Source organism: Pelodiscus sinensis, unplaced genomic scaffold, assembly GCF_049634645.1.
Source record: "Pelodiscus sinensis isolate JC-2024 unplaced genomic scaffold, ASM4963464v1 ctg49, whole genome shotgun sequence".
Lineage (NCBI taxonomy): Eukaryota > Metazoa > Chordata > Testudines > Trionychidae > Pelodiscus > Pelodiscus sinensis.
Window position 1 is genome coordinate 150,424 of NW_027465953.1, and position 71,544 is coordinate 221,967.

General features: G+C 44.3%; 2 protein-coding genes across 2 annotated transcripts; one reads left to right on the plus strand and one right to left on the minus strand.

Annotated features, from left to right (window-relative positions):
• Positions 1–373: 373 nt before the first annotated feature.
• On the plus strand, positions 374–44,962 carry LOC142825327 (maestro heat-like repeat-containing protein family member 2B). Its single transcript, XM_075917283.1, has 27 exons — positions 374–499; positions 3,414–3,556; positions 6,889–7,011; positions 7,845–8,007; positions 8,508–8,606; positions 10,109–10,260; positions 11,194–11,337; positions 16,695–16,787; positions 17,479–17,548; positions 17,663–17,776; positions 19,022–19,095; positions 19,814–19,936; positions 21,394–21,517; positions 22,750–22,859; positions 24,971–25,123; positions 26,906–27,060; positions 28,579–28,741; positions 29,185–29,381; positions 30,674–30,811; positions 31,020–31,131; positions 35,596–35,742; positions 36,753–36,935; positions 37,819–37,974; positions 39,007–39,141; positions 41,358–41,460; positions 42,433–42,498; positions 44,419–44,962. Exons 1-27 carry the CDS (start codon positions 460–462, stop codon positions 44,490–44,492), a joined length of 3,354 nt encoding a protein of 1,117 aa, XP_075773398.1. The 5' UTR covers positions 374–459; the 3' UTR covers positions 44,493–44,962.
• Positions 44,963–60,085: 15,123 nt separating this feature from the next.
• LOC142825335 (matrilysin-like) lies at positions 60,086–66,662 on the minus strand. Its single transcript, XM_075917291.1, has 6 exons — positions 66,350–66,662; positions 64,564–64,787; positions 64,314–64,462; positions 62,241–62,417; positions 61,662–61,823; positions 60,086–60,604 (listed from the first exon to the last, which is right to left on the minus strand). Exons 1-6 carry the CDS (start codon positions 66,455–66,457, stop codon positions 60,582–60,584), a joined length of 843 nt encoding a protein of 280 aa, XP_075773406.1. The 5' UTR covers positions 66,458–66,662; the 3' UTR covers positions 60,086–60,581.
• Between the last annotated feature and the right edge of the window lie 4,882 nt (positions 66,663–71,544).

Below are 71,544 nucleotides of genomic sequence, written 5' to 3' on the forward strand. Positions count from 1 at the left end.
CCACAGTAGTTGGTGTGGTACATCTCAGGGCATCCCTGGGGCCAGATGCTGTGCTGGAGCATTGGTTGGAGAGCAGTCAGGGTACCCTGGGCAGTTCACCCACCTGGAGTGGAAGTAGTAGTGGCACCCCAGCCTGCTCTCAGAGCAGTGGAGTCTGCTGGAGTGCTGCCTTTCCCCAGCACCTAAAATTTATTTAGGGCCATTTTTAGTAAAAGTCATAGACAGGTGACAGGTCATCTTAACCATAGTTCTCTCCAGCACAGCGACAGAGTCCCTGTGTGCCTACCTGGTCATCAACAGTTTATGGAATTTGCTTTGGTCACAAGGATGTCACAATAGTGCTTGTGTAAGTTTAACTGGAAGTTCTGGTTGACAGACTGAGAGGCCATCTATCTCTCAGTACTGGAGCTAGTTGGAGGGAGAAAGGATTGAGAGAAGGTGTTGAGGAAAGACTAAACCATGAATACATTTGTGAGTGAACAGGAGGTAATTGATAGAGGTAAGGGTCACTATTGTATTTTTTATATCCAACCTGTATCCACACATACACATTCAAGAGCATGGGTGCATATTCTCCACGTGTAATATTCTCCATTTATATGACCAGATCATTAGCTGCTGTAAATCCAGTGAGCCTCTACTGACTTCCCTTTTAATTGACTTGAGTTGAAGGACTGGCCTACAGCCTCTGAACCTGGAAACTTTCCTGACAACCTGAGTCACTATTGGATGTTATGGGGAAGGTCTTCTTTCCTTTCTCCAGTTGTTTTATGTTTAATATGGGTCCTTATTTTATGACTTCTGCATCCTTGGAGCCAAAATCTAGAGGTGCAAAGCATCAGAGATGGGAGAAATTAGAAGAGAAAACACAGAAGGACTTCTCTTCTAGCTGACTGTGTCTAGACTACAAAGTTCTATCACTTTTCTTCTGAAAGAGGCTTTTCTGACAGTTGGCCCGTCTACAGTGGGCCAAATGTCAGAAAAAAAGCCTCTTTCAGAACATCCCTTCTTCCTCGTAGAACAAGGTTTACAGAGATGCTGAAAAAACATGTCTGCTTTTCCAATATTTTTTTGGAAAAGCAGACGCATTCCTTGGACGTGGCAGAGCTTTTCTGGGATATCTCTGGTATCCTGGAAAAACTCTGCAGTCTAGATGTACCTGCTGTCTACTTAAGATATTAAGTGGATAGCTAGCATATTAAATGGAGGATAACAAAGCGTTTCTTAGCTCTTAATCCTACACCATTACTATTGCAACTGTATGGGCAATGTAAGTTACAGTTCTGATTCCATCTGCATCTGGGTGTTGGAATCGAAGGGTAAGGATGGGTAATCGCCTAATCTTGAGCAATCTTTCATGGGAAGGGTAAATTCTGATCAATTCCTCCTCCATGCCTTGGAATGCTGTTACAATGGAGACAGATAAATATGGCATTTCAGATTTCTTGTTAAATATTAAGTCTCCAGGAGAATTTTTGCTGAGAGACACATGGGAGATAAAATCCTGATTTTATTAATACATCAACTATTTCACAGTTTCATAGAGTTTAAGGCTGGTAGGTCATTAGATCATGTACTTTAATCTTCTGTATGTCACAAACCATTACGTTTCACCTAGCAACCCTATGCTGAAACCAAAACTTGTCTTGGACTAAAAATTGTCACTCTTGAAGGGTATGTCAACACAGCAGTGTTAATTTGGAATAACTGATGTTATTGCAAAATAACATAGTCCGCATCTACACAGCAAGCCATTATTTCAACATAATGTCAAATAATGTCAAGCTGGAGAACTTCTTTCTCCGACTCCTATAACCCGCATTTTATGGGGAGTAAGGGAAGTAGGAGGAAGAGTGCTCTTTCCCCGACTTCCTGCTGTGTAGACAGCGCCAAAAGCCAAAATAAACTATTTCAACTTAAACTGCACAATTGATAGCTCAAGTTGTGTAGCTTATTTCTGCTTTAGCCCTGCTGTGTAGATGTGCCCAAGGCCTAGGAGACTAAGATGCTGTGTGCTGCAGACAGAGGATAGGAGAAACTGAAATGCTACCAATGCCTGAGGCCTTTGCAATGGTAGAGAAATGATTAGGTCAGAAAAGCCCTGATGATCCTGGTGGTTGATCAGTGCCCCATACTCCTGAAGAAGACAAATTCCCAACCTCCCAAACAATAATCCCTGCTAGTCTGACCCAGGGAAAATTCCTCCCCACCCTCAAATCTGGAGATCAATTGCATCCTGACCAATGTTCTCTCCAATTCTACGTGTAGAATACATTTTAGGTGCATTGAGGCATGTACGGATGTGTACAACCATTAGAAACACATGTCTGCCACCCAAGTGCTCAGTTTACAGGTAACACTGATCCTGACTATGTGAGCAAGACTTACCAAGACTTAATCTCTGAGGCTTCACATAAAGGTATGGGGCAATCACCCTACCCATGGAAAACACCTAGCTAGATAATTTCATGGAGGTTAGGTCCATAAAAGGCTATTGGCCAGGGGATAAAATGGTGTCCCTGGCCTCTGTTTGTCAGAGGCTGGAGAGGGATGGCAGGAGATAAATCGCTTGATCATTGTCTTCGGTCCACCCTCTCTGGGGCACCTGGTGCTGGCCACTGTCGGCAGACAGGATACTGGGCTAGATGGACCTTTGGTCTGACCCAGTACGGCCGTTCTTATGTTCTTATGTTGTGCATTGGGGGAAAATCTTTTAGGGTCTCTAGAGGCAACTGGACAAATACCTAGTCCGTGTGTCTTCTCTGCAAGTATTTAAATTATCATAAAATAAAACTGAAGCCTTTTTTCAAAACAGAGTGCATAAAGTTTGACTTCTAAATTCATACAGTGGGGTCTTTGAAAAGTGGCTTGATTTTCTAGAGATACTGAACCCCTAGAAGATTTTTGCACCATCCATAGGTAATTCTGGGTGCTCAGCACTTTTGGAAATGACACCCTGACTAAGCAAAACACTTCAGCATGCATGTGTTTAACTTTAGATTTATTTGTTGGCATAGAGTTAGGCATGTGATTAAGTTGCTGAATCAGGATGTAGGCCTGTTAATATGGATTTAGGAGTTTTAGTTTAGGCACCCAGTTTTAAAAATCTTGGCTATAAATTATTCTGTGTGCTATCAAAATGCCTAAATTAATAGTAAAGGTGGAAAAGATTAGTTTATGTGGGGATCTTATTTAAAAGGAGCAGCTTTTCCTTATTATAATCCGTCCCCCCACAATAGCTCTGCAAACAGACATGGTCACCATGAGGGAAGAAAAGGATTTGCATGATTCCCAGGTCCACTTATCACCATGTCTGGTCTCCTACAGAGTCTTTACTAGATAGTGAATTAAAGACACAAGCACTGAATCCCAACATCAATGATAACCAGCAGAATCCTTTCCTTTAATTTCAGCTGTTTACAGCAAGGTTGTTCTCCTCCTGGACCATATGGACGATCAAGATAAGGCCTCTATTGCCCTTGAGATTGTCAAGATAGCTGAGACCAAACTGGCTGTCGTTGTGACTGTTCTGCTAGAAAAACTTCAGCAGGATGAGGTAAGGCAGTTTCATCAAATCACATCTGTTTTCCATGTTTCCACTCCAAATTCTGTTTGACTTCATGGAAGTAATTCAATACAGAACTTGGCTCAGCCCACCTTCAGTGTAATCAGTATTTACCCTTCTGTCTTCATGCAAAACTCATCCTGCAAAATTCTGTTACAGATCAGGATGATATAATAAAGAGACACTCAGAGGAGCACTGTCCTTTTGTACACACTGGAGTACATGGGCTGTATATTATAAAAGTGCACTGTAGGGGTATCTATAATCTCTTATAGCAGTATTTTGTCCTCCTTTAGCATCTTCATCCAAAAACCTCAAAGCACTTACCTACTTACTCATGAGTTAGGTTTTACAGCACCTTTGGGAGAGTGATAAACATCCCCATTTACTGATGGGCTGTGTCATGGGGAATTAAATAACTTGCTCAACACCACATAGTGAGTTAGTAGAAGAATGGTGAATAAAACCCATGTGAACTGACTCTCTGCTCTAAACCCAAGACAACACTTCTTAATTATAATGACATATGATTGGGATATAGCTTTGAAGGGTTCTTAAATAATCCAAACCCCTTTTTCCTTTATTAATACTCGCATCCAGCAAAGTCCATTTCTCTATTAAGGGTCAACACAGAAGGCATTTTAGTTTCAAGTACCAGGAAGCCAAGACAAGCAGTTCATTTCTGGCTCGCTTGAATAGTGTGGGGTTCTTGTATTCATAAGTTATCAATTATGATTTTCAATTAAAAATCCTCCTTACATTTAAAAATGAATGGAAAGAGGCAGAGCCTCTCCCCACTAGAGCAGTGATAGCAGTTTGCAGCAGCATCCTTTAAAAGCACAGCCACTGGAATGTGTAGCCAACCATTGGCTTTGAACATTCCAAAGTGCTTTATGACCTTAGCAGGCAGTTCACACCTTCAGCTGCCTGAATTCAGAGTTATAGACTCACAGGAGACAGATGCGAAAGGCTTGTTGGATCATCCAATTTCCCAGCAGTGCCTTTTTCATTTTTTTGGGCCAAACCAATTTTAACAGCTCCTAGTGACTGGGTTTCCACCACTTTCCAATGAAGACTATGTAATAACCTGATAGATGTCTTATAGCTGGGGCATTTTTCCTGATGTTAAAGTCTAAATTTTATGTCTCTGTTACTGCCCCCTGCTGTGCAATGTACGTGCTGCAGGGTAAGAAACACTGACTCCTAAGCATCCTCACTCCACAGTGCATGCTATGCAGCAAGGAGGTGGTGGCTGGCTGGAGTAGGCAGTCACGGTTGTGCTGACTCTGTGGAGGAGAGCTGACCTGATCTGAGCCCAGGGGAGTCCAGTTGTTTTCCCACTGTGATGTGATACGATTTATTTTAGATCCAAGAGAAACCAGGACACTCCAGGGATACTTAACCACTTTCTTATTTATTGCAAGCTTTAAGCAGTTATGACAGTTGTTTAAGTTTTACAAGCCTTAAAAACAATTACTACACAATTTAAACCTTAAATGCCATACATTCTAAAGCAATAATATAGTGCAAAGCAATGCAAAAGCAATTAATAAAAGAGCTACTATAATACAATAATAAAGACTAGTTCACTTACACTTCACCCGTATGCTACCTACAGTAGCAGGCAGGAGGTCAGGGTTCATTTTCTTCCCATGCATTGGAACACCATGCACTGGATCACTGGTGTGTAGGGCCTATTTACTTCTAGTTACATCGAGCAGTACCTGTGGGTCAATCCTGCTCATTCCCTCCCACTGATTGTTCTTACTAAGCCCATTTTATAGCAAAGCGAGACTTGGTTGTTCTAATAATATTTACCAATTGATTACATATTGTGTAGGATATGTAACATGCCCAATACCCTATCTGGAGTACATCCTGTCACTCAGGATGTTGCTGCTATGTGCATAGTTGACAGTTGTATGGCTGCATCTGTAATTTGTGGTTATCAGAAACAGAAGTACCTGTACAAGATTGCTTGCCATGTGTTCTTGACATAGTCTCACGTACCATGCTTCATCTGCATTGTTATGCAAAACATTCCTTCCTCTCACAGCTTCTCCCATGACCTTGCCTGCATGCTTATGTGCACCAGACTTGAGACAGGCCTGGGTTTTGCTTGTTAGAGATCCGCACGTGTCAAAGGGAGACGTGGCCATTTATTGTCAAGGCAGGCTCCCCTACACCCACCCAACCTCACCCTGATGCATGAGGTCAGATCCCATAGAGGTTGCAGGTCTCTATTTAAAAGTCAGTTCTGCTGGCCTCCCTGCACTTTTTAAAATTTTCTCCTGAATTACTTCCAAGCTGTTGATCTTTTCTGGGGAATGTGGTGCCAAAAAAGTGAAATAAGCCAGAAGCAGTCACACCTCAGATGAACAATGAGAAACTGTTGTCTTCCTGCTTTATGACAAGATTCCTGTATGTAACAAACCCAACCCAGATGGCTGACTTTTTTTTTCACTGTCACTCCAGGTCACTTGTTGTTTCCCACTTTTCTCCCTCTCATTATGTCAGTTATATTGACCCCCTCTCTAGGTGCGCTAGTTTGCAGTTCTCTGAAATCAGTCTTGTTCTGCTCAGGTTTCTAATTTCTCTGTGCCCCTCTTGATTATTTCTCTGTCACAACTCATACCTTCAACTCCTCCATATTTAGTATCATCTGTGAATTTGAACTTTGATGGACCCCATAAAAGAGACCTTCAAGTGTGCTACTGTCAATGTAGAGGTAACTCCTGAGCTAATTTTCCCTAAAAGCTGCAGAAGATTTACTGCAGGAGTTGGGTATTTTATAATTGTATTTACAAATTCTGTCTGGACTGGATAAAAAAAGGCATGATGCTAATAATAACAAGAACAACAATAACAACAACAATAATAACAACAACAACAACAACAATAATAATAATAATAAACGAAATTAGATAAGGGGGCAGTGCAGGGCCCTTCTTCTGATTAAAAAATTTGTAAATTGCTCAGCTTCTTCTGAAATGCTGCTAGCTGGGGTGATTGTGGAGGGCATAGCAAGTTTTATACAAATGAAGACTAGGGGTTACTTGAGTGAGTATGCAGGCTGTGGAATCAGTGTGGTCTAGTGGAGAGGACTCCAGATAGTGAATCAGAAGACCTGAATTATTTTCCTGGCTATTGATCTGCTCTTTTAGCCTGGGCTAGTTGTTTCATGTTTAGATTGTAAACTCTTTTGGGCAGAAGCTTATTAGCGTAAGTGTTACTATATTGCGTTACTATATTAGCTTATAGCATTACTATATTGTCATCAAGGAAACATTTTCCCCAATTGTTCTTTTATGTTTTGTCCCCAGAAAAACAGAGTAGACATTTACTGTATCCTGGAGAAAGTATTACAGCAGGATGCCCAGGTCCTAGAGAGAAGGCTACTGAGCAAAATAATAACACTTGCCTCAAACCACATGAGAGAGACTCAGGTAAGTTAGATTAACGGAAGTGTTGGAGCATAAGCTTTTGTGGTCAAAGACCCACTTCACTGCTTTTGCAGATTCAGACTAACACGGCTACCCCTCTGATACTCAGGTAAGTTAGTTTTCCCTATATGCTAATGACAGGAATGAAAGCATTAAAACACTAATTAAAACATTTTTTGTAAACTATATACTGAAACTCCAGGATTAATGACTGCTAGGGGCCCACAGATCCCCACACCGTCCTCCAGAAATCCCAGGTCCTAAGCAGCATGTGACTAGTTTCATCTTGTTCAAGTTACACATGTGCTTAAGTGCTTTGTAAGGTCAGGATATTGTGACATATATCAGATGCAGAGAGGCCTACCGTTTCTTAACAAGCAAGTATTTTGTGAAGTCTACTAGGGATTTCATTATTGATACTGATTTTGTGTGGAAGGTGCTCTGATACTATGGTGTTAAGCAGCAGGATGAAACCTTTAAACAGAATCTGAGCTGTTTCCAAAAGAAGCAGTATTTGGATTTAGGGGATAGTTTATTCAGGAAAATTCTCTGAATATCTTGAAGCTGCCCACCTCCTCTGAGGGAAAAATATCATGTCACTATGATAGCCAATCATCCACCACAAATAGCTAATAGCGAATAGTCTAAGCAGCTTGCAAACAACTGAAAGGCTGACAAGTGTTTAGCCAAACGATTCAATGATTATTTATGACTCATGATTCTGTTCTCAGAAAGTTGGGTGGAAAACAGAAATAAGAACTTGATTCATTTGAGCAGCATTGGCTAGTGTAGTTGGCTTTAATCACTTCAGTCTCTCTCTTTTTGTATTTTTTAAGGAAGCAACAAATGAACTAAAAGTGGCAGCGAGCAACACATTAGTGGCTCTGGCACGCTGCTATTTCAATGAGGTGATGTATGAGCTTCAATGTCATCTGAAACCACTGAAGCTGTCTGACGTGTTCACTTTGATTACGCTGGACAACCTATCATCAGCCTATCGTATGTCAACTTCCATCTTTTGTTTCAAAGTTATTGTCTTCCATTTAAGGACAGAGGTTCACGCTCTGTACAGCTACACAGAGTGCTATTTGGGGGGCATGAGATGAACTGCTGTGGCTGGTTCCAGTTGCTAGACCATGAGCTATCCACACCAAGGTGCAAGCTCTTATGCCCCATTTGAAGTTCTTAAAGGACAGGATTGAGGAAAATCAGGTCTAGTGGAGCTCTTCTCCATTCCATTTCTCATCCCTCCCCAGTGCTCTCTCTCCTACTCTGGGAGAGGATTGGGCATCTGGCACAGCTGCACATTGGTGGAGAATGCTCCTCCTCAGGGTAAATCCCCCACTGATTTTTTACTTCTGCCTTATCATTTGTGTACGCAGCACAAAATGACCTAGGAGCCCATAGCATCCGACCCAGCGGTGTTTCTAAATGCGATAGTAAGAAGGCAGATAACAGTCAATTGACTGTCTTCCTTTTCTTCTGGTCCTTCTTTTCAGCACTCAAGTGCATTCCTTTTGAGGGAATGACCCTGTACAGCATGAGCTCCATGCGGATGTTAGTCGGCGAGAGCAGGCTGAGGCAACCATTTTGTGGTGGTAAGTGCCAGCACTTATTGTAGATGTCCAAAATGGATATTTAGGGGCCTTGGTACAGAGTTAAGTGACTGATCGTTTACAAACAGGCTCTGAACTGGATTGTACCAGGGGCTGAGTCCTCATGCTCCTGTGGCACTCAGTGGAGTTGAGAGTGCTCCTTACTTTGCTGGAGGTGCTGAGCATTTGTAAGTTCAGGCCCTTTATGACTTGTGGATATTTTAAAAATAAACAAAAGCTGATGCTGCCCATGTGCCAGGAAATTCCTGGGGGAGAATGTGCAGGCAACAGACTGAATTACATTTAAAAATGTCCCGTTTTCCACCCCTCCACCCATTCCTCCTCTTTAGTTTCTTAATTATCATCTCCTTTCACCCTCTTTCTCTGTCCTCTGGTCTTCTCCACTTCTCTCTTCCTTTGCTTTTTAGTTGATGCTCAAGTAAGGCCACGTCTACACTATGCAGAAGATCAATGCTGCTGCAGTTGATCACCAGGGTCCAAATTAGCAGGTCTAGTGAAGACCCACTAATTCGAACTGAGTGGGTGCTCCCGTTGGCACCGGTAGTCCTGCTTCTCATGAGGAATAACACTCCTGTCAACCTTCCACTGTGTGGACAGTCTGAAAACACGATTTAAGATACGTCAACTCCAGCTGCATAATTAACATAGCTGGAGTTGCGTACCTTAAGTCAACTTTCCCCTTTAGTGTAGATCAGGCCTAAGGGATTAATCCTGCACCTTTGAGATAAATGGGAATTTTGCCATCAGCTTCATAGAACATAGGATTGAGCCTTAATTTTCCTTTCAAGGGCAGCGGGTGCATCTAATTTTAGGGCAAAATGCTGTCAAATCTCAGTATAGCTAATAGGAGTTAGGGGCACTGAACATCTTTCAGACAAACTGTAACCCAATAGGAAATCATACAGTTTTAGGGCTAAATAAGCAATAACTGCAGAGGACATGAATCATTCAGAAAACAGCTGGTCAAAATATTTTGTTTTTTTATTACATTTTTCATATTTTTTTCCAAGTTGATGGAATATTAAACTGAAAAAATGTCAATGACAGTTTTAATCAGGATGTGTTCAGTGTTTTTGTACAGCTAAAAAGGTGGCTGAAATTTGTTGATTTTTGAAACATGTGAATGATCTTTGTAATTTGAAATTTTGAAAAAAACAAGAGTAAACACTTTTAATTTAATTTAAACTACCTTTACAATCAGCTCTAATTAAGAGGTAACAAGGGAGAAAAAAATATGTTTTCAAATGATGGGAATTAAAAAGAGATGGAGAGAGACAAAAGAGAAGAAAGCCTTTTGAGAAACAAGAAACGGAAAGGAGGGAAGAGAAATAATTCAAAACTGTTATTGGATTTCATCAGCTGTTCCTGAATTGGGCATGGAATTGTAATAAACTACAAGCCTGGGTGTCTTCACTGATAAAACAACGTATCCTTATTACTATTGCATCCTTTTCATATTGCCTGTCTTTTTTCCTTCCATGCAGTTCTGGAAAAATGGTCAAGGGCAGTAAATCTATATTTTAGGAACTGGGAAAGGTGGCCATTTCCCAAAATGGGTAAATCTCAATTCTGTGATGAAATTCTTCCCCTCTATCGTCATGTGACAAGCAAATGGACCACATGTGAAGATTTGGAGGTGAGAATTGTAGGCTTTCTAAACCTTTATGAGAAATTATATTGTTAAATTCTCTGTGTATGGCACTCTTTGTGATGATGGAGTTCAATGGCAGGTTCTTTGGGATAGAACGGAGTATGATGTAAAACATTTAAAAAAGATTATAATGTCACAATCTCATGGAAATTCTGTCTGTACATAGTGTACATAGATTCCAGTTTTGTCACCTGACATGCAGATGAATATAGGAGAATGGGCTAAATTCATTCCTGGCAGATGTCTATTCAGTTCCAGTAGAGTTACAGCAGGAATGAGTTGGTTTAGTGTGCATACTAATCTGGGGAAATATCCCACTTGGGAAAGTTGTGAGGTGCAGTAGAATATAATTCTGAAACCAACACCATAGCTGTCTCTAGACTGGAAAAACTTGCCAGCTGTCTACACTGGCTGCTTGAATTTCCGGAAAAGCACTGACGATCTCATGTAAGATCGTCAATGCTTTTCCGGAAATACTATGCTGCTCCCGTTCAGGCAAAAGTCCTTTTCCGAAAGACTTTTGCGCAAAAGGGCCAGTGTAGACAGCACAGTAGTGTTTTCTGCAAAAAAGCCCCGATCGCGAAAATGGCAATTGGGACTTTTTTGCGGAAAAGCGTGTCTAGATTGGCCACGGACGCTTTTCCGCAAAAAGTGCTTTTGCGGAAAAGCATCCTGCCAATCTAGACGTGCTTTTCCGAAAATGCTTTTAACGGAAAACTTTTCCGTTAAAAGCATTTTCGGAAAATCATGCCAGTGTAGACGAAGCCCATGAGTCTTAACTCTTTACCAGGAAATATTGAGATAGGGCTGTTTCAACAGTGGAAAAGGGAAATTGCACTCGTCAGAAGTAGAAAAGATGGGCCCATTGCATGATATTGAATGAATTTGTAGGAACATAAATTCTGTGTCTCTATGTAGGTCAAGCAGGCCATTATCAAAGCCCTTGGTACTATGATGAGCCTCCTCCTGCATAAAGAAGATCATCAAGATAAGGTGTTCGAACAGATCCCATGGCTCCTTGAGCAATATAAAGAGGATGTTAATGTTTTTCATGTCACCAAGGTGAGATACTTATTAAAATAACTATCAATGTGTGCGCATAGGTGAACTGCACTAGCTGCTACCAGTGGCGTTTCCTGGTCTACATAGTGACTTGTTAGATAATAGATAAACACGCAAGTCTTGATTTTATAGACATGGTGACCCAGGTGACAAGTTTTGTAGGTAAAAGCCTCTCATGAAAAGTATCTTCTGTTTCTGGAGATGATAAGGAGGTAAGAAACAAAACACCTGTTCCCTCCCCCCGCCCCCCCCATAAGATACTCCCTCCTTGTGATTTACTGGTACATCCTATCAACTCTGTGTCTCTCTTTTAGATTATAAATAAACTCCTCAGAGCAGGGGCTGCTGTGTGTTGTCTCTGGGCAGTATTAAATAAACTGCCAGTAGCTGAAAATTAATACTAAGAAGGCCTGAAGTGCATTGCTTTAGATTATATAACTAGATAGATATAAAATCACCGTCTAGTTCATCTACCGTTGTGTACAGGGCTGTTGTAGCTGTGTTGGTTCAAGGATATTAGAGGGACAAGGTGGGTGAGATAATATAATTAAAGATATTATTTCACCCACCTTGTCTCTCTTATTTCATCTACCCTCAGTATCACATGACCAAGGTAACTCTTGTCTGCTGATAGTGAGAGGATGGATTGAGGGCAGTTGGCTTCAGTAGTATGATTGAGCATGCTCAGTCTATGTGAGCTGGCTCAGTACAAGCCAAGCAGCAAATCCAGGGCCACAACCCTGCTGCCCTTCCCCCCTCCCCACTTCCTCCATGGTTTACTCCCAATCTATGTTGGCTTTCTGGTCCAGAATATGTGGTTGCTTTTGGGATTGGAATGCCCATGATTTTGAGGGAATCAATGTCTCATGGACTTGACTAAAAGTATCAGAGGACTACACAAGAGCCTAAATGTAGTAAAATATGTAGATTTCATCAGAGATATCCTGGAAGCTTCAAGCAGCAAAGAAGAAAAGTGTGTAGGTACCGGAAGGAGTTAGACTGTCATCTCATTATCAATAGCCTGGAAGAGAACATAAAATCATCATTGATAAAATTGGCAGATGAAATAAAAATTGGGGAGTGGTAAATAATGGAAAGGACAACTCACTGATTCAGAGTGATATAGATCATTTGGTAAACTGGGTGCTAACAATAAATGTGCATTTAAATATGGCTGAATGTAAATAGATGCATCTAGGAACAAAACAATGTAGGTGATACATACATGTTGAGGGATGCTTCCTGAGAAACAGTAACTCTGAAAAATATTTTGGGAAACTTGGTGAATACTCAGCTGAACATGACCTACAAATGTGATGCTGTGGCCAAAAAAGCTGAAGTGATACTGGGATGCATACATGGGGAAATCTCAAGGAGGAATATAGTGGGAAATGCAAAGTTCATTTCCACACTAGAACTGACCAACAGTTATTAGTAGATACCCCTGATACCGGCTTCCTGTGAGAAGAGTGCCTTCCACACCCTGCTTGGCTTATAGCAATTCAGCAGGATGCCATTTGGGCTGCACAGAGCCTCAGCCACTTTTCAGCAGCTCATGAACCAAATATTGCAAACATATATGCAATATACAGCCGTGTGCATTAAGAATATTGTCATCCACAGCACCAGCTGGGGGAAACACCTCTGACATCTTAGCAAGGTATTGTAAGCCCCAATAGATGCAGGACTCACTGTGAATCCAGCCAAGTGCCATCTTAGTGAACACAGTAGGAAGGGGAAAACTATAGCTCCTTGATAAATAAGGTCTAAGGCTTGTGTGACTGCCCCACCTCCATGACAAAGAAACAGGTGCCACAATACTTCAGACACAGTGGCTGCTTAGTACTCAACTTCATCACACTGGGCACCCTATTATTGGACCTGATGAAGAACACCCAATCACAGAAAGTCCAGTAATCAGAAGACTGTGAGGAAGCCTTCCAGGCCCTGTGAAAACAGCTGAACCAAGAGCTGGTCCTATCCCATCCAACTTCACAAAGCCTTCTATCCTTCAAATGGAGGTCTCGGAGGTAGGACCAGGAGTGGTACTATCTCAAGAAATAGGTGGGAAGGAGCACCAGATCCTTTATCTCAGCTGCAAGCTGTTCTCCTGAGAGACCTGCCGCCCTACTATAGCAAGGGAGGCCCTGGCCATCAAGTGGGTGATCTACACCCTGGGGGTATGTCTACACTACAAAGTTAATTCGAACTAACGGATGTTAGTTCGAATTAACTTTGATAGGTGCTACACTAGCGCTCCGCTAGTTCGAACTTAATTCGAACTAGCGGTGTGCTTAGTTCGAACTAGGTAAACCTCATTGAACGAGGACTAAGCCTAGTTCGAACTTACTAGTTCGAATTAAGGGGTGTGTAGCCCCTTAATTCAAATTAGTGGGAGGCTAGCCCTCCCCAGCTTTCCCTGGTGGCCACTCTGGCCAACACCAGGGAAACTCGTCTGCCCCCCTTCCGGCCCCGGACCTCTTAAAGGGGCACAGGCTGGCCAGCACCCAGCTAGCAGACCCTGCACCTGGCACGGCTCGAGCCAGCCACCCGCTGCCACCCAGCCATCCCCCTCTTCCCGGGACCAGGCTGGCGGCTCTCGGGAGCCTGCCCAGGACCGCACCCGCCTGGTTTAGTGCGGACATCATGGACCTCGTCCACGACCTCCGCACTAGGCACAGAAAAGTGGCCGTCTAGGGCAGGAGAGCTGCCAGCCTGGCCACCTAGGAGCAGGTGTGCATGAAAATGAAGGTGGTCCACTGAGACCCCCGACCCTGAGCCCTGAGCTTACAATGGCCGTCCTGGGTCAGACCAAAGGTCCATCTAGCCCAGTAGCCTGTCTGCCGACAGTGGCCAACCCTAGGGACCCTGGAGGGGATGGACCGAAGACAGTGATCAAGCCATTTGTCTCGTGCCATCCCTCTCCAGCCTTCCACAAACTTTGGGCAGGGACACCACTCCTACCCCCTGGCTAATAGCACTCCATGGACCCAACCTCCATCACTTTATCTCACTTCTCTTTAAACTCTGTTCTAGTTCTAGCCGTCACAACCTCCTGCAGCAAGGAGCTCCACAGGTTGAATCTTTGCTTTGTGAAGAGCAACTTTCTGTTAGTAGTTTGAAGCCTGCTACCCATTCTTTTCCTTTGGTGTCCTCTAGTCCTTCTATTATGGGGACTAATGGAGAACTTTTCTTAATGCACCCTCTCCACCCCACTCATGCTTTTATGGACTTCTATCCTATCCCCCCTCAGTCTCCTCTTTTCTAAGCTGAGAAGTCCCAGTCTCTTTAGCCTCTCTTTATATGGGACCTGTTCCAAACCTCTGATCATTGTAGTTGCCCTCCCCTCTCCCACCCTCTCTCTTCCCCTCTCCCACCTCCTTTTCCCAGTCTCCCCCAGTTTTGTTCAATAAAGACAGATTCTATTTTTGACCACACGTTTTCTTTATTTTGTACATCAGGAAGGGGGGCTAGGGAAGGGTAAGTGGAAGGAGGTGAGGGAGGAATGGGGTACGAGCCCCCGACGGGGAGGACTGGGCTGGCTCTGCGGGCTTCTGGGGGTGGAAGCTCTCCTGCAGCCCCCCAATTGCTCCCTCTCCCCAGATGGCAGCCTGCGGCAAGTACAGCCGGTCTGATGGCCGAGTGCTGTGATGTGCCCAGTGTGGGCACTCAGAGCACTCCAAGCCAGGACTGCTTTGCAAGAGGGGCACCCCTGAGAACTGTCTGTCCGGGGTGGGGGTCGGGTCCCTTTAAGCACAGCCCTCGGCTAGCCTGAGGCAGCAGCTCCACGCTCTAAGTCCTCATCTGATGCCCTGCCGGCACTGCTTCCGGCCATCCTTAACCCCGGTTCAGGGTCCACTTAATGTGGACATGCTAGTTCGAATTAGCAAAACGCTAATTCGAACTAGTTTTTTTAGTCTGGATGCATTAGTTCGAATTAGCTTAGTTCGAATTAACTAATTCGAACTAAGTTAGTTCGAATTAGCGCTGTAGTGTAGACATACCCTGGGATATTCTGTACTGGGGAAGCCCTTTCAACTGGTCACCAACCATGCACCCCTCAGATGGATTAATAACATGAAGGACATCAGTGCCTGAATCATGAGGTAGTACTTCCCGCTCCAACCCTATGACTTCTGTATGTTACACTGGGGCAGGGAAGGCTCATGCAAACACAGACTTCTCCCAAGTGGAAGGAGACGATGAAGAGGAAGGTCCACCAATGGACACCCTCTTAAGGGGGAGTGTTTGTGACAGAGGATACCCACCATGCATGGTTCAGCGGGGGCTAATCATGATCTGTGGGCTATGCCCCTTCATACTTGCTGGGAATGCTCCAACTGGAATCAGGATATAAAAGGGAGCAGCTCAGTTCTGTCTAGGCTGACAGCTGAAGGGAGCAGAGGTGCTTTGCAGGCTTTTGTGGAGGGACTGCCAGTGCCCTAGGATGCAGAAACCAGCCAGCCTGTGGTTCCAGTTGACCCCCCCACAACCATCCAATGCCACAGATGGAGGAGAGACCACGGAGTTACTGAGATGACCTGCTGCAGAAGAATGGTGGGAAGTAATCTATGTGAACTAAGCATTATTGAGTTGAGGTATTAGGCTTTGACTCTGCATGTTTTGGAAGAAACCCCATTGAGCTGCAAGACAAGGCCCTGGGCTGGGACCCTGTGGAGTAGGTAGAGCCTGGTGGAGAAGGGCTGGCCACTAGGCAACACTGGTTTGCCCCAAAGGGTGGTTGAGCACTAGGTTGCACGGTCGTACCTAGAAGGGCTTGGGTCATTGAGCTGAAGAGCCTCATTAAAGGGCTGCTGCACTGACCCTGACTATTAGGCAATGCTGCTCTAAGAACCAGGCCTGCTATGGTGGTTGGGGAGACTAGGTCACTTGGGCTGCCTTAGTTCTTTAACTCCTCCACAACCTGATACCATCCAAACAGGGTGGACCTACCCTGTGACAGGTGACTTACTTACAGTCTATAATATCTTCATGGGGAAATATATGTAATGACCTAGCAGAGAAAGGCATGATATGATCCAGTGGCTACAAGCTGAAACAGGATACATTCAGATGGGAAATAAGGTCTACCTTTTCAGTGGTGGGATATTAGCCATTCAAACCATTTACCAAGAGTCAAGGTGATCATTTTAAAATCAAGATTGGATTTTTTTCTGAAAGTTCTGCTTTAGGAATTATTTTGGCAATTTCTAAGGCCTGTGTCATACAGAAGGCCTGACTAGTTGATGACAATCATCCCTTTTGGCCTTGGAATCTATGAATTCCATGAACCTGCTTCAGTCATTGCATATTGCTCCTTTGTATGCCCACCTTCTGACTTTCACCCTCTGTTGTAGAGTCTGAGGCAGCTCTTGGAAGTCTCCGGTGAATATAAGATCCTTCTACCTGAAGGGAAATTTCAAGCCATCTGCAGTGCTCTGCACGACCAGGTGAGGGGAACTTGTTCTTGTATCACTTGAGCTTAAGCACAGCAGATCTGAAGCATATTAAGAATAAACATCTTTTGAATGCTAGTGAAGAGCCCGGAGACCTTCTCATGCCTTATTGGTTTCTGCTGGCTTAAGAATAAGCAGATAGTGGTCTCATTTTATTAGCTAAAATCCAGCTCAGTTTGTAAAGCAATTTTAGCATAAGCCAGTTCTTAGAGGGAGTTAGAGTTATATAGTAAAAACTGATCCCATCCAAATGGGGAGGACCTATCCTGTGACAGGGTGACTTAATTGCAGTCTATAATATCTATGTGGGGAAACATATGTAATAATCTAGCAGAGAAAGGCAGAACGTGAGCCAATAACTAGAAAATGAAGCTGGACAAATTCAGACTGCAAATAAGGCCTACATTTTTATGGTGGAATAATTAACCATTTGAACCAGTTACCAAGGGTCAAGTCTTGATTCAATTAGCTCTGCTGCTAAAAACACTTTGAAAGCATGAACTTCTGTTATCCAGTGTATCGGTCATTGTTTCTGATTCTTGTTGTGCAGTCAGTACCATTTATTTTGGGTTCAGAGCTCTATTTGGAAAGGTAGGAAGTGAGTGCTTAGAAATTAATTGAGCATCTTCTTTTCAGTTGCTTGTTCTGATTAGTTTTCCTTTGATCACTTCTCTTCTTCCCACAGATCTGTTCTCCAACTCAGCAGCTCATCATGGAAAATCAAATGGAGCTGTGCTATTGTATCCTACTGCTAGGTAGGGGAAGAGACTCCAAATTACACAGTAGTTTCCTTGTAACTTCCTTCTTTTGTAGGTGTGGTAAGAATGAGCTTTCAGTTGTTAGTGAGGATGTGATTTCTTCCTTTGCAGCCCGTTCTTCTCCTGATGACCTCATAGCATTTCTGCACTCGCAGCTGAAGATTGAGAATGAGACTGTTCGTGTGGCATCCCTGAATCTGCTCACAGCTATTATTGGTGCTGACTGTAAGTAACACAGGAGTAACTGTGACTGCTGCGATCATCGCCATCGTGCTGGGGGTTGAGTTGGGGACATCCAGAGCTAAAAGCATGAGCTGCTATAGGTTGATCTAAAGAACCAAGGCTTTGCAGGCATGGTAGGGCTATAACATACTCATGATCTCTGCAAATGGGGCACAGAGGATCTGTAACACAGGGGCGGATATAGGGCAGGGCGAGTGGGGTGGCCGCCCCGGGTCCCACGCTTCAAAAAGCCCCGCGCACGCGCCGTGGTGCCACCGCGCATGAGCATGGCATCACTGTGCATGCGCCGTGGCAAAGGGGGGGCCCCGCGGAATTATGCTGCCCGGGGCCCCGCAAAACGGTCATCTGCCCCTGCTGCAACACATAGAGTCATATAGTCATAGATTATTAGAACTGGAAGGGACCTTGAGAGGTCATCAAGTCCAGTCCCCTGCCCTCATGGCAGGACCAAGCACTGTCTAGATCACCCCTGATAGGTGTCTATCCAATCTGCTCTTAAATATCTCCAGTGGTGGAGATTCCACAACTTCCCTGGGCAATTTTTCACAGTGTTTAACCAACCTAACAGTTGGGACGTGTTTCCTAATGTCCAACCTAAACCTCCCTTGCTGCAATTTAAGCCCATTGCTTCTTGTCCTATCATCAGAGGCCAAAGAGAACAATTTTTCTCCCTTCTCCTTGCGACACCCTTTTAGATGCATGCTCACCAGAGGGTTGGAAATTCACTAAAGGGACCCAGTGCTGCGCTAAGTAACTCCCATGTGGTCACACAGAAATCAACAGGGTTAATTAAGTGCTGAATGTAGCCTAAAATATTTTCAAGGTACAAATACAAATGTAATCTTGTGGCGGATGCATGTTAATAATAATGAGATAAAAACAAAATAGTACTCCTGACTGAATAAGTATTAGACACTCTAGAATAGATTCCGAATTCTGCTATACTGGTGGTAAACACAGACTAACTTCACTAACCTCCATTTGTCTAACTCTCTTACAATATTTCCATCAGGATAGTATGATGGTGCTATTTACAGAAGTGGAAATACTTCAGACTTAGACTGGTGTAACTGAGATCAGAGTCTGGTCCTATATTTTCCCCGCTGATTCTGTATATGAGTGAAGCTTGGTAGTACTCTTAAATAGGGCACAGGACACATTCTAATGTGGAGCATGAGTGTTTGGAACAAAGATATACTATATTGCACACTTCTCCTTATCTTTCAGTGCCTGAGACAAGAGTTAGAAAGTTTCTGATTGTGAAGGCAGTGCAATCTGCTCTCAGTGATCAGAGTGCTAAGGTAAGATTGTGTGTGGAATAGTGGTATTGCTGTTAATATCTGGGAAGTATTTCACTCAGTGGAGAGTCTGGCAATGAGACACATTTTTAGGGTGAGATTATTAATAGGGTTTCAATTAATCACAGTTAACTAAAAATTAATGCGATTAAAAATTGAAATTTATTAAATATTTTTGTGGTTTTTTACATTTTCAAATATATTGATTTCAATTACAACACAATGACAAGTGTGTACTATGCACTTTATATTATTTTTATAACAAACATTTGCATTGTAAAAATGACAAAAGAAATAATATTTTTCAATTCATCTCATAGAAGTGATGTAGAGCAATCTCTTTAGCGTGAAAATGCAACTTACAAATGTAGATATTTTTTGTTAACTGTAACGAAACAATGTAAAACTTTAGAGTCTACAAGTCCATTCAGACCTACTTCTTGTTCAGCCAGACACTAAGACAAACAAGTTTGTTTACATTTATAGGAGAAAATGCTGCCTTTTTCCTAATTACAGTGTCACCTGAAAGTGAAAACTGGCATTTGCATGGTACTTCTGTAGCCAGTGTTGCAAGGAATTTACATAACAGATGTGTTAATCATTTGTACTTCAGCCACTATTCCAAAGAGATAAAAGCAAAAGCAAAAGGACTCTCATATCCTGTCTCATATTGCATGCAGAAGAGATAATAATAACTCGTGCATAATCTCTACCCTTGCAGGTGAGGATGGCAGCTCTCCATTTTGTCCTGAAGCTGCTCAGTTCAGGAAGTGTGGAGAATTGTGCAGCAGGGGATATGGTCGCCTATGTATTCAGAGAGTTCGATGTGTCCACCAGAAATCTGGTAAGGAGAGTTCTTAACACTTAGGACTCAGTTCTGCCATTCTGGCATGCTGATTGTTCCCCTTGACTTCAGTGGGAGCTTTGGATGCTCAAGGATGCAGCTGGACTGAAGGATTAGAGCTAGAATCTGATCAGTGATATTCGTGTAAAGCCAGGGTAATGCCCCTGACTTCAGTGGCATTATTTTGGATTTACACAAGTGTAACAGAGACCAGAATCTGATTCTGGATATTTACATCTGACAGTGCGACCTACATTCCTTAGACCTCGGGCAAGTCAGTGAAAATTCTGACAACACAATCTTTCAGTGAAATGCTCTTGTATAAGGAAGCACATCTTTTTTATAAATAGACTCTTGATACAATTGCAGTGCCGCTTGTTAAGTTATTGTGGTCACACATAGGTTGGCTGTGTCAGTGTCATAGATGCATTCCTATACTCTCAGGCTGTTAAAGTTGAAGCAAAATGCAGGTCAATGTAGCACTTTAAAGACTAACAAGATGGTTTATTAGATGATGAGCTTTCGTGGGCCAGACCCACTTCCTGATCTGAGGAAGTGGGTCTGGCCCACGAAATCTCATCATCTAATAAACCATCTTAAAAAAAAATAAAAATAAATAAATCTTGTTAGTCTTTAAAGTGCTACATTGTCCTGCATTTGCTTCAGCTACCCCAGACTAACACAGCTACATTTCTATCGCTGTTAAAGTTGAATTTCTATTTCTATTTAATCAGATAAGAACATAAAACATGAATGGCCATTCTGGATCCCCCAGACAAATGGTTCATGTAGCCTGTCTTCTGACAGTGGTGGGTGTTATGTGCATCAGAGGGAACAAACAGAACAAGGCAATTGTTGAGTGATCTCTCCCTTGTTGTCCAGTCCCAGCCCCAGGCAGTCAGAGATATAGGGACACCCATATCATGCATCTCTGATCATCTTATATGGCTCTATCATACCCCCCTGTAAGCATCTCTTTTCTAAGATGAATGGTCCCAGTCCTTTTAACTTCTCCTTGTATGAGTTGTCCCATATCCCATATCATTTTTGTTGCTTTTCTCTGAACTTTTTCCAATTATAACCTAACTTTATTTAAGTTGGAGGACTACAATTGCTTGCAATATTCAAGGTGTGAGTGTACCATGGATTTGAAACAGTGGCATGATGATATTTATCATATTATTATTCATCCCTTTTCCTAGTGGTTCCTAACATACCATTAGCATTTTTAACTGCAGCTGCATGTTGAACAGATGTTTTTAGAGGACTATCCACAATGACTCTGAGATTTTTCTTGAGAGCTACAGCTAATTTAGACCCCATCAATTTGCATGTACAACAAGGATTATGTTTTCCAATGTGCCGTACCCAGGTACAGTAATGGAGTTCACAATAAAGAAGGCAAATAATGTCCAGTATAGCCGGAGAACTTTCATTCTTCATTCTTTTAAAATTAGCCTCAGGAAACTTTTCATCAGATTGGATCTCTGATTGGGCTGTTAGCACCATACACCTGTGATTCAGTTACGACATCGCGTCAGAGGGTGGTTGACTGTATCAACTGTCTTCTCAATATACAAGGTGAGGAGACCATGAGCAGGTGTAAGTAACTCTTCACTTTCTTTCATTGTTGTAATGACCATTTTTTCCATCTGTAATTCTTTCTGTCTTGTTAGCAACACTTATATAACAGAACGATTGGGGCCTTGTAAGTACATTGCTGGAAGAGAACTGCACAAATAATAAATAATCTGCAAATATTAGAGGGTGGACAAAATATAGCACACAGGCCAGATCTGCCCTTCTCCCCAGAATTTCTGTCTGGAGCGCTCAGCTGATTAGCAAGCATGCCAGCAGCATGTGTTCAGCTGCCCCTCTCCGACCTTGCTCCATCCTATCTGCTGCTAGTGGTGTGTGGAGGGGAGGTGAGCAGGGAGACGTGCAGAAGTCAGGGTGACCCCTTTGCCCTTGTCATCATCTCTGCAGAGCAGAGTTTGGGGAGAGGGACACATACAATAGTGCTGCTCCAGTCTGAAGTATGGTGAGTAACGGAGTGCCTATCTAAAGAGGCAGTGCACTGTTTCTAAGATTTCTCTGGCAGCCAGCATGTCCCTCTCTCTCTCTCTCTCACACACACACACACACACACACATTGTCTCACACACACTCTCTCCCCCGCCATATGCCCATATGCCCCCGCTCTGCAGAGTGGGGTGGGGAGAGGGAGATGACAGAGCAGGACAGCTTTCCCTTAAAGAGACTGAGAGCAGAGTGGCTACTGAAACCAGATATACAGAGAAAGATGCTCCACACAGAATACAGTGCCTGTTTAATCCTGTACGAATCACAATGAATCACATGCCATTACTGTTAACTTTCAGACATAGGGGCTACGTCTAGACTACATCCCTTTTTCGGAGGGATAAGGGATCTTTCGGAAAAGGCTTAATTTTCCGCAAGATCAGCATCTAGACTGGCGCTTTTCTCCGGCAAAGCTCCGTGCCGAAAAAAGCTGCAGCCATTTTTATGCTAATGAAGCAGGGGAGATTTAAATCCCCGCTTCATTAGCAATTGCGATACGTCTAATTTACATCCCTTTTCCGAAAAAGAGATGTAGTCTAGACATAGCCTGACGGTAAAATTCTGACTCCGTTAAAGTCAACAAGAATTTCGTCATTGGCTTTAGTGGGGCCAAAATTTCACACACAGCTGGTAATAACATACCCCATAGATCCTCCTGTATGATTATCTATGGATCAGAGGTTCAGTTTTATTAAATGTTGCCATACTTTTTCTCCTTTTCTCTATCCTAGGTCAGTGCACTAACCTGGGGTCAGCAGAGGAGGAGCTGAGTTGTCTCCGTGAGGCACTAACAACTCCAGACCCTGAGGCTCTGTTTCAAGCATCTTCCAAAATGGCTAAGGTAACAAACACTAGGTGACTGTCCTAGTGGCTGTGCACCATTCATTTTCCCTTGTCCAGAGGACTGGAAAAGGGCAAATATAGTGCCCATCTATAAAAAGGGAAATAAGAACAACCCAGGAAACTACAGACCAGTTAGTTTAACTTCTGTGCCTGGGAAGATAATGGAGCAAGTAATTAAGGAAATCGTCTGTAAACACTTGGAAAGTGGCAAGGTGATAGGGAACAGCCAGCCTGGATTTGTAAAGAACAAATCATGTCAAACCAATCTGATAGTTTTCTTTGATAGGATAACGAGTCTTGTGGATAAGGGAGAAGTGGTGGATGTGGTATACCTAGACTTTAGTAAGGCATTTGATACAGTCTCGCATGATATTCTTATCAATAAACTAGGTAAATACAACTTAGATGGGGCTACTATAAGGTGGGTGCATAACTGGCTGGATAACCATACTCAGAGAGTAGTTATTAATGGTTCACAATCCTGCTGGAAAGGCATAACAAGTGGGGTTCCACAGAGGTCTGTTTTGGGACCGGCTTTGTTCAATATCTTCATCAACGATTTAGATATTGATATAGAAAGTACGCTTATTAAGTTTGCAGATGATACCAAGCTGGGAGGGGTTGCGACTAATCTGCAGGATAGGGTCACTAATTCAAAATGACTTGGACAAATTGGAGAAATGGTCTGAGGTAAATAGGATGAAGTTTAAGACAAATGCCAAGTTCTCCACTTAGGAAGGAACAATCAGTTTCATACATACAGAATGGGAAGCGACTGTCTGGGAAGGAGTACGGCAGAAAGGGATCTAGGGGTTATAGTGGACCACAAGTTGAATATGAGTCAGCAGTGTGATGCCGTTGCAAAGAAAGCAAACATAATTCTGAGATGCATTAACAGGGGTGTTGTGAGCAAGACATGAGAAGTCATTCTTCCGCTCTACTTTGCGCTGGTTAGGCCTCAATTGGAGTATTGTGTTCAGTTCTGAGCACCGCATTTCAAGAAAGATGTGGAGAAATTGGAGAGGGTCCAGAGAAGAGCAACGAGAATGATGAAAGGTCTAGAGAACATGACCTATGAGGGAAGGCTGAAGGAATTAGGTTTGTTTAGTTTAGAAAAGAGAAGATCGAGGGGGAACATGATAGCAGTTTTCAGATATCTAAAAGGGTGCCATAAGGAGGAGGGAGAAAACTTGTTCATCTTGGCCTATGGGGATAGAACAAGAAGCAATGGGCTTAAACTGCAGCAAGGGAGATTTAGATTGGACATTAGGAAAAAGTTCCTAATTGTCAGGGTAGTCAAACACTGGAATAAATTGCCCAGGGAGGTTGTGGAATCTCCATTTCTGGAGATATTTAAGAGTAGGTTAGATAAATGTCTATCAGGGATGGTTTAGACAGTATTTGATCCTGCCATGAGGGCAGGGGATTGGACTCGATGAACTCTCAAGGTCCCTTCCAGTCCTAGTATTCTATGATTCTATGATTGTTTTATGCTTTTGTGATGTCTTTCCACACTTGGAGCGAGCTATGGGAGTGAGGCATTCATGGGTAATCAGTAACATGCTTTTCATAGGTATATGCTATGAATGCCATGTAAAAAACAAACAGATTCCAGACAGTTGCATGAACATGCCCATGCATGTGCGCGCGCACATCCATCCATCCATCCATCCATCCATCCATCCATCCATCCAGGGGGAAAATATGTGAGCGGGACATCAAGCTGAGAAACCAGTCTTGGCACCTTGTGTGTTTACCTGAACCTATATTTGTGTGCATGCATCTCTTTGCATATTTTTATATTTTGTGAAAAGATGTCATGTACATAATAGAATATAAACTGGAAATTTACATCCTGTTTGTCCCATACAATGTTGTGCTAACTGTACAACCTAAGATCTAACCTGATATTATTAGTGTAGAATAGAGATGTGGTAGCTAGAAAGATTACAGAGAAAATTTTAATTGCAACTGCCTTGCCAGATATGAGCCCAATTAGCAATTTGCTGATGAATACATTATTTTCCTATACAGCTCTTAGGCCTCCTTTCTTAAAAGTACTGGAGCCGACTATCATTGCAATCTTTCCTGTTTTTGATCTGTCCACAGGTGGTTAGTAAGTACTTTCCCTCTGAACAAGCCACAGATTTTATTGAGGCCATACTGGATCGTATGCTGTCTGCTAGCCCCTCCTGTGCCACAGCAGCCGGTCTGTGGATGAAGATCATCCTGAAGGAGTGTGGAGGTGCCATGCTGGATGAGGTAAAATAGAAGCTGGAGAGGTTTTTCTGGCTAACCTGCAGGCTTTCAGGTCTTTGCCATCATTTGCAGTGAACACAAGTCTTGCTGTTTCTCCCCCTGGGATTGGAAGTTAATTCCATCTGTGTTCCTATCCTGAGTCAGGCAATGGGGGAATCAACAGCAGAAGACAGAGATAATCTAACGGTACATCTGCACTAGCTCGTTAGTTCGAGCTCGGTAGGGTAATGAGGGCAAGCGGAGTTGCAAATGAAGCCCGAGATTTAAATATCCCGGGCTTCATTTGCATGTTCCCTGGCGCCACCATTTTTAAATCCCCCTTACTCCAAACTCCGTGCCCGCGGCTACATGCGGCATGGACTAGGTCAGGCGTGTCCAAAGTCCGGTCCGCGGGCCAATTGTGGCCCGTGTTCCAGTTTAATACGGCCCCACAGGTAATTTGGCAATATCTATCTTTTATGGCCCCCAACGAATCCATATGTATTGAGATGAATACATTGTAAAATCTCAGTTAATGTCAGTTGGTCTAAATCAGTTATAAATATATTTGGACACAACATGTATACTTGGTGTTATGTTCCTGTTCATATTTTTTGAACTTAAAAGTTGACAGACAACCTTTATTACCAATAATATGTAATGTATTTACAATGTTCCTGACATATATTTCAGCTTCCTGGATTTTTTTTTCATCTGGCCTTCAGATATGAAAGGCAGAGTGATTTAACACCTGTTTAGATTTGTCATCCATGTGACGAAATGAAAAGTATGCCGTTTGCAATAAACTTTGCATAAAATAGTTAATTTGCATTTAATTTTAATGGTTCAAAGAATGTCAGGCAAAATGGTCGGCCCTCACGCATGTTCACTTCATCAAATCTGGCCCTCTTTGAAAAAAGTTTGGACACCCCTGGACTAGGTAGTTCAAATTAAAGATCCTAATTCGAACTACCGTTACTCCTCATGGAATTAGGATCTTTAATTAGAACTACCTACTCCGTGCCGCGTGTAGCCGCGGGCACGGAGTTCGGATTAAGGAGGATTTTAAAATGGCAGCACCCGGGAACATGCAAATGAAGCCTGGGATATTTAAATCCTGGGCTTCATTTGCAACTCTGCTTGCCCTCATTACCCTACCTAGCTCGAACTAACGAGCTAGTGTAGCCGTACCCCAAGGGAAAAGGAAGATGCTTGATTAGTTGTCTATCTTATTGTCACAGTTTCCAGCCATGAAAGGCTTGGAAAAATTAGACTCCGAGTAAAATGCAAAAAGAGAATATCCGGCCCCAAGAGACAAGCTAAGTGAACTACGTCTTAGGGCCTCAGATAATGAGGGGTCTCTAAAAATACCCCCAAATTACTAGTTTTTACTTGCCTCTTTGCCTATGTACAGATAGATAGATAGATAGATAGATAGATAGATAGATAGATAGATAGATAGATAGATAGATAGATAGATAGATAGATAGATAGATTATTTCTATTTTCATTGTCCTTTCTGTTAGAATAATACATGTTTTTTTGGAAATGCAATGAGGCCTCTTTAACTTGACATAGCTTAGGGCCTCAGCATGTCTTAACCCGGTGTTGCAGCCAGGTATGGGCAGAGATATGTATAATTTTTGTGGGTTAAATCTATGCAGCCATGTCTAAATACTTGTTTTTTGAAGGAAGGATTTTCTACAAGAACAGCAAATTGCTAAACGACTAAATAAACGTTTTGGTTCTGCGGAATGAATGGAGAGAATGGAAAAGGGACATTTTTTCTGGTTTTATTCTGTCCAGGTGCCAGCTATCCTGAGTAGAATATACATTCACATGCCTACCATCAAGCAGGGTAGCTTGAGGCAGTTCCTGGTGGAGGCAGTGTCCATTCTAGGTCACCATCACCTAGAGGCAGTGATCTTCAGCCTCCTCCTCAAACGTCTGCCGATGGACAGGTATATAGTGCTCCTTACAGTGTTCATTTTGGTAACCATGGATCCCACGGCTTCACTGGAAGATGTAAGGCTTCATTTAAGCCACAGACAGTTTGAGATAATTCCTAAAGGTTAATAGCTTGGGTCTTTCTGCAGAAAGGTCCAAGACCATGTCAAGGTGGGTGCAGGGAGAAATTAAGTGTCATTCTGTTTCCATTAATTAATAGTTGCTTTGGCATCCTAAAGACTTCCCTTTACTGGCATCACTGGAGTGGACTTTTGCCTCTCCAGACCCCTGAACTAACATCACCCTGGAAATTGCCAGTGACTGTTCGTTTTCTGGTAGCATGAAAGCTTCAAATCCAAATTCCTGGCTGATTAGCAAGGATAGGGCACCAGGCTTTTGGTATCAGCAAGGGTATGGCTGCTGGAATGGAATTGTCATTCTTGGTACTTAAAGACAGGGTGGTAAGCATATCTATCATTTCATTCAAACATCCCTAGCTGAATTATCAGTCATCAGTGCAGGAATCTAAGAACATGAGAACGGCTGTAGTGGGTCAGACCAAACGTCCATCTAGCCCAGGATCCTGTCTTCAGACAGTGGCCAATGCCAGGTGCCCCATAGGGAGTGAACAGAACATGCCCATTCTGGCAAATAGAGGCCAGGGAATGCCATTTGTGAAGAGGTCATGGGCTAGCCACAAATATTTGTTCTCATAGTTGTACATCCAGTTAGTAGGAAGATCATTTTTCTTTCTTCAACTTGTCTCCCAGGCCGTAGATCTTTGGGCATCACATGCTCATGATTCCATATCTACTGAGAAGTAGGAAAACAGGAACTGTGATTAGAGCTCTGTGTCCTTTCCTTCTGAAGTCTAGCATTAATGGTTATGGTGCAGTAAGACTAGGGTTGTGTCTATACAGCACCCTAAACTTGAAATAAGATGCACAATATGCACTCTGCAAATTGCGTATCATATTTTGCATAGCCTATTTTGAAATGTGGCGCTTCTACACAGCACCAAATGTCGAAATAATGTGCTATTTCAAGCCATCCCTTATCCCTCATGCAACAAAGTTTATTGGGATGGCAAAATAGTGTGCCCATTATTTTGAAAAATATTTCAAAATAACGGGCTGCTTGTGTAAATGTGGGGTAGCTATTTCAGGATACCTCCAGGATCCCCAAATAGTCATGCACTGTAGAAATGTAACCTGAAATGTAATTTAACTTAGTTCTGTAACTAGAAACTCAATATGTAAAACATGAGGACCATATAAGGAGGACAGCACTCTGAACTTGCTCATCATAGGCAGGGCTTGACAAATAATACAATCTACTCACCCATGGCGTGTAGATTGTAACCTGGAAGAGCCAGGTTTGGGCGATCTGTGCACGCGCAGATCGCCGGACAGCGCGGTTGGTGAGCCCTGATCATAGTCAAGGAGAAAATTTGTTCTTTACTTGAATATGATGCATATAGTCAGAGCCACAAAAGTCTCCAGGGGTCACATATAACTTATGTTAAATTGCAGTGACACCACTGAGCTGTGGAGATCTCTGGGGACAGATCCCTTGCTCGCCCCTCAAGTCCTGAAGGTCCTAATAGAAAGAATAAAGACTCCAACAAGCCAAGAAGGAAGCACGACCTCAGAGACAGAAACTGACCTGCATTTAGCAGCTGCTGAACCTCTCACAGTAAGTTAGACGACAGACATGTATTTCTCTGCCTTGTGACACACATGCTGATGGAAAGCTAGATGAGTGGTATAATATTGTCATATGGGCACTTCTTTTCTGAAGTACTGTTTCCTGGATTCCAGCTGTGCTTTCTGTGGCACAACAGATGGCAGATTTAGAGTATGTGGCTGATTCACTTAATAATATCTGGCAATTAGAAAGTCTTTGAATAAGATTTCTTACAGTGCTTTGCAAATGTTTTGTGCAACTCATAACATGCCTTGATAGGTCGTACACATTTTTACAGATATGGGACGCTAAGGCACACATGGAGTGAATTGCTCTCGGTCATTCATCAAGTTAGTGACAGGAGTGGGAATTTAGTCCAGCAGGTATCAGAAGGGGAGAGAGTGTGATAGTGTTAGGAAGAGACCTCTTCTTTTACCATGCTCTCCTTTCAGGCAACATGTGCCATCTTTGAAGTGGTGTCAGCATTGCAGTTGAGCAAAACTGTGCAGGAGCTGTTCCCGGAGTTGTTCACTGTTCTTCTGCAGCAGATCAGCCAAACCCTAGGACAGAAGATGCCTTTGCCCAGGATGAGCAGCCGAAGGAGGTTATTTAGAAAAGGACAACAACTATGTGAGGGCAACCCTTGCAGGTAATTAGAAGAAAGGGAGCAAAACAAAGAGAATCCCAGTACATTTGTGTGACACTCCCCAGGAGTTCTCAGGGTTATGAGGCACCTTACCATCACCTGCTTTTAATATGAGAAAGTCTTGTTTGTGCTTGCTATAGGTCAGTTCCCTGAAACCACCAAGCTCTGGCAACACAAACACTACTATCTAGGCCTCCTCAGGCCTCAGTCTCTTTGTCCTCTCTTTCTGACTACAGCTTAGAGAATCTCTATCAACGGATTCTCCTCTAAGAGAAGTCTCCCTGCATCTCCCCACCAATCGGCTTTCCCCCATCTCTTAGTTTAAAAACTGCTCTACAGCCTTTTAAATGTTTAGTGCCAGTAGTCTGGTTCCACCCTGGTTTAGGTGGAGCCCATCCTTCCTGTATAGGCTCCCCCTCTCCCAAAAGTGTCCCCAGTTCTTGATAAATCCAAACCCCTCTTCCCTACACCATTGTCTCATCCACACATTGAGACTCTGAAGCTTTGCCTGCCTACCTGGTCCTGCGCGTGGAACTGGAAGCATTTCCAAGAATGCCACCATAGAGGTCCTGGATTTCAGTCTCTTTCCTAGCAACCTAAATTTGGCCTCCAGGACATCTCTCCTACCCTTCCCTATGTCATTGAGACCTACATGTACCACGACCACCGGCTCCTCCCCAGCACTACACATAAGTCTATCTAGATGCCTCTAGCATTTTGTCTCTTTTGCTCTCTGTTTCCCTCAAACACTCCTGTGGGTGTCCCTTTAGGCAGATTCCTTATTAATGGGATAATAGGTTTGTTGATTCTATAGCCCCACTCTAGCCAGGCAATCAGGTACATTTCTATCCAATTAGGCTTTCTCTGGGGAAGCTAATTAGTACTAGTAGTTACCAGAGTGCTGACCCCAAGTGCAAGCTCTCAGCACCCTGTCACATCTCGCTGGACATAGGGCCCCAAAATAACCATTAGTGATCACTAATCTCTCTGTGTCCCAGCTTTTGGGGTCTGGTTGTGTATTTTTTCCATATTACTGTACTGTGCTAGTGCCCATACACCTTGCAGATAGGAGAAAGTGACTGCAAAATGTTGTCCATAGCAACACTAGTAATATGAGATGTATGAGACTGAAATACCTCCTGGAATTAAGTCCTTCCAAAAAGAGTGGTCCTCAGGATACTGTCAATGGATGAACTGTCAATGAACAACAGACCTGACAAGTAACTGGGGTTTCCTGACTGCTTAGGCTGTGCCTTTCTATTGGTTACTACAGTTCTGTGCCTCTTTTCCCCCAGGCTTTCTATTGAAGCATTAGAGGCTGTGCTTCTCAAGGCTACGAATGAGAAACTGATAAGAACTCTCTGGATGCAGAAAACTTGGATGCTTCTTGAAAATCCGCAGACTCACCACGAGGGGGTGTGTTTGCTGGTGAGGTAAGAGATCTAGGAGACAGCACTTCATCCTCAGGGATCGGCAACAAATAGAGTGACTGACAGGGAACTTTCAGGTATAGCTTTGTGCGGGGTGCCCTGGGTGAGAAACACAGAGCTTCCATGCGTAGGTTTTAGAGTTGTATGGTCATAGCAGCTAAGCTTTTGAAGTGCACAGTCTGCCCCATAAGTGGTTCCTTTTGTCTTCCAGGGTTCTGCAAAGATCTGGAGTAATAACAGTGGAGATCATACAGAGCCTCCTTCCCTGGGTAAATTCCCCATCAGAAAACCAGCGAGTCACCAGCACAGCTTTCTTTGCTCAGGTATGAGCAGTTCCACCATTAGGCTGTTATCTGTTGTTTACCTTTCTCTGGGGAATTGTACAGTTCAGTTCACAGGAATTCATTTTAGATAGTAGAATGTGTCCTTTATAAGGAAATCTCATAAGGAACTTCATTACACCTTTCTTAATCATTTTCTCTTTGTTATTTTTGGGGCCTAAACTAGCCTAGCCTAGCTGCCTATTCTAGTTGCTGGTTAAGAGAGAGTGAGCAAGATATAGATAGGCTACGTCTACATTGGCAAGATTTTGCGCAAATAGGGTATGTCTACACTACAGCACTAATTCGAATTAACTTAATTCAAATTAGTTAATTTGAAATAAGCTAATTCGAATGAGTGCATTTAGACCTAAAAACTAATTCAAATTAGCATTTTGCTAATTCGAAATAGCATGTCCACATTGAGTGGACCCTGAACCGAAGTTAAGGCTGGCCAGAACCAGTGCCGTCAGGGCATCAGGTTAGGACTTAAGGTGTGGAGCTGCTTCCTCAGGCTAGCCGAGGGCTGTGCTTAAAAAGACCTGACCCCCATCCCGGACAGACAGTTCTCAGGATTCCCCGCTTGCATGTCTAACTCGATGGGGACATCAAAGCAGTCCTGTCTTGGAGTGCCCTGAATGCCCACACTCGGCACATTTCAGCACTCGACCATCAGCCCGGCTGCACTTGCCGCAGGCTGCCATCCGGGGGAGGTCAATCAGGGGGCTATCAGGATCCAGGAGGCCCTACAGGAAAGCTTCCACCCCGAGGAGCCCGCAGAGCCACCCCAGTCCTCCCCATCGGGGGCTCGTGCCCCATTCCTCCCTCACCTCCTTCCACTTACCCTTCCCAAGCCCCCTCTTCCTGATGTAAAAAATAAAGGACACGTGTTCAAAAAAAGAAACTCTCTTTATTTAACAAAACTGGGGGCGGGGGGGATTAACCTCTGGGGGACTGGGAAAAGGAGGTGGGAGAGGGGAAGAAAGAGGGTGGGAGAGGGGAGGTAGAAACCTGGGAGGAGGGAGCTGGAAGGGGGAAGCCAGGGGAAGAAGGAGGAGGGGAAGTATAAAACTATGGTACGCCATATCTTCAGAACTGTCTACAGATGTGGTCTTCTCACCTCAAAAAAGATATGGCCTTAGAAAGGGTTCAGAAAAGGGCAAGTACAATGATTAGGGGTTTGGAACAGGTCCCATATGAAGAGAGGCTAAAGAGACTGGGACTTTTCAGCTTAGAAAAGAGGAGACTGAGGGGGGATATGATAGAGGTCTATAAAATCATGAGTGGTGTGGAGAGGGTGCATAAAGAAAAGTTCTTCATTAGTTCCCATAATATAAGGACTAGAGGTCACCAAATGAAATGAATGGACATCAGGTTTAAAACTAATAAAAGAAAGTTCTTCTTCACACAAAGTTCTTCTTATAGTCAACCTGTGGAACTCCTTGCCACAGGAGGCTTTGAAGCCTAGAACTATAACAGAGTTTAAAGAGAAGTTAGATAAATTCATGGAGGTTGGGTCCGTGGAGTGCTATTAGCCAGGGGGTAGGAATGGTGTCCCTGGCCTCTGTTTGTGGAAGGCTGAAGATGGATGGCACGAGACAAATTGCTTGGTCATTGTCTTCGGTCCATCCCCTCCGGGGTACCTGGTGTTGGCCGCTGTTGGCAGACAGGCTACTGGACTAGATGGACCTTTGGTCTGACCCAGTACGGCCATTCTTATGTTCTTATGTACTAAGCGCAGGGCTCAGGGTCGGGGGTCTCACTGGAACAACTTGATTTTCATGCAAACCTGCTCCTGGGTTTGGATGTGGCCTTTGGTGGCCAGGCTGGCAGCTATCCTGCCCTAGACGGCTGCATTCCTGTGCCTAGTGTGGAGGTCGTGGACGCTGGAGGCCTCCCCCCAAACCTCGATAATGTCCACGATCTCTGCACTAGACCAGGCGGGCGCCTGCCTCTTGTGGCCCTGGGCAGGCTCCTAGGAGCCGCCAGCCTGGTCTTGGGGAGAGGCGGAGGGCTGGGTGGCAGCGGGTGGCTGGCTCATGCCATGCCAGGTGCAGGGTCTGCTGGCTGGGTGCTGGCAGGCTTGCCACTGGCACAGGCACTGTAGCCAGACCATGCCCCTTTAAGGGCTCTGGGGCTGGGAGAGGGGCAGAAAAGTTTCCCTGGTTTGGCCCAGAGTGGCCATCAGGGCAACCTGATTAGGGTTAGCCTCCAACTAGTTCGAATTAAGTGGCTACACAGCCCTTAATTTGAACTACTTAATTCGAACGAGGCGTTACTCCTCGTAGAATGAGGTTTACCTAGTTCGAATTAAGCGCTCCGCTAGTTCGATTTAAATTCGAACTAGCAGTTTGTATGTATAGCCGCTATTAAAGTTAATTCGAACTAATGGCTGTTAGTTCGAATTAACTTTGTAGTGTAGACATACCCATACTTTTAACGCAAGAGTTTTCGCGTTAGAATATTTGCGCAAGAGAGCGTCTAGACTGGCATGTGCTGTTGTGCTAAGAGGCGCTTTTCTGCAAAATCATCCGTGCCAGTGTAGACGCTCTCTTGCGCAAGAAAGCTCCGATGGCCATTTTAGCCATTGGGCTTTCTTGCACAAGAAATTAATGTGGCCTGTCTACACTGGCCTCTTGCGCAAGAACAGTTGCACAGGAGGGCTTTTTCCTGAGCGGGAGCATCATAGTTTTTGCGCAAGAAGCACTGATTTTAGACATTAGAATGTCAGTGTTCTTGTGCAAGAACTCCCCGCCAGTGTAGACTGGCAGCTGCTTTTGCGCAAAATCATGCCAATGTAGATGTAGCCATAGAATTTGAATTACTAGACCTTTTCTGACAATTCCTAGGGCTAATACTGACCAACAGCTCCTGATTTTGGTCTAGCTCAGCAAATCTTCTAAATGAATCTAGTGTCCTAATACTATAAAATAAGCAACATACAAATACATTAACATCTATCTTAGATTCTCATTAATCTAGAATAATAGATTCATAGAACATTCGAACTGGAAGGGATCTTGAGAGGTCTTCGAGTCCAATCCCCAGCCATCACGGCAGGACCAAGCACAGTCTAGATCATCCCTGACAGGTGTTTGTCTAACCTGCTCTTAAATATTTCTAGTGATGCAGATTCCACAATCTCCTGAGGCAATTTATTGCAGGGTTTAACCACCCTGACAGGCAGGACGTTTTTCCTGCTGTCCAACCTAAACTTCCCTTGATGTAATTTAAGCTCATTGCTTCTTATCCTATCCTTAGAGGCCAAGGAGAACAATTTTTCTCCATCTTCCTTAAAACATCCTTTTAGAAACTTGTATTATCTGAGTACTTCAAAATGATAATGTAGTATCTGAGTGCCTCAAAACTCTTTAAAAGTATGTATCCCTACAATACCCCTGTGAGGCAGGGAAACACTATTAGTCCCATTTTGCAAACAGGAAACTGATGCACAGAAGGCCCAAGTGACTTGCCCAACATCATCTAGGAAGTCTTTGAGGGTGCAGGAAATTGAACTGGAACCTCCTAAGTCCTAGGCTGCTAACTACTGGAGCATCCTCCCTCTCCACAGCCTTGCTATAACGTCTGTGTCATATTTCACATTTACGCTAAGTCGCTATTTTAGAGGCTCATCTGGTGGTTCTAGGAATCTGTTTGTGCCCCAAAATCTTTCTACACCCCACCTAGGAAAGGAGTCACAAACGTGGGTTTTCAAGAGGCCTCATGAAAGCTGCCAATCAGAGCCCAGCTGGCTCAGATATATGGAGCTACAGGGCTTTATTAGGTCAGTTCCTTTCAGGAAGTGGAGGGCCAAGAAAAGATGCTATTCTCTGGCCAAACCAATTCACAGGGGTTTATTTCAGGCAGCATTTTCTGAAGCTGAATTTGCAGAGAGAGAGTCCTTACGAGCCTTAAACATATAATTAGAGGGAGAAACTGAAAGTGGCCCCATAGGAAGAACCCAAGGAAAAAGTAGCAATAAACTGAAATGAAGCAATGACTCGCTGCCATTTCTAGGTTGGAACCAAGAGTAGTGGGCAGGCTCAGGTTCCCCAGTGGCATAAACCCGATGAAGGGGACAAGGCTTATGGAGAGGTTGAACAAAGAACAGACTATAAAGGGTCCAGAGTTGGGGCTGAAGACCCTAGTGAGGGCAACAGGACCTAAAAGGCATTTGTTTGGACTTTGGGACTTGGCCAGAGGGCTGAGCCATGGAAGACTCACTAAGATCGACTGGCAGGATGCACCTGGGCGAGAAAAGGATTGTGGTATCAAATGCAGTCACTGAGAGGCTTTCAAGGGATGAGCAATCACCCATTATAGTGCCTAAAAGGAAAAATCCATGTTTTTAACACAGTACTCATTCATATAGAATAATAAATTACAGTGTATTACGTGTCTCCTCAAATTATATTCGCTATCTTAATGAACATATTAGAGCTAATGGACATGTTGATTTTATTTCAGCTAATGACTGATCCCATACTCAGGGAGAAGAAGATCCTTAAGTCTATCTTACATAGCTTAGAAGAAAGGTCACGGGACAATAACAGCATTGTCCGTCAAATGGCTGTAAGAGGCCTAGGCAATTTAGTCTATGGGGCACCTGAGAAGGTAAGATAGAATACTGAATACAATGCAGCATAACTAGAGAAACTAAAGGAAACAATTGCTCAGGATTTACAGAGGCCATGCACAATGCACTAGGCCAATGTCTGCTCTCTCATACCCCTGTAACCTCTTTGCAGTCAATACACAGCAGGTTTGTTCTCTTGGTAAGCTGGGCATAAGGAAACAATATGTACTTAATATGATCATATGTAAATGTATACTCCTAGGAATGAAGAGTGTAGGCTTTATTTCCACGATGAGAGATTCTATTCCAGGAAACAGAGACACTAAAAAACTCAAATCATGATAGATAATCAGCTGAACGTAAGCACCCAGTACAAAGCTGTGACCAAAAGAGCTGAGGTGATCCTCGGAGGCATAGACAGAGGGATTCTGAATAAGAATAAAGAAGTTATTTTACCTCTGCTTATGGCACTGGTGTGAGAACTGCTAGAATACTATGTCAGGATCATGCCTGCAATTCAAGAAGGATGTTGATAAATTGGAGAAGAGTCACAAGAATTTTCAAAGGGCTAGAAAATGTGCCTTTAGATTCAATGGGGGGGGGGGGGGGGAATGAAGCTAAACTAATTCAGACTGCTAGTAAGGCATACATTTTAATGGTAATTTTAATCATTGGAACCATTTACCAAGGGTTGTGGTGGGGTCTCTATCAGTAGCAACTTTAAAAACAAGATGGGCTGTTTTTCTAAAAGAGGTGCTCTAGTCAAACAGACATTATTTTGGGGAGGTTCTGTGTTGTGAAGGAGGTCAGACTGAATGATCACAATGGTCCCTTTTGGCCTTCAAATCTAAGTAATTAGAAATCTAATAGGATTACATAGGTGTAATATGGCACAGAGTTTGGCTTATTGTAGCTAGTACCTGATGTAAAATATAGCTATAGGTCACTAGGGGGGCAGATGAAATTCCCACTGCTTCATAATTGCTAAAAAAACATATTAGAAATGTGGTTAGTGGAAAGTGTTTTTTAATGTCATACGTCTGAACAGGTGAAAAAGTACAAGAAGTTTCTTCTGGAGGCACTGATCAGGACTTTAGAAGACACTTTCAGTTCTGAAGTCACTGCCGAAAGCCTGAAGGCACTGGCCAACGTTCTGAACGAGCTGAAAGGGAAGGACATAGGTTCTTCCTTCAGAGACCTCACCACACAGATCCGGAAGTACTTCGATAATGTACGTGAACAGAAGCCTTCAACCCCAGTTCAGCTGACATTGATGAGGCTCCATTTACAATGCATGATGTGTCCTCACTGGGCATTGTTCATGTCAGAATGAAGTGATTTTAGGCCTTAGGGAAGAGATGTGTTTTATGGAGGAGCAGAGAATTAAGAAAATGAGGATGCCATCCCTGCTCCTTCAGTCTCACCCTTCTGTTCATCTTTATTTCCAATGAGAATGGCAAAGGAAGTATGAATACTAGATTAGGTAGCTGCATACAAGGAAAATGGGCATACAGGGTGTAATAGACTGTTTTGGGCCTGCTCCATACGATTTTTATGTCAGATGGTTGAAATTATTCCATTTTGCAGAGAAGTTTGAGATTTCAAATTTTGGTTTTGTTCCTATTTGGGGGACACACCCCCCAGCCCAAATTTCAAAACTCTTTGTGAAACCGTAATACTATTCTCAACCCAGCTCTACTGGGAGCCTTGCCTGAGGGCAGTCTACTGGCAGACTATGCTGGAGACAGGGAACCTGGAAACACTGGGAATTAGAGGTGCCAGGGTGCACATTTCCTGGCTCCTTGTCAGCCTGCCAGACAGGCTGTTCTGAAGGTGAGGGCCAGGAAGCCCAAGATCCCAGTTAGCCTGCTAGATGGGTCACCAAGAAGCTGACCAAGTACCCCTACTTGGCTTCTGGAAGAATGTTGTCAAAATTGAACTGTCTTCAAAGTATTTTGATGAATCAACACATTTGGCCCAAACTTGATTAATTCCAGTTCTTTTAAACTTCTGTAGTTGGAATCACTCTACCCTAATGTAGAAGAGACAGCTGTGCTAGATACATGATGTGGTTATTTCTTCGTTACCAACCTGTGTGGCTTTCTTGGCTATAGGAGGACAACACTCTTCGTGCATTGGCCTTTGTCCTGTTTGGTATCCTGGCCGGCTCTGCAAAGAGAAAATGGAAGGACTATTTTGCCAAGCAGGTTAGACAGAGCTGGGTCACGCTTCTGCTGCACCTGCAAGATCCAAGCCCTGAGGTTTCAATGGTAAGAATGACAGTGACTTAATTACTAAGCAAAAAGAATCTTCCTCCTGATGCCAGGGGAGCTCTGCTATTCCTTCCCGCAGTGGAGACCTAAATTCTTCCCTCAGTTCATTGCCCTCCTTTTGAGTCAATCCCAGACAGGCTGGTCCTTAGCAGCCAGGGTTGTCTCACTGGAGTTCAGGATAGGTCATGGGTCTGATCCCAAGAGTTCATTCCTGCCTATCTCTGCACCCCACGTTCCTGCCTCCCCACAACAGAGGAAAGACCACAGCTATGCCTAGTGAAGCAGCTTTCATAGCTACATCTGTTCTGAAAAAACATTGCTGCTATCTCCAGTTTTCAGTATTATAAAATCATAGAACCATAGGTTTGGAGGAGACCTCAGGAGGTCACTGAGTCCAACCTCCTGCCCAAAACAGGACCAGCCTCAACTAAACAATCCCAGCCAGGGCTTTGTCAAGCTAGGATTTGAAAACTCTAGATTTAGAGGTTCCTTTGCCTCCCTAGGTAACCCATTCCAGTGCTTCACCACCTTCCTAGGAAAATAGTTTTTCCGAATCTCCAACCTAGACCTCCCCCACTGTAACTTGAGACCATTGCTCCTCATTCAGTCATCTAGTACCACTGAGAACAGCCTCTCTCCATCCTCTTTGAAATCCCCCTTCAGGTAGTTAAAGCCTTCTATCAAAGCTCCCCTCACTCTTCTCTTCTGAAGACTAAATAATCCCAAATCCCTCAGCCTCTCCTTGTAAATCATGTGTTCCAGCCTCCTAATCATCTTTGTTGCCCTCCATTGGACTTTCTCCAATGTATCAACATTTTTTAAGTAATGGGGTGCCCAGAATTGGATGCAATACTCCAGAAGTAGAATCCCTTTCCCCCTATTAAAGTCATGCTGGCATATTTTCTGTCTATTACTTCAGGGGAATCCCTTTTATTCTTGGGGTAGATGAGCAGTCAAGGACATGAGTTCCATTTGAATGAGCACAATACGTGTTATGGAACAATTCAATGGTGCAACCCTCTTTTTCAGGAGTGCAGAGCTACATTTCATCTCTGTGCCCCATTTTTGGGACTGAAGAGGCTCCAAACTATACTTAATGAGCATCTTAGTTGGAGAACCGAGCTGAACCCTGAGGAGCTCCAGATGGATATCTGCAGACACCTTGTGAGTGACCTACAGAATTATATGAGATTATTGACAGCATAGGCTTGTGGTGTAGAAGCAGGGGGAATGTGTGATGGGCAATGTAAGTATCTATGGGTATGTCTATGCTACAAAGTTAGTTTGAACTAACGGACGTTAGTTCGAACTAACTTTCATAGGTGCTACACTAGCGCTCCGTTAGTTTGAATTTAATTCGAACTAACGGAGCGCTTAGTTCGAACTAGGTAATCCTCATTCCACGAGGATTAAGCCTAGTTCAAATTTACTAGTTCGAATTAAGGGCTGTGTAGCCCCTTAATGCGAACTAGTGGGAGGCTAGCCCTCCCCAGGTTTCCCTGGTGGCCACTCCGGCCAACACCAGGGAAACTCTATGCCCCCCTCCCGGCCCCGGACCCCTTAAAGGGGCACGGGCTGGCTACGGTGCCCGTGCCAGGTGCAAGCCTGCCAGCACCCAGCCAGCAGACCCTGCACCTGGTGCGGATCGAGCCACCCACCCGATGCCCCCCAGCCCTCCCCCTCTTCCCGGGACCAGGCTGGCAGGTCCTGGGAGCTTGCCCGGGACCGCAAAAGGCGGGCTCCCTCCTGGGCTAGTGCGGACATCGTGGACCTCATCCACGATCTCCGCACTAGGCACAGGAAGGTGGCCGGCTAGGGCAGGAGAGCTGCCAGCCTGGCCACCCAGGAGCAGGTGTGCATGAAAATCAAGGGGGTCCACTGAGACCCCCGACCCTGAGCACTGAGCTTACAATGGCCATCCTGGGTCAGAACAAAGGTTCATCTATCCCAGTAGCCTGTCTGCCGACAGCGGCCAACCCTAGGGACCCTGGAGGGGATGGACCGAAGACAGTGACCAAGCCATTTGTCTCGTGCCATCCCTCTCCAGCCTTCCACAAACTTTGGGCAGGGACACCACTCCTACCCCCTGGCTAATACCACTCCATGGACCCAACCTCCATGGCTTTATCTCACTTCCCTTTAAACTCTGTTCTAGTTGTAGCCTTCACAGCCTCCAGCAGCAAGGAGTTCCACAGGTTGACTCTGTGCTTTGCGAAGAACAACTTTCTGTTACTAGTTTGAAGCCTGCTACCCATTCCTTTCCTTTGGTGTCCTCTAGTCCTTCTTTATGGGAACTAATGAAGAACTTTTCTGTATGCACCCTCTCCACCCAACTCCTGGTTTTAGAGACCTCTATCGTGTCCCCCCTCCGTCTCCTCTTTTCTAAGCTGAAAAGTCCCAGTCTCTTTAGCCTCTCTTCATATGAGACCTGTTCCCAACCCCTGATCATTTTAGTTGCCCTCCCCTCTGCCACCCTCTCTCTTCCCCTCTCCCACCCCCTTTTCCCAGTCTCCCCCAGTTTTGTTCAATAAAGACAGATTCCATTTTTGAACACAATTGTCCTTTATTTTGTACATCAAGAAGAGGGGCTAGGAAGGGTAAGTGGAAGGAGTTGAGGGAGGAATGGGGTACGCGCCCCCGATGGGGAGGACTGGGCTGGCTCTGCGGGCTTTTGTGGTGGAAGCTCTCCTGCAGCCCCCCAATTGCCCCATCTCCCCAGATGGCAGGCTGCGGCAAGTGCAGCCGGTCTGATGGCCAAGTGCTGTGATGTGCCCAGTGTGGGTACTCCGGGCACTCCAAGCCAAGACTGCTTTGCAAGCGGGGCACCCCTGAGAACTGTCTGTCCGGGGTGGGGGTTGGGACCCTTTAAGCACAGCCCTCGGCTAGCCTGAGACAGCATCTCCACGCTCTAAGTCCTCCTCTGATGACCTGCCGGCACTGCTTCCGGCAATCCTTAAGCCCGGTTCAGGGTCCACTTAATGTTGACATGCTAGTTCGAATTAGTAAAACGCTAATTCGAACTAGTTTTTTAGTCTAGATCCGTTAGTTTTAATTAGCTTAGTTCGAATTAAGTAATTCGAACTAAGTGAGTTCGAATTAACGTTGTAGTGTAGACGTACCCTATTAGAGTGGGATACAGGACTGAGGGTGAGAGGAATGTAAATCTGCCATCGATTCCCACTTTCCCCACTTCTACACAGCCTCCTGTCCTTTCTTTTATTTACTTGTTTAAATTAAAAAAAAAGTCTGAGTGAGTCCAATAACTGACAGCAGTGGCAAGAGGAACACAGACTGTTTACTTGTGGTTTGTAAAGGCATGTGTTGGCAGTCAAAGGGCATTTCTAGCCAGAGAGAGCTCATGTGTCCCTGATTTTCTCTAGGCCAAAGAGAAGGCTGAGCTACTGGAGAACTTTTACAAAACTACCATCACATACTTCTGCAGCAGCTGGGAAGAGATCCGGGCAGTTGCAGCCAAGTTAGCTGGTGAGAGAAAGTGTGCCGTGTCCCTTTTGGTATTCCCTTTGAGGTAGACAGAAAAAGTCCCTGTGTGCAGCACTGAGCTACTATTAATCTCTCCGTGCTGTGACTTCTCATGCATAAATGGAGATGTTAATGTTCTCCTACTTCTCCAGTGTGGTGTTAGGAGGAATTTGTAAGTTGCAATAGAATGCTTTGAGATGGCGCAGTCATTTAGTAGCAGAGGCTGGCACACTGTCACGTAGGGTATGTTTATTCTCCGATCAAACTAGTGTGCTAAAAATAGAGTAGCTGTGGCAGGAGTAGCAGGAGGGGTTAACTATTCCAAGGATGATCCCATCCAAACCCAAAAGTCTGTTCTCAAGGTGGCTAGCTCCTCCGACTGCTTCTGTCATCTTACCTGCACTCTATTTTTAGTAGTCAGAGTTAGTGTGGACTCAAACGATAGACCTAAGCTCAGTGTTGTTCACTGTTCCTTACTGGTGCTTCATCACTGGGAGGTAGGCAGGCCACCGCCACACAGTGCCTGCTGTTGCAGGTTCCTGATTGCCTTGCCCAGGAAGCACTAGATTCCTCCCCTTTGGCCCTGTGCCATCCTTTCCTTAGCACACCCATGCAAGCCAGGCAAGCATTGTGGCCTAATTAATTTATCCATGTGAGATCCTTGCTTAGTACGCACTTATTCCTGGCCCCAGCCCTTTGTTCACACCACTAGATTAATACACTATCCTAGTATATCTCCAATAACTGACAGCAGTGGCAAGAGGAACATAGATTGTTTAAAGCAAATGAGGTTTTATGTAAACATTCTTAATTTTTTTCTCTTATTCTCTTCAGTGTGGACGCTAAACTTTTCTAGTATTTTCTTGCTTACAGCTCACCTTAGACCCACAATAGAAGCCAAAGGGCCAATGTTATCACCTTGCACTTAACAAGAGAAGGTTTTTTATTGATGTTTATTTTACACTGCTTATTTAGGCATCATCCTGGAACATACGGACACCAAAAATATGAAATGGCTGGACATGGAACATCTGTTGACCTGTAAGTAACAAATACAGGTGAAATCCTATTCATTAGTGAGTTATAAAGAAATTTAGCTGACAAGCAAGCAGTAACTGATACCACAGGTGTGAAGTGCATCAGCCACACATCAAAGGACAGATTCAGCTTTAGTCTGCTCTGAAAGAGGTACGTCTACACTACAGCGTTAATTCAAGTTAACTTAATTCGAAATAGTTAATTTGAATTAAGCTAATTCGAATTATGCATCTATACACAAAACCTATTTCAAAATAGCATTTTGTTATTTTGAAATAGCGCGTCCACACTGAGTGGACCCTGAACCGAAGTTCAGGCTGGCCGGAACCAGTGCTGGCAGGGCATCAGGTTAGGACATAGTGTGTGGGGCTGCTGCCTCAGGCTAACTGAGCTCCGTGCTTCACGGGACCCTACCCCCACCCCGGGTTCCCCGCTCGCTTGTCTACCCCGATGAGGGACAACAAAGCAGTCCTGTCTTGGAGTGCCCTGAGTGCCTGCACTCGGGACACCACAGCACTCGGCCACATGGAGCCAGAGCTGCCCCTGGGCACACCGGTGCGTCTCGTAGGGTTGTTGCCATCAGCCCAGCTGCACTTGCTGCAGGCTACCGTCCGGGGAGTCCATTGGGGGGCTGTCAGGATCCAGGAGGCCCTGCAGGAGAGTGTCCACCCCGAGGAGCCCTCAGAACCACCCCGGTCCTCCCCACCGGGGGCTCGTGCCCCATTCCTCCCTCACGTCCATCTACTTACTCCTCCCTAGCCTCCCTTCCTGATGTCAAATAAAAGACATGTATGTTCAAAAATAGAAACTGGGTTTATTGAACAACAGGGTGAACCTCTGGGGAGACTGGGAAAAGGAGGTGGGAGAGAGGAATAGAGTGGGTGGGAGAGGGGAGGGTGAAACCTGGGAGGAGGAAGTTGGAAGGGAGAAGCAAAGGGAAGAAAGGAGAAGGGAAGATCAGGGCCCAAGGTTGGGGGTCTCACCGCACCAACTTGAATGTCATGCAAACCTGCTCCTGGGTTCGCATGTGGCCTTTGGTGGCCAGGCTGGCAGCTATCCTGCCATTGACGGCCGTGTTCCTCTGTCTAGTGCGGAGATCATGGATGCTGGGGCATCCCTCCCAAACCTGAATAAGGTCCATGATCTCCACCCTGGACCAGGAAGGCACCCGCCTTCTCCAGCCCCTGTCAGGCTCCTGGGTGCTGGCAGACTGCTCCTGAGGAGCAGTGGAGGGTTGGCTGCCAGTGCCTTGCTGGCTCACGTTTTGTGGCTACTGGCTCAGGGGCCCCAGTGGCCACTGCTGGCTCTTGGCTGGTAGGCTTGGATCTGGCATGGGCCAGGGTCTATCCCTTTAATAGCTCTGGGGTTTACCAAATTTGAATTAAGCGCTCTGCTATTTCGAATTAATATCGAAATAGCGGTTTGCATGTATAGATGCTATTAAAGTTAATTCAAAATAACAGCTGTTATTTTGAATTAACTTTGCGGTGTAGACGTACCTGGAGGAAACTGCAGCCAGTGTGATATAAGTCAGTGCATCTCCTGGCTATCCTGGCAATGCCTCTTCCCAACCTGTGTGATCCACTCTTTGGGCTCCATCGGCTCCCTGGAAGCCACTTTTTGCTACCCCAAACTCCACACCATCAGATTTATTTCTGTCAGGAGATGTAAAATAACTTAAAAGCAGAAGCTATTGAGTCAATGGAGCACCTTCCAATTGGATGAGTTTCTGGTAGGGTCAGGGTCTCCCCTCTCCCCCCTCCTCCATCTCAGTTTGGAGCTTGGAAGGATCCCAATGGAGGAACCTAAAGCTTTGTTTGTACAGAGAGCTTCTGTAGCTTGGTACTCACTGGTACTAAATCTCCAGCTACTGCAGGCATAGGTGACTATATGAAAAGTGAGTCATATTCTCTGTAATTCCAGCTCTCCAGGTACTACAGAATGACCCAAGTCCCATTGTCCAGATGGTGGCAACTCAGGTCCTAAGAGACATCTGACCTGGATGAGTGCTCGGGGAATGAAGCACAGACAAATAGATCAAAGAGCTCCTGCTACCTTGAATGGGAACAAGAGAGGGATTGCTGGAGGACAATGTGCTCTGTCTGTGCCAGCTTGTTTCCAGCTTGCACCTCATATACTTCGGTGGGAAGCTAGACCTTGGTGGTGTGCGGCCAGCTCTGCTATGGGGTAGGAGAGTAGTATAAGGGCCCTACCATCAATCAAACATTAGCCCTGCCACCTGACCCTGGAAGTCCCCCCCCCCCGACTCCCCGGAAGTTCCTTCTCCCTTGTCACCGGCAGTCCCGCCCCTGGAGGGTAGTACATCCGGGTCGAGAGGGACAGGTGACCGGAAGTAAAAAAGGATGTCATGTGACCCCCGTTAGGCCCGTCCCCTGTCACCGGAAGTCCCGCCCTTGGGGGTAATACATCCGGGGTCAAGAGGGGCAGGTGACCGGAAGTAAGGGGTGTCATGTGACCCCTCTAAGGACTTGCCCCGCCTCCCTCTACCAATCAGGAAGGGCTTTCCCCGTAGGACCGCCCCGCGAACCGCTTTGACCAATCGGGGGGCAGTTCTGGGACCGGATGACCCGCCCAGAAGTGGGTCGTGTGACCCCTCTAAGAACTCGCCCCGCCTCCCTCCACCAATCAGGAGGGGTTTTTTCCCTGTAGGACTGCCTCGTGAACTGCTTTGACCAATCAGGGGGCAGTTCCGGGACCGGAAGACCCGCCCAGTAGTGGGTTGTGTGACCCCTCTAAGAACTCACCCTGCCTCCCTCTACCAATCAGGAGGGTTTTTTTCCCTGTAGGACCGCCCCACAAATCGCTTTGACCATTTGGGGGGTGCAGTTCTGGGACCCGTTGACCAGACCGGAAGCTGGTCGTGTGACCCCTCTAAGAGCTTCCCGTGACACCCTCTGTCAATCAGAGCATAGCACTTCCCCATAAGTTCTAGCGCCACACAAAAGAAGCCATCTTGTTCCAAGAGCGCGTGTTTCAGAGAGCGTGCAAACGCTGAGCAGAAACATGGACTCTTTCACCACCCCCACCAGAAGTTTGGAGTTTGTTTTGGTGACGAGGGCCTTCCACCACATGAGAAGAAAGTGCCACATCAGCAACAGTTCCGAGGACGAGGGAGAGGCAAAAAGGGGCCCTTTGCCCCCTCTGCTATTGGATACACCAGGATCTGATCCCGAAACCCAACTCCTCCCACGGCAGCCTGACGAGCTAGACGGCCTCTCGTTATCTGTCCCTGTGGAGGATGCTGCCCATCTCTCCCAGGAGTCGGACAAGGTGAACGGAAAAGAAGTCAAACAGGTAAATGAAAAAATCGAGGTGGGGGGCATCATGGGTGTTTTGTGAATCTAAAAACCAGCAGCTGTAGCTTATTCTCTTTTTTGACAATCTCTTGCCAGGTCGACGATGACTTTCTAGAAACCTTTGAGAAATTGCACATCGGTAATCCTGTGGGAGTAAATCTATCTTGTGCCCGCTTTTTTTGCTCATATCTGACACATGGATCTCGAGAACAAACGTGCAAGAATGAATTAACTCGGACTCCCTAATAGCGATAGTGGTGGGGGTGTCATGGTGCCCATTTGCAGATGGCTGTAAAAGGGTGTGTTAATCCAGATGCTTAATAAAACTTGTATGAAATGTGTTGGTGTGAATGTGTTCCTTCCATACTTACAGCATCTTTTATTAACACAAATAACAGTCATGTCTACGCAGATTGCTCTGTTAGAGAAAATACATTACACCCCCAGGGAAGCTGGCAGCTTTGGTGGGGTGAACCCTCTGTTTCAAGCAGTCAAAAAGCACAGTAAAACTTTGAACAGAAGACAGGTAACATCATGGCTTTCGGACCAAGACGCTTACTCTTTGCACAAGCCTGCTCGAATACATTTTAAAAGAGACAAGACCATTGTCTCAGACGTGGATGCACAATGGCAAGCAGATTTGGTGGATATGCACCGGTTCTCCAAACGCAACAGCGGTTTTAAGTATATTTTAACAGTGATAGACATTTTATCAAAATATGCCTGGGCCTTAGGCCTAAAGGACAAGACGGGCAAGGAGGTAGCCAAGGCCTTTAAAGCTATTTTCAGCGAAGGTCGCGTGCCTCAAAAATTACAAACGGATCGGGGAAAAGAATTTTTAAACAAACCTTTAAGTGGATTGTTAAAGCGGCATGGTGTCCACCATTTTGTTACTAACAATGAAGTCAAAGCGGGGGTTGTGGAGCGATTTAACAGAACTTTAAAATCTAGGATGTGGAGATATTTTACAGCCCACAATACCTTTCGCTACATTGACATATTATCTGAGTTTATAAAGAGTTACAGCTGGAGCTTTCACAGAACTATACGGACCAGACCTGCTGATGTGAACCCCGCAAATTCTCTGAAGGTCTGGAAAACTGTTTATGGAGATGATGTTAAAATAAAACAGGCTGTTGTTCCTTTTAGAAAAGGGGACCACGTGAGACTCTCTAAAACCAAAGGTGCCTTTAAAAAAGGTTATGAACAAACATTTACCGATGAGATATTCATAGTGGATGAAGCCTTAACCAGGGGTGAGAGACCTGTCTACCGATTAAAAGATTACGAGGGGGAGACAGTGACGGGGTCGTTTTACCCTGAAGAATTACAAAAGGTGAACCCCAAACAAGACAGGATTTACAGGATTGAAAAAGTTCTAGCAGAGAAAGGGAAAGGAAGAAAAAAGCAGCTATTGGTGAAATGGCTGGGGTGGCCCAACAAATTTAACAGTTGGGTAGAAGCTTCTCAACTCTGTAACGTTTAAGCGAGAATAAAAACAATCCCACCTGCAAGGAGAGAAATGGGGGACGGGGGCTTCTACATCACTCTGCCCAGCAACGCCAGCTCTGGGGTTTTTCCCCAAAACACCAGCTCGGCCTTTACAATACAGCTAATAAAGTCGTTGGATCTCCCGGGGGCCTGGGAAGTGGGGTTAGCGGAAATACAATATCCACACAGCTGGAACAACATTACTGAGGACACCCCTTTCCAAATCACCTTTGGAGATAAACCATGGAGTTATATCCTACGGCGAGGTTATTACTCAACTATACCCGAATTATTGGAACATATGAATAGCATTGTGGCACGTCATTCTGGACCGCCTGATGTTATCATGAATTATGACCCCGTGAGTAGAAAATGTAGACTTAAATCCACCGATGCTACTGCTACGTTTTCTACCCTCGGGGAGCTAGCTAACATTCTGGGTTTGGCCCCCGGGCACAGTGTCCAGAAGAGTCCCTTCTCAGCAGACATCACAGGGGGTTTCAACTCCTTGTATCTATACACGGATATTGTAGAACACCAGTTTGTGGGGGACTTTTCTGTCCCCCTGTTACGCTGCGTCCCTGTCAGAGGAAATAACAATGAGTTTGTTACCATCACCTACGATAAGCCTCATTACGTACCCATCAGTCAACACCACATCGACACCATCACCATTGAAATAAAGACGGATCAAAACAGATGCGTTTCATTTCGCTTTGGCAAGGTGATTGTGAAGCTGCACCTGCGTTCCCGGAAAGAGCGAGGTTTCTAAAAAGCAAAACACTATTATGGCGATCGTAAAAAATTACGGTGACTCCAAAGTCTACAGCAACTATTACAAAGCCCAGGCTGGATATGCCCTTCCTGGATATCATGGAGCCCCTGTGATGTACGGGGCCGGCGTGGGCGGTATATTCCGTAGCCTTTTTCGAAAAGCTGTACCGCTTTTGCGAAGAGGGCTAGAGATTATTAAACCCCACATAAAAACAGCCGCTCAAAACATAGCCAGAGATGTGGTAGGCCACGTTTCCCAGGCTGTCTTGGAGAAGGTGGGGAATCCGGCTAAACAGGAAGGGTCAGGGCTGATGTATATTAAAAGGAGGAAGAGAAAGAGAAATGCGTCATATCCGCGACGCACAGGACCCCCGAAACCCTTTAAAAGAAGAGCCTTGACACGCAGGACAGGCCATCAGCAAAAGTCCAAGAGGAAGCCAGGGAGAAAGAGGACACGCTCTGTACCTGGTAAAAGAGATATATTTTAGTCAACATGGCTTTCGTTCACTGCGGGTCGGAAGAGTGCACCAAATCTGAACTAGACTTGTTTCAGATAGCCCCTACTCAGACCAGCATTGAGAAAAGCATCTACATCGAGGTGCCGCCTCTGTCAGCCGTGACAGAAACTGCCCCCATCGACTTTTTTATAGCAGGGAATGGCATAGATTATATGGATTTAAACAACATCCTACTCTACCTTTGTTGCAAGATAGTAAAAGGCGATGGGACTGCACTCCCCAGGGATGCCGCGGTAGGCCTGGTGAATTACCCAGTGGCCTCTATTTTCAGTCAATTGGACGTTACATTGGGAGACCGCCTAGTAAGCAATTTTCCGCCTGACTGTTTTACAAAGACACTCCTGGACAACACGAAAAAACAGCTGGATGGTGAGAATCTAGGATTTGTGAGGTGTGCAAGGCTGACGTCCCAGAGCAGGACAATGGAGTTGTTGGGTCATCTACACAGCGACCTGTTTTTTCAAGAAAAACTTTTGTTGAACGGGGTGGATGTGAAAATTAAATTGACACGCAGTAAAGCACCCCAGGTGAGGGGTTTAAAGGCAACTGATGGTTGTTTTTCTTAATTTTTCTTCTTAAAAACAATGAACAATTCAGAAAAAATACCTAGACATAATATATATATATATTAAATAGATATTCTATATATAGAGAAGTGTTTTATTTAAAGCAAAATGTGATCAAGTTCAAAAATTATTTTTAGAACATGACAAACTTCACACACTGAGCCAGTCAGACAGTTTAGCCAATTTTTGTTTTTTAGAAGGCAAAAAAGGAGTTGGTGTTTCTCGATCCATCCCAGCGTCAGTGGCTGAGGCCTTCAGGCGTTCCAAAAGAACTCTGTTGTCTGCACTGCCCATGATGGAAGATGGAACGTTTAGTTCTGCCATGGCATTGATAAACACATCCCATCCTTTAGGTACATGTCTGCTAGGGACAGAACGCGTCTGGGTGACGGCTCTGACTAAGTCAAGCATGTTAGAACCATTCACCACCGAGCCTTTGTACACAAATGCACCTTTATCATTCCAGGAAGCGATAGTTTTATCCTGGCCCAGCTTATTTAGCAACACTGAGGCGTTTTTCTTATAACGCTTATTCACGTTATCCAACAGCTCCTGAACCACAGAGTCTGAGGTGTTTTCTGTTTCTGGAGGTTTGGCGGTGTCACTCTGTTCTGGTAGAAACAGACTTATTTTCCTTTTATCTGCATCACTTTGCCTCACGTACGTTAGGTATCTCTGAAGCACAGCGCTGTAGAGTTTAGCCTTTTCGTATTCGGCTAAGTCAGTCCTTTGAAGAACAGACTTCATTTCAGCATCCAGTAAGCGAGTTGCAGTTGTTCTGATATTTTCCTCCACTGGAGGGGGAGCCCTTAATTGCTCCAGCTGATGACTGGGCACCAGGTACATTTTTTCTGCATACTCCATTATCGGTTATTCAAAAGCCCCGTTATCAGAGGGACAGCAAAACTTAACAAAGGGCCGATAAACCCCCCAGACTGCTTCACCAGATGCTTCTTTCTTTTAAGCGAGACCCTTTTATTAGACAATGTTTTTATAAGCGTGCGTTTCTTTTTCAGCACGCTCACTTGATTCTGCGTCAAAGGCACGTTTCCTTTTAAGGTATTGAGTGCTAGTTCTGAGATGGCCGCTACTAAATCGTCAGAGGCCAAACACAGTATAGCCTTCCTTTGCTGCGGGGGTGATTTGCTAAGTAATTTTAAAAGAGCCAGGTTTCTCTTCACGCAGCTAGACATGTTTTCGGTCGGCAACCCCCAGCTGTTAAAAAGGGTCTGCCGATAAATCATCTCTTTTTATACCCGGCGGTTGTTCTTTTCAAAGTAGAAGCCACCGGCCAGTCTGGAGGGAAAAGACCAGTTCTTAGTCTATAAGCTTCTGGCGTGGACGCATTTAAATCCACCACCAGGTAGCCATAAGGTCTTTTGGTAGCATCCTCAAAAGCTTCTAGAAAGAATTGAGCCTTGCCGAGGTAAATTTGCCGAGCAAGCGTAGCGATTTGCAGTTTATCCCTGGGGTTTTTGAACAGAACCATGTACTTAGTGTTTAGGTTAATCGTACGGCTCTTTTTCCCCTGACAAAATACGTTCTGAACGATATACATAATGCTCAATTTCCTGTGGTGCACGTACTTGGTAAAGGCTTTCTCAATTTCATCGCTTTCACAAGCAGAGTTCATCAGATCATCCACGATAATCAGATTCACTTTATTAGTAGGAAACAAATGGTCATCGTCAAAAGCATTAGGCAGACCCTCCACAAAATTAGTAAAGGGATATTTACAGAGCAGTTCTTTATACAGAGGTTGCCAACAACTGTAACACCACAAAATATTCTCAGGCATAACAGACAGTGTGTGTTTGGCATTATCCAATACGTTTTTTATAAAGTAACTTTTCCCACAGTTGCTAGGCCCTGCGAGAATTGCAGAAAAGGGGTGTTTCCACCTCGTATCCATTTTTCAAAAGCCGAAGGGCCGGGTTTTAAACCCTTCTCCTAGGACCCTCTTGTTATAAACACCTTTGTGTTTTTTAAGGGTTTTTGTCTCTATTTGCCACTGATTTTTGTTTCTTACAATCGAGGGCTGTTGCACCTCTATCTTTTTTGAGGTGTTTTCTTGCAGACCCGTGCAATAGTCCAGGACTAGATCTTTCAAACTGTCAAAGTTGATCTTTTCACAGTTTGCTACGTTTAGGGTAATTCCTTTGACTTTCATACAGGCCTTTCCTCCCGACAGCTTATACCCGTAGGTTTTCGGGCCTGCCGACACAAACTCAGTGATGTGTTGATCTGACGGGATCTCGCTCGTGAGGTCCCCTAAATAATCCCCCAGAGGGGGATTCCAGTCACCTTCCCTTTTCACAAATATCACTGAGTCAGTGTCATGGTATAGGCACCGCTCTTGCAACCCATCTAGGAGACTGTATAATTCTAAGTGGGCATAAGCGGTGGTGAAACAGGCTATGAAAACATTGGTATTGCCAGAGACAGAGTACCGGTCTTTTGCGTGCTTCCAAGACACGCATGCTGTTTCATTGTCGATAAACTCGCAGGATGAAACCTCGTAATTGGGGGAAAACAGGTACCGAAAGAGTTCATCAGGGTCTCTTACGATGCTGGTGTTGGGTAGGTTTGTTCTTTGGCCGAATTTACCCCACAGAGAATTTAAAAACAGTTTAGCAATTTGGCGTTTAGCTGGGTTCGACCTGATCTCGTGTTGGCGTAAACGCACGCCTTCTTTTTGGTAAAAATCGTTAACGTACTTATTTTGTTTTTGTTCGTCTGTGCACCAGCCGGGATACCCTGAAGCCTCTTGTTCCTGACGGAGGTGTAATTTGATATACTCTGACAAGAGTTTGTCAGATTTGTCACTGAAATGCCAGATTTCACAGATTTTAGCCACTGTATACCCCTTTGCTATGGACACAGTCAATTCCACCGTGCACCATGTCCCCAGGATAGCTCTCTCCTCATCAGTATGGGTGCACGTCTCCCGCTGCTCGGTTTCCGCACATGTTTGGCATAGCGGGAACATAAGCTTGCCACCCACTCTGACAGGTAACAATGGGAAAAAGAGGCCTCGCGGGGGGTACACCTTAACTTTTGCAATTCCAAAATAATTTGCAAGGGGTCCAAAGTTGTCATAAACTATATCGGGGTGTCCAATAGGGTATTCTTTGGTTTTGTTTACGAAAGGGTAAAATCATAATAGTGGATTTCTTCCCCGGGGTTAGGCTTGTAATATAGGCGGATAGCGTTTGTCCTCCCCCCGAAAAGAGCATCCCTAGGCCTGAGAGGCTGGGGTAACTGGGCTCGGTTTAAAAAGCCTGCAAGCTCCCTGTCTGTTTCTTTCATCACCTCCCACTCGTGCTCCCAGAGAGTCCTCACTACAAAACCAAGTCGTTTTAGATAGTCAGTCTTAAGCTGCGTCTTGTAATAAAGAAACCCAAAAGTTGTCCCTGTCATAGGGTTTTGTGCTTTTTCACAATAACAGGTGACACAGCCATGGAAAAAACACCCGTTAAACTCAAAGGCCGTGCGTACCCCGTCAACATTGGCATAACCGTCTAAAAAGTAGGGGCCTACCTGTAGTGCCCCACCCTGTAAAGCATGCCGTATTTGTATATTTTCTTTGTAAGAGGTATACAGCAGCCACTGAATAGATGGGGTCGAATATCTCTTTTTCTGCCGGTGGTAATTGTCTGGAGGGAGAAGAGCTACCGTGTTAGGCTCCAAAAGCATAAACCTGTACATCGCCATGCAGATGGAGGCCAGCGTGATGTACTGGAAAGGATCGATATACAGGTTTATCTCAGTGAATTTACCAGGGCCTCTCTCTGCTACATCCCCCATCTCTGTCATGTTCATAATCTCTTTTCTATATAGAATACAAGCCTGTCTCAAAATGTTAACATCCTGTTGACAGTAATACGCGAGCTCTTTCTGCAAGTCAAACGTCTCATAGCTGTGGTCCCGATACCAGTCGAGAAACTCTGCTTTTTCCCTGGGCATCATACTGTCTACACCATAGTGTCCCACACCAGGCATAGGCCCCACGTAATTTTGGTGTGAAAAAAATGTGGAAAATACCCTTTGCACCCTTCAAACCCCATCGCCTGCAGTAGCTTGCTAAGCTTCATGGGCAAGAAGTTTAAAGAGTCTATAAAACGAATGTCCAGGGCCTTAACTTTCACACACATTAGTTTACTACCCTGAGTGATCAGCTCTAGGCACATCTTTTCCTTCAGTAGCTGTCTCACGACAAAGTACGCATCGTAACCTTTGGAATTGTGCGCTATGAATGTGTAGTCACGGAACTCTTTGCCAATAAAGGTCTTAACGAACATAGAAAGACACTTGCTACCCTTAAATTCCCAGGATTTTTCTGGCTTTAGGGCCAGAGCAAAAATGTAATTGGGAGTGTGCAACCCCGTCTCCTGCGTGCATTCGAAATCATAAAAAATATACTTTTCTGAGGCTTCGGGCTTTCTAAGGCTGTCCATAAAACAGAAATGATTGTCAATGTTGCCAACAAGCAAGCCCTTACACTGCTTACAGCGTCGCCCTTTACAGCGGTGCCGCTTGTCCATGTAAGACTGACACACATCACACAAAGTTTTAGACAGGCATTCAACTTGTTTTTTCGATGCGCAGTCTATGTGTCTGACTAAGCACTCTTTGGCTCAACAAAATAGTCTACAGCTAGGACACCGCAGCGGCACGCCCACGCTGTCTGAGCACGTTCCGCTCAAGCAGAGGCGGCAACAATACCTGCAAGAGTGGTCATGACTGTACACTGTGTGGCAAAACTCACAATAATTTTTCGCTCCGAACAACTTTTTCACATCCAGAACCCCATAATAATGCTCATCTCCGCCAAGCACCGCGCGCCCGGGGCCGGCACCCCCACCCTCAAGCACCGCGCGCCCGGGGCCAGCGCGCCCCCCCCCCCCCCCGCGCAAGCGCCACCCGCTATGTACCCAAGGCCAGGTCAACCCCAAGCACCTGGCAGGTGCATGCAAATGCCCCTGCGGGCGCCATGGCGCCCGCGGGCACCGTGTTGGGGACCACGGACCTACGGCAATAACAGTATTTAATAAGCTTTCCAAACACAGTTCAGCACATAGGCCCCGGAGCTTGCAGTTTATACCCTCTGGAGTCCAAGTCAAACAGTCATGGTACCGCTGGGCTGGCGCATTTATGACACAACCCTCACAGTCCTCAAAAAGCTTTTCCCTAAGACAGTGACTAAGGACGGTATAAACACCAACGCGTACAATAGAGCGCATAACTTTTTTACGCTTATGATGTGGCACTGGCTCAACGAGGTCAATGCACAGCCACCTCCTGAATTCTTCATGGCCGTCATCCTTGGCGTTCTCTTCAATGCTTTGTATCAGTGTTGAGCAAAAACAAGGTGGGCCCGGTTCGTCTTCCTCGTCCGATGCAATGCTGTCCCGGGTCTGACGGTCAGCTAGAAAGGCATCGTCAAGCTGTCAAAAGATTGCCAGAAAGAAATAATGTAAGACGCTCTGGTCATTTTTTTTTTAAAGTTTACAAAATCCCGGTTTCCTAACCCCATGATGCCCCAACTTCGATCTTTCATTTACCTATTTGGCTTCTTTTCCAAGCGTCTTGTCCGACTCCTGAGAGCCATGGGCACCTTCTTCCTCCAGGCCATCTAGCTTGTCTGGCTGCATCGTGAGCGGTTGGGTTTCGGCGTCAGATATTGGTGTATCCATCAGCGGCTGGGCCAAAGGGCTCCCTTCAACTTCTCCTTCCTCCTCGGAACTGTCGCTGATGTAGCGCTTTCTTCTCGGCACCAAAACAAAGTTGGTGAAAGAAGCCATGTTTCCGCTCAGCGTTTGCACGCTCTCTGAAACACGCGCTCTTGGAACAAGATGGCCTCTTTTGTGTGGCGCTAGAACTTACGGGGAAGTGCTATGCTCTGATTGGCAAAGGGTGTCACGGGAAGCTCTTAGAGGGGTCACACGACCCGCCTCAGGTCTGGTCAACGGGTCCCGGAACTGCACTCCCCGGATTGGTCAAAGCGATTCGTGGGGCGGTCCTACAGGGAAAAAACCCCTCCTGATTGGTAGAGGGAGGTGGGGCGAGTTCTTAGAGGGGTCACACAACCCACTGCTGGGCGGGTCATCTGGTCCCAAAACTGCCCCCCGTTTGGTCAAAGGGGTTCGCGGGGCGGTCCTACAGGGAAAAACCCCCTCCTGATTGGTAGAGGGAGGCGGGACAAGTTCTTAGAGGGGTCACACGACCCACTGCTGGGCGGGTCATCGGGTCCCAGAACTGCCCCCCCGCTTGGTCAAAGCGGTTCGCGGGGCGGTCCTACAGGGGAAAATCCCTTCCTGATTGGTTGAGGGAGGCGGGGCGAGTCCTTAGAGGGGTCACATGACACTCCTTACTTCCGGTCACCTGCCCCTCTTGACCCCGGATGAATTACCCCAAAGGGCGGGACTTCCGGTGACAGGGGACGGGCCTAACGGGGGTCACATGACACCCGGTCAGCTGTCCCTCTTGACCCGGATGTACTACCATCCAGTGGCCGGCCTTCCGGTGACAGGGGAGAAGGGAATTCTGGCGGTCAGGGGGCGGGACTTCCGGGGTCAGGGGGCAGGGCTAACGTTTGATTGATGGTAGGGCCCTTATACTACTTAGGGGATTACACATGCCGGGGGAATTCACTAAGGGTGGCTTTAATTGGCATTTAAGCATCTAACTGTGGATTTTGGTGATTTCCTTTAGATATCCAGGGCCTTTAACTGTGCTTGTATTGTCCAGTCCCATAAGTTGCTGAGTGACCTCAAACTCCCTCTGATGTTATTGGGAGTTCAGAACACTCTGCCCTTCAAAGAAGGTACTCAGCAGATATCATTCGTCCTCCAAATTTAGAGGCTATGATCCTCCACCTCATAGAAAAAGTTTCCTGAATAGTTAGGTTTCTAGTCTCTCTCAGCACTTTACTCTTGCCCTCCTGGGTTCTGGGCCTATGAGGAGTCACCAGACAACAGTTAGCAAAGGAGGGTAAAAGGCTGAGGGGGTCTGGGATATCATTGTCTGTGGTTCTCAATGGGGAGAGAATCTTCCTGTGATGGCTGAATATGGGAAGGGGATCAGTGTTTTCCCCTGTTGAATTGACACTTTCTGATAATTCACTATATTAGGTAATAGGAGTTCCCCTAATCTTGTGGTGTTTCCTGTTTTGGAGATTGTTTTCCATTCCATATCCAGCAGCTTAATCCCAACCCATGTTATTATATTTATTAAGGGGCATTGTACAAATGCTGATGACTCTTTAAGTTTATTTCTCAGGTGCTGGCCATGCTGTGTCTCACAAACAGTCACCTGTAAATAACCCTCCCCTGTAAATAATATAGTGTTTGTATTTACTGTGCACATGTTTCCAATTAAACTCTTTGAAGTATCTGTTTCAATTACTCAGGGGCCTGATTTCTTCTTTCAGAGTATGTCTACACTACAGCATTATTTCAAACTATCTTATTTCGAAATAGCGCGTCTACACACAAAATGCATTTTGAAATAGCGTTTTGCTATTTCGAAATAGCGCGTCCACACTGAGTGGACGGTGAATCGCATTTAAGGCCGGACAGAACCAGGTCCGGCAGGGCATCAGGTCAGGAGTTACTTTGTGTGGCTGCTGCCTGAGGCTGTCTGAGGCCTGTGCTTAAAGGCACCCCCCTGGACAGCCAGTTCTCAGGTTTCCCTGCTTGCTTGCCTACCTCCATGAGGGACAGGAAACCATTTTGTCTCTGTGTGCTCTGGTTGCCTTCACTCGGGACATCACAGCACTCTGCGACATGAAGCCAGAGCTGCCCCTGGGCACTCTGGTGCTTTTCGTGGACGCGTTGCTGCGGACCTGTCTGAACTTTCTGCAGGCTGCCATCTGAGAGGTCCATCAGGGGGCTGTCAGTATCCAGGAGGCCCTGCGGGAGAGCTTCCATCCTGAGGAGCCCTCAGAGCCTCTCTGGTCTGCCCCACTGGGGGCTTGTGCCTCATTCCTCCCTCACGTCCTTCCACTTACCTCTCCCTCTGCCCCCTTCCTGATGTCAAATAAAATACACGTATTTTCATGAACACAAACTATCTTTATTTAACAAAACCCCGGGGGAGAGGGGGGAGAATGAAACTCTGGTGAGACTGGGGAAAGGAGGCGGGAGAGGGGAGAAGAGAGGGGGGAAGAGGGAAGGGGGAAAACTTGGGGGGAGGAAGAAAGGGGAGGAGAAGGTCAAGGCTCAGGGTTGGGGTGCTCTCCAGACCAACTTGATTTTCATGCAAACTTGCTCCTGGGTTCACATGTGGCCTTTAGGGCCAGGCTGGCAGCTATCCTGCCATTGATGGCCGCATTCCTCTCTCTAGTGCAGAGATCATGGACATTGGGGGCAATCCCCCCAAACCTGAATAAGGTCCATGATCTCCACCCTGGACCAGGAAGGCGCCCGCCTTCTCCAGCCCCTGTCAGGCTCCTGGGAGCTGGGAGACTGCTCCTGGCGAGTGGTGGAGGGCTGGCTGCCAGTCTTTGCTGGCTCATGTTTTGGGGCCACTGGGTCAGGGGTAGTGACTGCTGGCTCTGGCCTGGCAGGCTTGGAACTGGCACAGACACTGTGGCCAGAGTCAACCCCTAAAGGCTCCGGGGAGGGAGGAAGGAGAGGAGTGATCTTGGTTGAGACTGGAGTGGCCACCAGGGCACCCTGGGAAGGCTGGAGGCCCCCTATTTCGATGTGTCTACACAGCACTTATTATGAAATAGCTATTTTGAATTTGGCTTTATTCCTCATGGAATGAGGTTTACCAAATTTGGAATAAGTGCTCCGCTATTTCAAATGAATTTCGAAATAGCATAGCAGTTTGGCTGTGTAGATGCTAGTGAAGTTATTTTGAAATAATGGCTATTTTTTCAAAATAACTTTGCTGTGAAGACATACCCTCAGAGAAGTTGAGGTTTCCAGAAGATCCACTGTAAGTAACCAGTATGCAGGGTTTCTCCCTTGCCCTTTCTCCACTAAGATGGTAGAAGACCCTCAGTCCAGTGCCTCTTGGGGGTCTCTAACCACTCTTCTGTGATACACACCAAGCTAGATCTAAACCCTATAGCTAGTGATATGGGGTCTGGTTTTTTTTATCATCTTCACTTTGTCTTTCTGGGAATTCAGTGTTGCTGATGAATTCTGGGCTGTAAGTGGCATTGACTGTTCAGGTGAGTTACCCTCCCTCTTGTCTAGCCTCTTTCTGGGTCAGAAGGCTATCTGAGAACTGCATGGGCTCGTCTACATTGGCCCCTTTTCCGGAAGGGGCATGTTAATTTCAGAGGTCGTAATAGGGAAATCCGCGGGGGATTTAAATATCCCCCGCGGCATTTAAATAAAAATGTCCGCCGCTTTTTTCCGGCTTTTAGAAAAGCCGGAAAAGAGCGTCTACACTGGCCCTGATCCTCCGGAAAAAGCGCCCTTTTCCGGAGGATCTTATTCCTACTTATTCAAAAAAGGGTGCTTTTTCCGGAGGATCGGGGCCAGTGTAGACGCTCTTTTCTAAAAGCCGGAAAAAAGCGTTGGACATTTTTATTTAAATCCCCCACAGATTTCCCTATTACGACCTCTGAAATTAACATGCCCCTTCCAGAAAAGGGGCCAATGTAGACGTCGCCCATGTGTTTACTTACAGACTTAGGATAGGTGCCTGTAATAGTGATTGAGGGAAGGCATCTCTGCTTTTTTAAGCTAAGTCCCTGTTTGTGCTTTGCAGACCTTTATCAGGGAGGAACGATTGGATCCCCTAGCTTCCCCCACTGTTCTATGAGGGAATGGCTGTCCTGAGATATCACTGACAGGGCTGCTAGGCTCACTGGTCTTATGACTTCTCTATATCAGGGACCAGCTCATTTGTTAATAATTCACGTTGGACGGGAGCTGGGTGAAGGCTGGAGGGTCAGTTTTGCTGTGATGATCACCAGTTAAGCTCTACAGAGAATCATAGAAATGCAGGGTGGAAGTGACCTAGAAAGACCCCCAGTCCAGCTCCCTGTGCTGAGGCAGGACCAAGTATTCCTACACACTTTTGTCTAACTGGTTCTTAAAAACCTCCAGTGATGGAGATTCCAGAACCTCCCTTTGAAGCCTACTCCCTAGCTTAACTGTTTTTATAGTTACTTAGAAAGTTTCTCCTAATATTGAACCTAAATCTCCCTTGCTGCAGATTAAGCTGATTGCTACTTCTCCTACTTTCAGTCCACATACTGTCTAGACCATCCCTGAGTTGACTTGATGTTAACTCGATAACACCACCAGTCCGTGAGCCACCCATCCAATCTTCTCAAGGCTCTGCCAGCCCTTACTTTACCTTGCAGGGTAAAAAGTAATGGTGCCTGACGGGAATGGGAGTGTGAAGTTTGGATATGAAGGTGGGGCGGAGGGGACGACACTTACCTGGCTCTGTACCTCCTGTCGCTCTCAGGCACCATGAATCTGGCCAATGGAAGCAGCAGGGAAAGCTTTCAGGTGAACAGTTTCTTGGACTGCCAATCCCCCTGCTCAGAGGAGGAGGAGTGGGAGTGCATGGAGCTGCTTCCTGTCCCCATGAGCTAGATCTGGCCCATGAGGATCCTCCCCCAAGAGGGGAGCTGCAGAGCTGGAGCACCAGTGTAGGCTCCCCAGTATAGGGGTGTGTGAACCCAGAGCCTGCAGCTTACCTGCAAGATGGTTGCAGACCACACTTTGTGAACCACTCACTGCCTTACATGCTTTCTCTGGGCCTTGTGGAGGGTACTCAGAGTCTGGGTATGTATATGCAGTAAGGAGGAGAAGGGAATGGGCTGGGAACAGAGAGCCTAAGTCGTGATGTTAGATGCACTTCAAGCACCCACCTGACAATTTTTGTCCTGCATGCATTGACCATATAGTAGTCACCGAGCCCCCCAGTGAAATGCAAACCACCAGCGTTTGACAGACAGGAATGTAGGATGGCAGAATAGTGCTGGGAGAATTTTTATTTTCATAGAAACTACTGAATACATTTAAAGAGGTTTTCAAATCTCAGTAAAGGTGCATCTCCACTGCACCCGTAGGTCAAAATAAGCTACGCAATTTGAGCTACGCAAATTGCATATCTTATTTCAATCTAATTTTGAAATAGATTATTTTGAAATTTCAGAATAAAGCGCTATTCCAGCAAGTCCCTTAACCTTCATGGAACGAGGGCTACAGGGACACCGGAATATATTCCGAAGTAATGGGTGCATTTAAAGATGCGAAATAGCTATTTGTGGATACTTTTGATATCCCAAAATAGAACTGCTGTCTAGACGTAGCCTAAATGTATAGGAGCAGAAATTGATCTTCAAACATTTGCCATTTAAAGAAATAAAATGAAACATTTCTGGTGTGAAAGAAAAGTACACTTGCTGACTTCTTCATTCTCTTTAAAAACACCATGGTTCTTTAGAAGTTTTCTCTTTTTCTGCCTGTGGAATAGAAATACGGAAATAATAAGGTATTTGTTTGAGACAAAATGCAGAGAAATATGTACCATGATTGCTGTCCCTTTGTGAAGTGTCTGATGGAAGCAAATGTTCACACACAAGTGCCATAGTTTTAGAGCACAGTTTTGCCACTGTAACTTAGAATGAGTAGGTCCTGACTCCGAGAACAGTGATGTGAGGGCCAGATTCTGCCATACTTACAGGCTACGTCTAGACTGGCATGATTTCCGGAAATGCTTTTAATGGAAAAGTTTTCTGTTAAAAGCATTTTCAGAAAAGAGCATCTAGATTGGCGTGGACGCTTTTCCGCAAAAGCACTTTTTGCGGAAAAGCATCTGTGCCAATCTAGACGCGCTTTTGCGCAAAAAAGCCCCGATCGCCATTTTAGCCATCAGGGCTTTTTTGTGCAAAACAGTACTGTGCTGTCTACACTGGCCCTCTTGCGCAAATGATTTGCGCAAGAGGGCTTTTGCCCAAACTGGAGCAGCATAGTATTTCCGCAAGAACAATGACAATCTTACATGAGATCGTCAGTGTTCTTGCAGAAATTCAAGCAGCCAGTGTAGACAGCTAGCAAGTTTTTCTGCAAAAGCAGCTGTTTTTGCGGAAAAACTGGCCAGTCTAGACACAGCCACATTGCACAATCTCACATTCAGCAAGCAGCCATACTGCTTTCAATATCCTCTTTGGTAGAGCAAGGTACTACTCACTGGCAGTTAGGTTAGCAGCATGCCATCATTGATTTCTGCAAAGCACTGGTGTGTAGGGGACCCTTTGTCAGTCCCGGTCTATAACTCCATTAGGTGGTTTTGCGATATGGACAGCTTGCTCTTAGACTCCAGAAAGAATAGGCGGAAGGGATAAAGTATATCATGTTGGCTTGATCTAAATTTAGGTACTCTCACTGAGTAGTACCTTGCTCAGAGAGTAGACCATTCAAATCAGTTTGGCTGTCTGAGTAAGGTACTTAAAGTATGACAAAATCTGTCCCTTTTTGGTATTTTTTTATATCAAAATTAACATCTGACGCTGAAATTACCATATAATCGCTGAATTCCTTGTCTGTCGTCATCTGGAAGGACGAAGGTGTTTGGATCCCAGTAGCGATAAATAGGGTACGTCAGAGCACCTTGAACATTTGAATGACCCAGTCCCAAAGAATGGCCAAATTCATGAGCAGCAACAAGGAACAAATTTGTTCCTAAATTTTTCATATAATAAAAAGAGGAAAAGAATTGTTAACATACAATGGAACGGAGAATCACAAGCAGAAGAATTCACATCTTTTCATTGTGATGAAATCCTATAGGTTTAATTTAAGTTTATCTGCTCTCCCATGTTTTAGTAAGAATTTTTCAGAGGCCATGAATGGGAAGTCAGGAAACCTGCAATCTATTCCTGACTCTCCTTTTGTTAATGGAGATCACTTTTGACAATCACTTAAAGTTGTGTCTAACTTACAAAAACACCAGGATAATATTGCTCTCCCACTTTTGTAAAGTGATTTGAGCTCCACAGAATACAGACCTTATATATATGCTCTGGCAGGCAAAGGTAAGTATGTTACATTATATATAAGAGAGAGGGACAAACAGTTATAGGAAGAAAATGCCAGGGCTTTGTGTAGAAGGAGCTGAATTTGTTGCGACGGGCACAGGAAATACTTTACCTATATGATTTTGTGACCATTTCTCAGCTTCATCAAAATGAGCATCTCCTCCTATCCCTGGGCTTGGTGCAAAGGCATGAGCCAGTACTCCTCCCCTTCCATCAAAGGGAGATTGGTCGCCGTGTGCTGCATAGGAAAGGAAATTAATATGTCATCAATTAACACAATGATTCATTTTAAACACAGTTACATATCTTGAAGTTTAGAATTTGCTTTTATTCATTGTAGATAATAATATATTAAAATGAGACTAAAATAATGTTAAGGTTGCAAAGTCAAACATTCAAAAGGTAGGAAATGTCACACTTAAGATTGCCTGTTCAATGAACTCAGCTCCCACGTGTGTGCACATTATGGTACGGTTTTTAATTCCATGATTGCAAACTATTTTTTCCCATGGACTTCTGTCTTATGGAGGGCATTTTCTCAGTAATGGCTGAATCATCTTCTCTGAAACTTTCCAAAATTTCAGCCTGAGGCTGAAACCAAGTGAGAAAATGTCTGGCTTAAGTTTTGCAAAGTTATAAGCATCTGAAGGCAAGGTCCTAGAATTGAGAGCATTGGGCAATAATAAGGATAGATTATGCTACCTGCACTACCTGTGCTACTTCAAGTGAATGATTTTAGGGAACCACTGCTTTGAAAAACTGAGCCTCTCATTTGGTAAACTAATTTAATGTGTCTTCTGTTAGAATCTCCCGTAAGAGTGGCTGAGGTGTCTGGATCTTCAGCTGGAGTGGAGGTTGGATGGAAAAGGTTGACTCTCCTCTTCTGCCTACAACATTATTGTACTATTGGATGTTTGGGAATGAATCTTTAAGGGTTTGGCTACACTCAGAATGCTACAGCTGCACCACTGTAGCACTTCAGCATAAGTAGCGCCCACAGTAATAGGAGTTCTCTCCTTGGTGGAGGTACATCACCTCCCCAAGAAGGGGTAGCTAGGTCAATGGGAGAAGTCTCCTCTTGACCTAGCACTAGTCTACACTGGCTAGTATAGATGACTCTCAAGGGTCAGGATTTTTCACACGGCCGACCGAGGGACATAGCTTTATCAAAATAAAAATCTAGTGTAAACAGCACTTAAGAGGAGGACTAACACTTGTATGTCTACACTGCATCTCTTTAGCACAAAAGCCTATGCAAACAAAGTGCAGATTAGCATATTTCCCTGCTTCATTTGCATAATTAATCAGGGGACATTTTTGCACAAGAGGCTTTTGCACAAAAAGTAGCCCTCTACACAGCTCCTTTTTGGGCAAAAACACCCTCTTTCACAAGAGCCATTCTTCTCAATTTTTTCAGAAAGAATAGCTCTTGCGCAAGAGGGTGTTTTTGTGCAAAAAGGAGCTGTGTAGATGGCTCTTTTTTGCACAAAGACTCTTGCGCAAAAATGGCCACTAATGAATTATGCAAATGAAGCATGACAATATGCTAATCGGTGCTTCAGTTGCATAGGCTTTTGTGAAAGAGGGGTGCCCTGTAGTTGTAGTGAGAGAGGAACTAAAGTATGTGCATGTGTGCGTATACACACACATTCTCCCCCTTTCAGACTTCTTAGAAGCCTAAAATAAAACTGTAATCCAAAATAGTCCCCCTTGCGTTGGACTACAGTGGAAAGAAGCTCTGTTGTATTTGTGTTTGTCTCTAATGAGGCAAAAAAAATGTTTTGAGGCATATGACCAAGGTGTTTAAACCGTTCACAAGTGTGAAGACTCCTTGTTTGCTCATATATAGGAATAATGATCTTAGCAGAGGAGTACTTTTACAATCACATATACGTTGACACTATTTTCCTCATTTTACAGTTTGAACTTCCAAGGGATTTTGTGATGGTTGATTAGTTAAACTGATACACAAATATAAAACTGCAGGACATGATAAAGATCGGATGAACTCAGAATGAAAATAATTGTTCTCTCTTCAGCCTTTGGGTATGAAAACATGTAAGCTTTTAAAGTATAGCTTCAACTTTAAATAAATGTAATTCATGGATTCTTAAAAACATAGCAGTAGCCTCACCACCATGTGCAAAACGAATTAGGATATCCGCTTCTCCCCTGGCAACGTTTTGAAATCTCAGTGGAGTCACATCACTCCACACCTGAAATGCCTTTTTGATCGCTTTCACCACCATAGAACGAGGCAGATCAGGTGTATAGTTCAGAATCCTTTCAGCAGCAAAAGAAAAGAAATTATTGTCATTTAAGGCATGGAATAATATGCCAGCATTAAAACAAAACAAAATGCACAAAAGTGGCATATAACCAAGCTGTAAGTCAATACATTCTTCCTCCATCTTGGAGTTCCTGGAAATGTGCTGTAATCTAATACATCGGGGACTCCACACCTTGGCCGTGCCATCATTTCTTCTGTTTGTGAATTTAATTTTCCTGTTACAGTCAGGTGGAAAAATTTCTGCATCTCTTTAATTTTCTCTTCTAAGTCCCAACCACCTACTTTATTAATAGATGGAAAGAACCTGTGCAGATAATCCTGAAAATAAAAAGAAACTTTAGATTCAGGGTTCATCTCCAGTTGTGTTCTCTTATACCTTAAAGAATCAATTTGTCGGCAAGTATAAGATCCAGATCCTTGACTATACTTCAATTACTAGATCCCTAGAAAATCACAGTACTCTGTCATAAAAGGGAAACAGTTCAGACAGATATGAGACCACTTTTCCAATATAAATGAACACTAGGGGCTCGTCTACATTGGCCCCTTTTCCGGTAGGGGCATGGTAATTTTTGAGATCGTAATAGGGAAATCCACGGGGGATTTAAATATTCCTACTTCGAAGTAGGAATAAGATCCTCCGGAAAAGGGCGCTTTTTCCGGAGGATCGGGGCCAGTGTAGACGCTCTTTTCCGGCTTTTCTAAAAGCCGGAAAAAAGCGGCAGACATTTTGATTTAAATGCCGCGGGGGATATTTAAATCCCCCGCGGATTTCCCTATTACGATCTCTGAAATTACCATGCCCCTTTCGGAAAAGGGGCCAGGGTAGACGTAGCCTAGGAGAAGACACAATGGGCTTAAACTGCAGCAAGGAAAGTTTAGGTTAGACATTAGGAAAACTTCCTAACTGTCAGGGTGGTTAAACCCTGGAATAAATTGCCTAGGGAGGTTGTGGAATCTCCATCTCTGGAGATATTTAAGAGCAGGTTAGATAGACATCTCTCAGGGATGGTCTAGATGGTACTGGGCCCTGCCGTGAGGGCAGGGGACTGGACTCAATGACCTCTCGGGGTCCCTTCCAGTTCTAGTATTCTATGATTCTAAAATAACAATGTGGATTTGTGTTAAAATTGTCACTACCTTTCTCCTTTGAGAACTCTGTACTTAATCTTACTTCATATCAAAATGCTGCAGTGCTCTATTCTGTCTTTTATGAAATACACAAAAGAGTGTTGTGCAAGGGTTAGTTAGTTCTGGATTTGAGTAATTGCTTATGCCTGGACCTTTTCAGGCCTAAGAACTTAGGCTCCTACTTCTCATTTACACCAGTGCCTTTTGTACACCATTTTGGTAGTGTAAAGGGATCTTAAAATGGGTGTAAATTTACATTCATTGTAATGTCCCTTTATATTACCCATCTGGTATTATAAAAGACCCTTAGTGGTCATGAGAATCATACCACCCTGTCATTTATAAATAATATTAAGGATAAGATTTTGTCATGGACATTTTTGTAAAAGTCACAGAGAGGACATGGGCAAAAAAGAAAAATTGATGGAAGCTTTTCCTGACTTTTACTAAAAATAGCCATGATCTCTCTCTCTCTCTCGCTCTCTCTCTCATCTTTGGGTAATTTTATATCTTTAATACCTGGTCCTAATTCACTTTTGCAATTTCACATAGGGGGCTTTCAAAATTTTACTTTATACCTTCTATTTTTTGTCAACTGACTTGTAACAACTACATACCACTGAAATAAAATACAATGTCACCTGCTCTCTGGAAAGAAATATAATTATTAAGATGTAGACTTACAATGGAAAAGCAGTATATTTGCGGGTTAGTTGAACAGCCTGACAGATAGCCCATTCATGACATACCTCTATACGCTTCTGGTTGTTGGAGCTCCATGGCTCTGGTTTAAGCGAACCTGGGAGACCAAGAATTCCAGGCAAGAACGGTGAAATGCAGAGAAGGATGTATTTCATGGTGTTATCAGATGGTCACTGCTGAAAAAGGAAAATCTGAGGTCTTCTGTGTCTGATGGTCACAGCTATAAAGCTTATATAGGCCTGGACTGGTGTGTGTGTGGTAACAGATTTCATGAGTCATTTTTAGGCTTCCTCTGTGGTTTTGTTATTTGCTGTAATGCTTTTAAGGTGTCTTTATTCCAAAATGTAAATGAAGAAACATTAACTTTTTGATGACAGCACAGCTGATGTCACACTGACAGAACAGGCAGCCAACTCTCTTTATCTCCCTTTCATATGATTCAGGTGCAAAAACCACAGGGGCAGAGGGATGTTAGTTTTCTTAACCTCAGGCAACACATTTGCTTGCTGACCAATCTCAGCTTTCCAACATTACCTTGGTGCCATTAATGCACATTGCAACACACTTCTGGCTTGCTATTTAGTCTACATGTGTTGATTGACTGCAGAGGACGTGACTACATAAGTGTAAGTGCCGTGCGAGCGAAATCACTTAAAACTACATGCTTTGTAATACCTGCCCGTGTGAAAGTTTCTATTTAAGCATTCTAGTACAAATTCTGAAAATCCAGAGGAAATTTAGTGATGCTAGTAAGGTTTGTCCAGATTTAACTAAGCTCTGAATCTGGCCACTTCTATATGTGGAAAGATTATGGAGTCCCTTAAAGTTTTTTGACCTCAAATCTGATGAGCTCTGATGAATCAGTCTTTAAAAAGGATTATTTAGTATAAAATAAAGGAGCTAGAATTATCCTATGTGGAAAAAAATCCCAGATGCTTCTACGGAAGAGTAAGGAGCCGTACTCAGTTATGGTGGATTTCAGTGAGCAGCAGGCCTCATTTGCGCTCCATGGAATGCTACAGCAAGCAATGGATGAATTTATTTCATAGGGTACTTCAGCCGAATATCAGCGTACTGTTGCATTTTGGGTGCACAGCTTAGTGACAATGGAGCTAAGCTGCAGCACAAGGAGAAATAGCCCTCTTCCCAGCAGTATCCGGCACTATGACTGCGTAAGAGGTATCTGTTGTATTTCACCATGGAACTACTCACATGCATAAAGTTAAGCGTGTATTTAACTGCAGAAGAGGGCCCCTAGGGCCCCATTGTATTCTGACTGAAGCTAATACAAAGATGCCTGTGGCTGAGCTGTGCTTTGGCACAGCTGAAAATGGGTGATACTTAAAAGACAGATGTAAGCCACTTTGTGCTCTGTCATTCTGAGGAAATGTCATTCAGGGAAATGATCTTGTTCCTCATACAAATCAGAAAAATTCCAAGGTCAATGAAGCCCATGACTAGCCCACACTAATTAGAGCAGCATCTAGGATTCTCTTACAGGGGCAAGGGCCAAAGCTGAACCAGAGAATCAGGGAGCCACAACCAGCTCACTAGCACCCCTCACTCTGCTGTACTTAATGGAAACTGAGGGCAGTAGAAAGTCTGGCCCCAAATTGGGAAATTTCAACCTCGGAGATGAAAGTTATTGAAAGCGATAGCATGTTAGACTAAAAGCTGTTCTGTGATATTTATTTTGTAATATTTATTTTCCACACAATGAAGCATCTTAATACTATATTAAAAAAGCTCATGACCTTGCCATCTAAAGCTTCATACCTAGGGTCTTTATGCTGGTAAGTAATCATTCTATGAGAAACAATGCTTGTTGAATAGTCCCACTGACTGAGCAGGGAATTTTAGTGCTGTAGGCAAAAGTGCCTATCAGCATTTCCCCATTGAACTAGGAACTATGTATAATTTCTGATACAATACATTCTATATTTTGTCATTCAGTGTTTTTAATCTTCTTCAGTTATGTGAAAAAGTGAAGTAGAATCTAGTGATTCACTGTTGAATATTCACTGGTCATTGTGTTGGATGAGAGAACTGAGACAAGTTCTGAATACATGTATTTTAGGCAACACTTGACCCTGTCCTTAATGAAGAGTTCAAGAGTGACTCGAGTGTATTGGCTGATGCTCAGAAGAAAGAATTACCATAAAAAGTCATGAAATCATGAGAAACGTTTCTGTTAGCCCACTTGTGAACTTTATTATACTGTACATCTGTTATTACAAGACTTTTGATAGCTAAGACATTCAATCCTTTTTGCTATGCTGTCTGAGTATTCAGTCTGACAAATATATTTTTCATATCTGCATTTATTAAATTCACCAGGAAAAGCTACAGTTCACATTTTTATTTATGAAAAATTGACCATTTATGAAGATTATATTCAGAGTCTGCTCCTACATTCTGAGCCTGCTGGAAGTTTTACACGGAGCCAAATTGTCATTCACCTTCCAATCTCGCCTTTATACCCATCAAATGGCAAATTTTCTGTCCTTCCACTTTTATTGCTGGAGATGACGAAGATTACAAATGCAGAGTCATAAGAGGGAGATTAGATGTAGAGCTGATTACAGTAATCTCACAACATTTTCAGTGTTCTACATGAATAATATTTTTGTGTCCTTCAGTTTGGTCTTCCTTCCATATTTGGGCCTGGTAAGTGGTAAGTTAGGACCCCGTACAATTAAGTAATGGTAGAGTAGACTCATTGAATGCTTATGATCTTTCCTGAAATGAGGCTCATCCATTTTATAGGCCTGCTCCAAAGTTCACTGAAGTAAACAGAAAAACTTCCATTGTCTTCAGTAAGCTTTGGAGCAGGTCTTATACACACTAGGTGCCAAATGAAGCTGCACTACTTCATTTTCAGAACTTCCTCCATAGGCTGAAATGAAGAACTTATTCTGTTAATTTTTTTACTCACTTTTGCTTTTGTGCTCTCTAACTATTCTTAACCAAGTTTATTTCAGCAGAGGCAACCCCCACAAGATTTCCCATGCATTAACTTCACACTGGGTGCCACTTATTCATTACTCTGTTTGTTTTTCTAATCCTTATCACGGTATGCAAAATGTTTCTTTCTTTTTTTTAGGAGAAAATGTTTAGTTGGCTTATGGGTTTTTTGTTGTTTGTGATTATTGCATCTGTCACAAGCAGCTCAGTCAAATAAATGAGTTTGCATTTCTTGCTGCAAGTGGGGAGAAGTCTGTGATCAGACTTATTTCTTGCAAGAGTGAATTCCATAGGTTAACTTCAGCTTCTATGTAAACTGTCTCCCTTTGTTGCAAACATCTCCACTATTATAACCCCAGTGCGTAGGATTCTTCCCTTTTTAACAGGTTTTTAAGCTTCCTTTTGGCTACGTCTACACTATTCGTTTTTTGCAGAAATGGAAATGCAAATGAAGTGTGCATTAGCAAATCTTACGCTCTCATTTGCATATGCGGAAGAGGTTTTTATGGAAAAAATGCAGTGTAAATGGGGACATTTTTTGGGAAAAAAAAAAACCTTTTGCGCAAGAACCCTTATTCCTATTCACTGTGGGGTTTTTTGTTTTTTTTTCAAAAACCTCTTCCACAAAAAGGATCGGAAGAGAATGTGCAAATGAGAGTGCAAGATTTGCTAATGAGCACTTCACTTGCATTTCCTTTTCTGCAAAAAACGAACAGTGTAGAAGTAGCCTTTGGAAGCTCATGACTTTCAAGAACCCACATAGATTTTATGGAACTGAACAAAATCTATGTTTAAAATAAATGACGTGGGAGGGGTAATTTTTTCAGTATGGTGAATCTACCTAAGAAGTCTGAGCATGTGGTTAAATCATTGTTCCTGGCCTTCCGGGTTTGATGCCTGGGTTTGCTACAAAGTTCCTGTGTGACCTAGACTAAGTTACTTAAATGACTCTGCCTCAGTTCCTCATTTGTAAAATAGGGATCAGATTGCTTCTTTTCTCCCTCACTTCCGCTGATCTATTTAGATTGAAAGTTCCTCAGGCGAGGTGTAGTTTCCATACTTGCACAATTCCTATTTGAATGAGTCTCTGATCTTATCTGGGGTCTCTAGGCATTACTGGGATGCTGTTGTTAATAATAAAAGTTTTTCATGTCGGTTTTATGCCAATTATGAGTACATATATTATTTCCTAATTGCCATCCATACAAATTCTATCCTGGAATAGGAACTCAGGTTATGTTCTTTCTAGTTTGCTCATTGTCTCCAGTAATAAAGACTTTGCAGGTCTGATGATAACTCTGCTACACTTATTCAATACCATTGTTTTCAATATGTGTGTTCAGTTACACCCACAGAAGCTCATTGTCTTTATTGGAGCTGGGAAGGAAAAGCTAAGCACATGCACAGGAAACTTAATTAACTGCTCCATTAGAAGTGGATGAACCAGGGCAGCCACATTAGACTCTCCCATATCTGTATTGGTTTTGCAGTGGTACCTGGTGTTAAAGATGGTAAAAATGTATTTTGGGAAGTAAGGAAGTGAATATTGCTTTGACTGGACAGATTGACAGAACAGATGAGTGTGGAGGCACTTTTAAATAGTTTGTCTACATTTAAACTATAGTGGCACCACTGCAGGAGACCCGTTGTAGCAGGTAAGTGTAGATACTACTTATGCCAACCAAAGGGATTACCGTGCCAAAGTAGGTGATCCGCCCTCCCATGAGGCAGTAGCTAGTTCTGTCACCTCACTCCACTCAGAAGTGTGGATTCTTCACACCTCTGTCTGAAGTAGTTAAACTGGTCTAATATTCTAGTGTAAACCACCTCATAGTAATGTTGGGGAAAAAAAATTAACTTAACACTGACTTTCACTGTACACCAAAGGATTCTCAGGGAGGGAAAGGACAGCTGTCTTCTCAAACTCACATTCTTTCAGCAGATATGCCCATTTCTAGCTATCTAACAATTAGAAATACAGTAGAACCTCAGAGTTACAAACACCAGAATTACAAACTTACCAGTCAAACCCCAGACCTCATTTGGAACTGAAACTGTTCAATCAGGCAGCAGAAGGGACAAAAAAAACACCCAAAAAACCACCCCCCCCCAAAAAATACAGTCTAGTACCATGAAAAATGTTTAGGACTAAAACAATAAAGGGGGGAAATTAAAGAAAATGAGAAGGTAAGGAAATTGTTTCTGTGCTTGTTCATGTGCATTAAGATGATTAAAAGCAGCATTTTTCTTCTGTCTAGTAAATTTTCAAAGTTATACT

Coding starts and splice junctions, on each gene's coding strand:
- LOC142825335 (XM_075917291.1), bottom strand. CDS start 66,457: ATGAAATACATCCTTCTCTGCATTTCACCGTTCTTGCCTGGAATTCTT. Junction 64,788..66,349: donor ACAACCAGAAGCGTATAGAG/GTATGTCATGAA, acceptor TTTTATTTTCAG/GATTATCTGCACAGGTTCTT. Junction 60,605..61,661: donor AGGAATTCAGCGATTATATG/GTAATTTCAGCG, acceptor TCTATTCCACAG/GCAGAAAAAGAGAAAACTTC.
- LOC142825327 (XM_075917283.1), top strand. CDS start 460: ATGAATACATTTGTGAGTGAACAGGAGGTAATTGATAGAG. Junction 27,061..28,578: donor AAACGTCTGCCGATGGACAG/GTATATAGTGCT, acceptor GTTAAATTGCAG/TGACACCACTGAGCTGTGGA. Junction 36,936..37,818: donor TCCGGAAGTACTTCGATAAT/GTACGTGAACAG, acceptor TCTTGGCTATAG/GAGGACAACACTCTTCGTGC.